Raw genomic sequence first — 60,948 nt, 5'->3', positions numbered from 1 at the left:
CCTGGTCTTATAATTTTGTCGTTCGATATGTTATAAAGAAATAAGTAAGGCAAACAGTTCTGCGAGATATATGGTTGTTCCATCGGGTAACCTACATTTTTGTGAGTAGCGGCTGGTAGAGTATCACGCATCCGGTGTGGTTTTCAGCCATGGGGCCATCGGTATATATAAAGCGAAAGTGTGGATACTTTGCGATCATACGATCGAATTTTTGTTGTACATAAGCTGTTCTGCCGGTGCGGTTAGAATCAGTAAAAAGAAACATAACTTTGCGAGGTGCCAGTTGCCAAGGGGCTGCTACTAAGTCAGGTGGCACAGAGGTTCGCGGAAGGACGTAATTTAAACTATGGCAAAACAAAACAGTGATACGTGATACAATTGTAAGGCCCGAGCGACGCTCTGCTGGTCCTAAGTGTGTATGGTGGATAGATGCGGCAATAGATGTGTGGAGGCAAATGTTGGGTGACTTGGATTTTGTCTCATCTTTGTGACATATCTTGTAGTGTGCTCAATATGTCAATAATAGGAAGAACCAACAAATATATAATAACAATGACGTATGCCGGTCAGCACCGCACCTCGATCAAGGGATGTACCTAGAATTCAAACGTGTGACCCATTCGGTGCGGACCTGCTCAACGCGCTTGGACATGGACAACCTCGGGTCGAGAACGATGCCCAGCAATCTGAACGATGAAACAAAAGGAATATTGCGCTAGCACGAGAGAATATGCCGGTGTATCTCGTCGTCTTTTACTGAAAATCATAACGGCTGATTTTTGAGCGAAAAAATAGGGACTATAACGTATTGACCATTGTTGTAACTTGTGAAGGGCGTTTTGGGGGCGTGGCAATGAGTGATCATATTCTTCATCTGAGCACCAAATCGCTGTTATCCGCAAAAAGTGACGAGGATATGCTTGACAGGAGATCATCAAAGAAATCATAAATCATCTGCCGTCATTTTTCAATCAGGAGTAAGACCAGAGGTCACGATTTGCACTGGTTTGAATCCCTGAAACATTGGCTGGAGCCGCTTTGTCAGTCAGGGACTCACAGTGCATAACCGGGGGACATGTCTCGGCTGGTGGCCCCTAGTTGGTCACATATTTTATTTGAAGACAGGCTGGAGGTCCTCTGGAGACCAAAGATCAATGGCTGGATTGGACTCGGCGCCCGGAAATGAGTAAGGGGTCCAATTAGTGTTGGAAAGAGTGGGTCAAAATGAGTTCAAAAACGAACGGTGTCATCCCATGTTTGGTTGAGAACAGTCAAACAAGCTTTGAGATACGGCCAGTGAAAAAAATTATCACAAAGTTTGAGCCTGCAAGCCCGCATTCCCGGAAGCAAGGACGGCGATACCCTGGGTTGTAGTTTGCGTAAAGCCGAGCAGGCGTTGGCCGCTGCAAGTGACGCGAGGCGGCGGGTGCGGCACGCGCGAGAGTGACCGTCGTTGAATGACACTTCCGACTACCTCAGAAAACTATTTCGTTTTTTTCAGAGGTTAGGCTGGACGTGTCCTTTTTTTACGACTTTGCCGTTGTCTTTTCTACAGCTAGAGATCTACAGTAGGATGAAAATAGGAATTTTGCCTTTATTCTCCCAGTCCTACCACCAGATTCCAGCACCACTTCGGGGTACTGTGTGATGCCCAATCTGCTCAATTCATCAATTTAAAAATCGCACAAGTGAAACGGACGCTCGGCTACGTTCTCGGCTACCAGTCTGCTTTTTTGCACTCTGGTCCCAGGCCACGTGCCACCGCGGCGCAAAGCATAACGTACGACACGCACAAACACGCACGACCCGCTGTAGCAACGGAAACTCTCGTACTGGTGGACAACATTGAGTGCTCATCTCCCCTCCCCAGACATTTTGGAAAATTTTGCCCTTAACTTAAAGCGATCGTGCAAGGAAACAAACGACTCAGAGTGGCTGGTAGCTCCTGAGCCTTCTTCCCTCCCTCAGTGTTTGACAACCTCCCTCACTCCTGCGACAAGCGCTGCCCGTTTATTTTTAAGATAACGGTTGTCCTTGACGGGCGGTCTGAACGCCCGCCGTAAATACTTGCGCCTCGCACTCCTGTCTGCTCCTGGGACGTCGCCCAAAGGCAGTACCGCTTCCGCCCTTCTACGTCTCGGCGGGCAGCTGTTTCGAGGTCGCGGCCACAAGTGACGTAGGTGGGTTGTCTCGGGTGCGTCCCCGTTAGTAACCAATCAGATAGTCGCTCGATCGGTTAGCTTGGACTCCCATTGGCAGAGCGGCATGGTTCGACGAAACGGCGACGAATTACGTTTGTTTTACAACTACGATGCTGAGAGTGGGGTCGCGGTGGAACCCAGGGTCGCGGACCATCAACCGGGAAGGCGCTGCAGTCATAACAGAGGGCGCGGGTGGGCGGGAGGTGGAGCCTGGAGGTGTGAAACGGCAGCTGGGATAGGTGACGTGCAGGTGGCGTAGGTGAGGGTCTGACGTTTTACGAAAATGGATGGAATGTATGTGAGATTTTCTTAAGGATAAGTAAGTTTTTTTTTCGTCAGGCGTGCCATTGTTGCGGTTTGTTTCGCCCGTCTTGTGTGCTGCGAACTTTGAAAAGGAGCAAGGTGGAAGTCGGTTGCAAATGGGCTCAAACTTTTGGGTTAAGTATTGTCCAGAAAGTATGTTAATAATCAGATAAGTTGCCATCAGGGAGTGACCTAGCTATTTCTCTTAGTGAATTGTTTACTGTAGTCTGCCAATAAATACCTAAGTGCTGACATCAATTGAGGTGGGTAGGTAGGTATGTAGGTGCCCTCCATTAACAAAGCAACCAGGTCTATATGACAATGCCTCTCACAATGTGCATGCATACACTGCATTCAGTTCCATTTGAACTGCATTGCCTGCTTGTTGTATACAGGTTGCATGCTCAAACCCATCACTTGCTGATAAAATGTTCTCGAATTAAGAAATTATTGACATTACAGACCTTTTAGTCTCCTGCGTAGCAGTCCTGCAGTTTCCCTGGGTGTCAAAATGATATGCTTTTTTACTAATGGGTCAGGGGTGTGGTCAAGTGGTCTAGATCCCTCCTCTCCCCTGAGCTTAGAGGTTTATATTATAAGGTAGGCAGTGCTGCATGGATTGGGTCCAAAGTAGATGTCTGTACATTTTTACAAGTTTTACAAGTTACATTTACAAGTTTTACATTACTTTACAGACAATCTTTGGTTGCAGGTTTATAATTGCCAGTGAATAGCAGTGCTCATGGCCTGTAGGCCATGTCTGTCAATGACAAAGAGCACTCAGACTCACTCCACCAGCTGCAGGTGGATGTTGGGTGGATCCAAAGGCAGATGCTCAATCCAGCTGGGCTATGAGGACTGCATGTGCACCTATAAATAACAGGCAGGGCATAGATGTATAATGGATTAATGGGGTACCACTCCATCCAATACAAACATGCTTGGCCATGGATAGTGCAGGAAGTATATTTTGGGGATATGTATGCATGTTAAGTGGGCAATCTAACCCAAATTATTAGGATATTGTGCATGGTTTTTATTAAACTTAACAACCACAAGGTGAATAATGGGAGGGTCATTGCTGATACATTTAGAATGTCCTACACACTATACAGTGCATTATTTTTCCAAGAGTTTTCATGATGTACATGATGGAGTGGTGTTTGCACAATCCTGTTCAAAAATATTTTCAAAATTCAGTTGATGCATTAGCTGTGGGCTTGCTTGGCAGGAAAATTATGTGGTAGACATGCAAGGTAGTGAAAAAAACACCAGCAACTAACTGAAAAGGAGCAGGGCAACTAGTATATAAAATGTCAATTTAGCTCATATGTTTCAGTTTGCCTACTTGATTTTTTCTTTGATATCAGTAAATGTAGTCCCATGATTTTTCGATAAAGCAGTCTGCTTTTTTGGCAGCATTTTGTTTCATCTGTGAGTGATGGTGATAAACAACCTGCTGCCATTCAGTCTGAAATTTGGCTGCATTCTCGAGAAAACGTGCAGATAGGTTCAGCCTAGTGCCAAAGCAATCATATGATAACCATTTCAATGCCTGAAATTGTGTGAAGACTACAGGTAAGGTCACCCTGTCTGCTCAGAAATATAGAATGGAAAGAAAGGGCCTTCTGGAGCACATGGAAACATTTCCTCATAGGAGAAAACATAAGCTCATGTTCTGAATCACATTCACAGCAAAAGTGGTTTCATGCCCATCTAAGTAAAATATTATTGTAGATCACTTCATTTGATTATACTCTCTGTAGTGGTCATTAGCACACAAAAAGGACTTGTGCACTTCTACATGGTCCATATGTGCTGATTCTGAGCCCAAAGGCGGCAGTGCATCCAGAGGGAAAGGGAGACTCATGGCATCATGTCTCCCTTGTCTTGGGGGTGGCCAGACACAGCTGGGACCAAGGGCCTGGTTAGTTTTCAGCAGCTTAAAACTCTGACATTGCTTCATCAGCATAGCAGCTGGCTGTCAAGGCAATAAAACATGATCCATACCATTGAAGGTCTCTCTGTGAAAATGGAGACCTTACAAGTTGCAGGCAAGAAATCTGGCCCCTTCAGTTAAAAAGGTCCCTTATGCTGTGATTTTGCCACCTGGGCAAGTGGTCATGTTAGTGCTCAACAGTACTGTTTGTTGTCAACATTCAGCAGAAGAACTGTCCTAAAACAGGCCCAAAAACCTTTGGAGATGACACCATGGTTTGATGACCTGACATGACTGTGGTTGGTAGTTTTGCAAAACATGCTTACTGAATGCATCATCAACAAAGACAAGTTTCATGGCATTGCCATTTGCCATCTCGTCAGGGGTAGTTAACTATTCAGTTGGGGAGGGAAGGGAAAGGCTTCAGTCCCCCAACATTGATTCCGGGGGTCCAGCCCTTTAACATCGAGAAAAAAGTGGGCCAAATCCGGAGAGAAGTCTCTCTTTTAGCGCATTTTGGGGTGGATATTGCCATTCTCCACGCCACCCACACTCATTGGACAAAACTACCCTCCTGCGGCTAGCCTAAATCAGGCGCTTGTGGTGAGCCGTCACCGTCTCGCGGGAGGGATATCCAGAGCGCTGCTTGTTGCGAAAGAAGGAAGGGGGACCTGGGGCCTGAATCTAAAGAAATTTGCAACCAGGGAACCGAGAGGTATGATGCTATTAGAAGCCTGGCACCTCGTTAGACTCTGCGTGGTACAGTAAACGGTAACGGCAGCGCGGTAGGCTTAACCCATGGGATGGTATATTTATTACGGACGTTCTCCACAACAAACATACACGAACATGTCGGGGCAAAGGGCCATGGTATTATCTCTGGAAGTTTGCGGATTCATTTCACGACAGTCCTTCGACGTATGTTGGCAGCGAATGACGCTGGGCTGCAGCGTGGCCAGGATTTCGCCCAGGAGGTAGGCAAATCGTGACATAGGGTATCGTTTCAGTTGAGGGACCCAACGTCCCCGCTGTAAGGGCCCTGCTTTTGGACTCTGGGACCTCGAAAGGATTTGGATTTCACTAGAGTGTTTCAAGGACCCGTTTTTATGTTATAATAATAGCCTTCGGGCGGCTTAAACTGCTGCAAAATACAGAAACCTTCGGCCCCAGTTAGGCCCCCACCACCACGCGGGTGAGGACCCACCTGGCAGACATGGTCTCAAAGCCCCCCCCCCCCTGCCTCAGAAACCTTCGGCCCCAGTTAGGCCCCCACCACCACGTGGGCGAGGACCCACTTGGCGGACATGATCTCAAAGCCTCCCCCCCCGCCCGAGGCGGTGCTGTTGGCGTGGAATCTGCGTACAGAGACAGTTTATACATGTACAGGCCATTTTTGGTACGCCAACGAATATTGCAGACAGTGCATATCAAGCATTTGACCTATATCAGTTATCTTTTTATGTTAGGTGGATACCAGATCTCTTGCAGCGAACCTGATTCAGAACACGTCTTAGTGTTTTCCCCTTTAACTCAAAGTATTCCCAGACCCGTTGCCCCATATATATTTTTTTTGGCTCCATAGCTCAGGAGATATGACAACCTGGCATGTAGGGTCATGGAGCGATTTGACACGTTTATATCGATCATCGCTAGATTTCTTAGGCGTGATGCTGTTCTAATTTACGCCGTTTTTTGTGCATTAGGCAACTTTGGGGCCAAACAGCGGTGGATTGCTTACCATGATCGCGCTGGGCATAACGAAACGCTGCGGAGTGGAAGCAGACTGCTTTGTAGCCAAAATACTGGGACTCAGGCCATAGATCGGAGGGAAAACTTTCAAATACACGAATTCGAACAGCACCGTCCTATCCGGGTTTCATGCTTCAGTGACCATTTTAGTTTCTTACGCCGCCCTGTATATCTACTAGACAAGTTTCGTTGCCTCCTAGGCGGGCCGACAGAGAAGGCCTTACCCGATTATTGTAGCTTTTAGGAGGATGTGATTTGCACAAGTCACCTCGATAACCGTTTTTCTTACTTCGGACTCCCCGGTCGCGGTCGCTGCGATGTCATTCATGCGTTTTAACGCATGCAACGATAGCAGGTGGCTGGACATTAATATGAAAGGAACGGCCTAACACCTGGGTTGTACGCCTTCTTGGGATTGAACCTTACCAGTGTCTGCTTATCCGGGTGGGGAAGGGGGGGGGGGGGGGCGGCGGGCATACTGCTCCCCACCACCGTTGCGGTGGAGAAGAACCATCCATTTGCCCCTCCCCCGCCCTTCATAACTTGAGGGGCCCACAGTAGGCCAATGGATCTGTGAGGATAATAATTATCCTAATGAACCGGCACTGCTTAAATAAGTGTAGAGGACCCATCCCCTCTCTACAAAAGGGTCCATCTTTAGATTCCTATTTGCTCATATTTTTGAACGATTTTCAGTACCCTAGTGATAAGGGGCCTCTGGTGCAGCTCATGTTGAGATGGCTTAAGCAAACGTTCGGATGTAATGAATGGCTTACATTACATTACGTTCATTGCAACGGTTAAGGCTGTGTGTCTCTTCTTAGACTTCTGAGGACATCACTGATGTTTTTTCCTCTATAAATCAACTCAGTATACATAGTTCTGCCCGAGGGCCAACCCCTCGCCAGAATCGGCCCAGCACATTTCAAAATCTCAGCGTGGTGACCTAATGACTTCCCCACAATTTAGGTACGATTTTCCATGTGAAAATTGGTGCTTAGATTTCGTTATGATTTAGTGCTCTTCATTATTTGTGTCGGCCCGACCTTCTCATTCTCTTTTGCACCATCCTGCATCCTCACGACGCCCCGCTTGTTCGCGGTAGACTCCATGCGCTAGCCACAAGTGGGCGGAGAGGCCCCTGGAAGTGGCCTCGACCGGGCGCCCAGCGCATACCCCGCAGAGGGGTCCTTGCGCGGTCTAAAGCCTGACGGCTGCCTCCCCCCCCCCCCCTCAGGTGCATGCAGTCCTGCCCCACCGTTACCCAGTCTCCTTCATCCCAAAGCATTGAAATGATCATGGCTAGTGGAAAGAGCTCTGATTCAAATAACCAAATAACCGCATCTTGGTATCATTTTATTATTCCAGAAGCGCAAGTGTTTTACAAATGCGGAAGGTTACCCGGAAATATAACTATTTATCTGTCTAAATTTGAACTTTTTTGTTTGTTTGTTTTTTTGGTTTGAATTGAATTTGTTTGAAATATGTCAAAATATTCTTAGGTCTCTGTTTCGTAAATCCAGTAGATTTAGGTTCGAATGGCGATGGCTGCCGACCACACAATCGTCTGACGTGCAGTTATATATCAGGGCGCAAGACGACATAATACGCATATCAATATAATTACACCATAATGGAGATATCAGATAAGGTTAACCGTCAAGAGATAACAAGGACATCAATTTTAATTATCTTTCGGTCCAAACTACGCTGTCATCGCTTTCTAACTGCACTTCACTTCTTCCCTACAGTTCTCGCGACCGCCATCGTCATGACAACCGCAGTGGCACATCTACTGGTGCGAATAAAAGGACCTTCGTGATCGGCTCAGCCGGCATCAAGGGACTGTTGCCGAGAAGCGCATCGGTTGAAATTTGAATCAGTGCGTCACTTTGGACCATGTGATGATACTCCTATTCCCTAGGCCAAAGAGCACATCGAAAAGAGCCACTTTGTTCAACGCCATAGGGGAGAAATCAAAGCCATAGTGCAGAGTGTCGTTAAAGTCACACGATAATAGCTTCTTGCTCGCTTGTCTTTCCTGCTGGAAGAGCGTTTCAAGCTTCTGTAGCAGTAATTACACAAATGTTTTGACGAATTAGTGTGTTGCAAGCATTAAATAATACACGTTGGAAAAAGGAATATTACTTTCATAGTGGTGAGCGGGGATTTCGGTGAGATTTCTTTCTCAGGAGCGGCTACTTAAAATGGAAGTCCTGAGTTACTCGAAAGTTTTCAAGAAATTTGATATCTGTTAAAACTGGTATTTAGTCACCCAGGCATCCGTGATGCCATGATAATGTCATTCAGATCCCGCCATTCCGTTGGCTATGCGTCGATCAAGGTCAATAAAGGTGTAATTGTCGAATCGCTCATATCTTGCGTTTGTGAGCACAATTTCCAGATCTTGTTGCTTATTCATTGTTGTGCAAGGCATGATGACACCATCAGATGATGACATATTGAGGAGCATACTGCTAGATAGATAAATTGCGTTGTCTAGAGCAGGCTTTTCAATTTAATGACAGTACCAAAAGTTATAACTGAGCTTGTTCCATATTTGGTGCTCATTAGAAATTTTGAAATGTGGAACACTCCCTTTAGCTTGCGATCTCACTCGCAATTAAGTATGTGCTCCATTTTCCACTCTTGCTTGGCAGCAAAGTAACTTGGACCGCTTCTGTATGATGATGAATGTGTCTTGTTTCAGACAGTCCTCATTCACAAGGATGTCTTCCGGGTCCCAGCTGAGGAACACCTCTCTTCATCTGCGTTTAACTCAAGTCTTTAGGGATCTAGTTCAAAAAGCTATAGGAGAAGCACAGGCTTCCAATCATATACAAAGAGTCACGGATGATGTGAAGGGTTTGTCATCTTCATCATTATCCTCAGCCGTTAGTAGTCAGGAAAATAAAGACAATCTTTCTGTGGAGTCACCAACGCCTCCAGTGGAATCCCAAGAAGCTCCGAACTCGACCAAATCATGGCAAACATACATGAAACTGATGAAACCAAGTGATAAACCCGAACCGTCAGCTGTTCCAAAGTGGAAGCTTGAAGTGGCTTCTGCCAGGGTAAGCATGTGGTAGTTTGTTCCTGTGCTTGCCCGTGTGAAACGAACTAATTGATACTTCATACATTATTGTTAAACTTTTATCCAATTAACAAGCGTCGCTCAGTTCTTTGTCGTCAGCGAACTAGGATAGATAAAACATCTTGTCCCGCACCTGTGGCTCATAAGACGTGGTTACCAACGCGGCGGACGCGGCCTGGCGCAGTCCTTACGCGAGCGCCTCCGGCAGGGCGGCATTGACGCGCGCACCCGCCACCTTGTGGACATGGTGCGCTCAGCCCAGACGGACATGTCGCGCTCGCGGCGCGTGGAGGACCTGATCCGCCACCTGCGGCAGTACCCCGAGTCCTCCAATCTGGCCTTCATGGTGAGCATCGCCGTACTGTGGCCACTTCGCTTTCGGTTTGCGAGCATTTCGCAGTTTGGAGCAACACACGAGCGAGTAAGTCGTGAGCCTACATTCACACTTCCTGAGCTTTGCGAACTGGATCTCCTCAGCCATGGGTTGTTGGGATTTATCGCGTAATAGCATAGCCAAAGTTGCCAGGTCTGGGTATGGAAGTCCGAGTCTCGTCGGGTTTGCTGGCATCTTGCCAGTTCAGGAAGGTGTTGCCAGACTGGTGCCTTGTTGGTTAGCAATTCTTAATGGTGTACATGCAGATCAGAATAATGTGCTACTCGTAATTGACCTGCAATTGGCGGCTATGCAGGCCTTCGGCCACCGTGTGCGGACTTGTGAACCTTGGACACCGTGAACACACCGCGATCGTCACCTCCGTGCTGCTCCGTCTGCTGTTTCCTGCTTCAAGGGGATCGCTGACACGTCGCATCTCAGTGGATCGGAGGCTCCAAGTCCTGGTTTTTGGTCACACTAACGGATCGTCCGACCGTGTCTTACCGCTTTAGGAGGGCGCCGTGTCATCCCTGCTGATGATGTCGGAGCGGACGAGTGACTCGGTGGTGCAGATGCAGCTGCGGGAGGCGCTGGCCATGCTTGGCCACGTGTGGCCCGTGCCGGGCCGCGGCATCCGCATCCTCAGCATAGACGGCGGTGGCATCAGGTGGGACAGCGCTGGCCGGCTTGACTGAGCCGGCTGCCCCCACCCCGCCAGGCTGCACACTGGGAGGGAGAGCGGGGTCGCCGACCCTCCAGCAGCTACGGGGCTCAGAGGAGGGGTGGCTCGACCCTCCTGGTGCACATTATCTGATGCCCGATGTTGGTTTCCAGCTTTCACTTCTCCCTCGTGAGGATGGGACCCTGGAACCTGGTTCCTGACAGTTCTCTCGTTAATTACATCCCCGGGCTCCTGGCTCATGTTGGCAGCTTGGTAAGCGTCAAACCCTGGCTCCTGGTTCTTGCATATTGATACACCATGTCAATTTGCACTGATTTTTGGCAATAATTCCGCCTAAGAACCTGACCTTCGCTGGTTCCCGGACTTTGTGCTTGATTGTGGCTATGGTTCGATCCTGGGTGCAATTCTAGGCAGGATCTTGGCTCTTGCTGGATCTCTGGCAATAGCCTAGGCTGGATTTCGGCATAGCTCGTGGCCAGGTATTAGCTCATAGTGGATCCGCGTGCATATCCAAAGCTGATCTTGTCTCCTATCGGACCTCTTGGTGTCGTGCCAAGTTTGATCCGGGTTTTTGCTGGTTCCCATAGCACAATACAGTGCTGAATCCTGGCTGTTGCTGGATCTCCAGCTAGATTCCAAGCTGGTTCCTGTCTTTCCTGGTATAAAAACCGGAAATCACGAACTGGCTCCCCGGAAGCAATCCTCGAAACTAAGCGCGTCTCTGTTCCTGGAACAGGTGCCACCACGGAAGCAACAAAATAGGGGCGGAATTATTGGTATTGCTTAAGTTTCGTGTGCCGTGTCAAAGGCGCGATCCGTCCTGGGAGGTACGGTGATGTTTGGTGTGGCATCATGACCAACTCGGACTTCAGACCGCTGCTGGATATTTGCACCACCCTGTCGGTCAGGGGCAGTCTCATGCGAGGATCACACCAAATTATGAGGTGTAATGCCATGAAGTGGACTTATACAGATCGTACCCAATCGGCTTTTTACTATTGACTTGATTTATTTTCTGTGGGAGCTGCACTTTGCTACGCCCACGTATAAGATATATATAAAATGTACCATACGCATTTCCTATGACTGTAACACCAGCAGTTAAATAATTTGATGCGAAGTCATCTGTCGAGTTAGGTGGTGTGAGTTTGTTGATTCCGTTAGGATTGACCAGAGCTACGGCTTGTTGCCTGATTTTTGGGACCCGGCGATTAGTTCCAGAGATAACAGGGATCAAATATTGTACCCCGTCCCCCGGCGGTCTCCTGTGGCCACATGGCCCAGGCGGTGCCGGGTGAACCTAACCAGCGTGTGGCCGACTGGAACGGAGCACAGATGAGGGACCGCTCGCCGACTGGCTGCCGGGCCTGTGCGTCTGACAGCGCGTCCCGCCCGGCAGGGGGATCCTGGCCATCGAGCTGCTGCGCGAACTGGAGCGGCTCAGTGGTCAGCCCATCTACCAGATGTTCGACCTGATCTGCGGCGTCAGCACCGGCGCCCTGCTGGCCGCCCTGCTCGGTAAGATGGCCAGCCCCGGTGGTGTCGCCCCGCGCCTTCGCCACGCTGCGTCACGCACGGCCAGGTCTCGCGTCGCCTGACGCGGCCGAGGCGCGAGCGGTCCCAACCGGTCTGATGACGCTGCACACGTGTATCGTCTGTGTATTTGCAATTATGGTTAAATCGGCCGCACTGGCAGGCTGTCCGGTGTACGTGATCTGGTAAACACCGGGATTGCGCGGCGCCGCGGTGTGTGTCGCGGCACAGACCACTGGGTGCCCCCTCCCCCTCTCCACTCCCACCACTTGCTCCCTGCCCCACGCCACCATCGACCCCGGTGTGTATGTGGCGCCACAGACCACTGGGTGCCCCTTCGTGCTCCCGCACCCTGCCCCGCTGACGCCGCGGTGTGCGTCGCGTCACAGACTACTGAGTGCCACCTTGTGCCCCCGCTCCCCGCCCTGCTCCGTCATTGACGCCGCGGTGTGTGCCGTGTCACAGACCACTGGGTGCCCCGCGTGCTCCCGCTCCCTGCCCCGCCCCGTCACCGACGCCGCACCACCGGCAGGTCCGCTGAAGCGTTCGCTGGACGACGTCGAGGAGCTCTACACACGACTGGGCACCGAGGTGTTTCAGCAGACGCGCCTGCGGGGCACCACTAAGCTGCTCTGGCAGCACAGCTACTACGACACGGACGCGTGGCGTAACATCCTGCAGCGCCACCTGGGCGAGACGCGCCTGATCGCCCTCTCCCGCGACCCCGACGTGCCCAAGGCAGGTGCCGCGCTGGGACGTGCCGGCGTGGAAGCTCGGTCGAGCAGCGTATGGGCGGGCGTGCCCTCCGTGTCCGAGTGTTTCGGGAATCCTTCCACGGTTTGAGGGCGTCGCACGCAGCGCTGTCGCACGTGTCGGCTGGTAACGGGGCGGTGTGTGCACCAGATGGCGGCCGTCTCGACGCTGGTGAGCAGCGAGCAGCTGCAGGCTTTCATCTTCCGCAGCTACAACCACCCGCACCACGTGCAATCGCAGTACCAGGGTACGTGCGTGGGTGACTGCACGCAGCCACGCCCCGTGCACGCGCGCCCGGTGATGGACGGACTCCTTCAGGCTTTTGCGTACGGCTCTTTCTGCGGGCACCAGCCAACCTTATGTTTGGCAAGTCCCCCGCCACGTGATGCGCCAGGGTACGGCTCTTTCTGCGGGCACCAGCCAGCCTTATATCTGGCAAGTCCCCCGCCACGTGATGCGCCAGGGTACGGCTCTTTCTGCGGGCACCAGCCAGCCTTATATTTGGCAGGTCCCCCGCCACGTGATTCTGTTTGACAGCGTGCAGTCGGTGACGTGTTTCGAGTTTGTGGTTATCTGAGCTCTGGAAGGTCGTCTGCCGGGCTCTGGAGCACGTCGGAGTCGCCGAACCCTCCATTTAGGGTTGCTCGGAGCAGACTTGCTGTTCCAGGCGGCAGCCAGTACAAGATCTGGGAGGCGATCCAGGCGTCGGCCGCTGCACCGGGCTACTTCCAGGAGTGCCGAATCGGGGACATGCTGCACCAGGTGGGGCGCCCTGGAGGGTCAGCCGAGGCTGGTGCCAGTTGTAACTGGAAACAGACATGTCATCGCAAATGGTGCCCAAACATGTCGGAATTCGCAACACAACAGGGGTGGTGAACATGTTGAATGTTAGCTATATGTACTGTCAAGGCGGGTCTCTCGGATGATACGTAGCGGGTTATCCAAGCCGACCGTTCAGAGCGTTTTTTCCGGAGAACGTTCCGGCTCGGATCTGAAAATCCTGCCTGCCAAGCCCGTGACCCCACGTCGTAGGATCGAGTGAGCCCCATCGAACTGCCCTGAGAAAGCCGCGTGTTCCGCCCCCGCCGCTGCCGCCGTTGCGCTGCCCGCGCCAGCCTCCGACGTTCGCTACCGCGCCTCAGGACGGCGGCATCCTGGTGAACAACCCGGCAGCGATCGCGATCCACGAGGCGCGCCAGCTGTGGCCGCGCGAGCCGCTGCAGTGCGTCGTCTCGCTGGGCACCGGTCGGTTCGCGCCGAACTCGCTCAGCACGCTGCCGGTCGCCGCCAGTGCCGACTACACCTCCTGGGTCACCAAGATCAGGAAGTTCGTCGACAGCGCCACCGATACAGAGGGTGAGCGGTGCACGCGCGTTGTGGGGTGCCTCGCCGTGCTGGTGGTTGCATCTCCCCCTTCGCGGAACCCGGCACGAGATGTCGATGCCGAATGACCTGAGCTGTCGGACGCGTCGTCAGCCCCGATGTCGATACTGTACTGACGCGGGCGTGACATTGCCTGTCGCTGCCGTTAGGAACGTGTTTGAACCATTCTACTTCACGACTGTGTTGGGCATGATGCCAATCTAGTCTCCGAAGTGGCCACTAACGCCCGAAGTTCAACCACACGGCCATGTCGTTATCATTCTCACGCTGATCGATTCCACCATGGCGAGTGCGCTGTCCCTCCTGACTGGGCGTGGGCTCTGGCTTGGCGTGGTGCGCACCTGATTCCCGGTGTCGGGCCGTCTGTCTCCAGGCGTAAACACCATCCTGACGGAACTCCTGCCGACGCACACCTACTTCCGCCTGAACCCCTACCTCAGCCAGAGCGTGACGCTCGACGACAGCTGCCCGCTCAAGCTTGGCGCAGTTGAAGGAGGACGCGCGTATGTACGTGCGCAAGAACGGCTTCAAGCTGGGTAGGGCGGTGACCGAGCTTGGTCGCCAGCGGCGCCGCCACCAGCAGCTCGTCGACTGGGTGCAGCGCCGACGCGACACGTACGCCGTCTAGCCGGCGCCGCCTACGGCAGGGACCGCGGCCGGTGTCCAGCGGCCTCGCTGACGAGCGGGTGTGGTGAGCTCGCCGGCGGCGGCGCGGCACCGTCCGCGAAACGATACGCGGCGAACGGAAGGACCCCGACGAATTGCGGCCTGTCGGTTGTTGATGGCTGGTGGCTCGTGAAGTTTGTCAGGTTCTGAAAATGGAGTCGGCTCGGCTCTGCCGACTTGTACTCAGTACGGGTTCCCTTACAAGTACCGGCCACTGCGCTGAGCCTCACGGGCGACCGAACCTGTTGCGGTGGGCGCTGCTCCCCACATGATGATTGGGTGATTATTAATTGATTGGTGTCAAATCTTGACAGCGTCGCCGAGAAACCTTGCACGGGTTAGTCCTTTTGCCGTCGCATGATGTTTGCGAGGCTAGAGTTTTATCTCCTGCGTAGCTGCGGACGGTGCGTGGTCCTATCTCAAGGTTCGCTACGATCACATCACTCACAGAGCGTCGGGAGGGGTAGAACACGTATTTGCTTTTAGCTACCGCCAATGTCACTCTCAGGTTGCTTTAGCTTCTGTTAAGTTTGCTCTGGCTCCTCACTGCAAGTAGCAGCCAGTGACTTGCATGGGCGATCGCTGCGGTGATATGTGTGGAGCCCACGTGGTGTTCCTGTTCGGCAACTGAAATCAGCGGTGAGCGGCCCCGGGCGGTCTGTGCTGTGGTATGCATGTGTTGTGCTCTCATGATGTTCGTGTTAGGCGTCCTAGTCTCGTGTATGTGATGACTGACCAAGTACCTGAAATGCCTGAGAGGAAAAATGCAAAGCACGAAACAACACGTGTCTTAGGTGATATTTCAATCATCGGACCAGTCCGCCGCTCATGCCATCGACATTACTTCTTTCAAATTATCAACGTCGCGCTCGGCTTTTTATCGTGGGAAGACCTCGAGCATTTCGTTCCCGCTCATCAGCGCTCTCGCCGATGGAAAGTGCAGTGCTAACTGGCGCTCCCCATGGAAGCTGCTAGCCCGGTGCTGACCGGCACTCTCGATGGAAACTGTTCGCCCGGTGCTGACCGGCGCTCTCGATAGAAGCTGTTCGCCCGGTGCTGACCGGCACTCTCGATGGAGGCTGTTAGCTCTGTGCTGACCGGCGCTCCCGATGGAGGCTGTTAGCTCTGTGCTGACCGGCACTCCCGATGGAGGCTGTTAGCCCTGTGCTGACCGGCGCTCCCGATGGAGGTTGTTAGCTCTGTGCTGACCGGCGCTCCCGATGAAGGCTGTTCGCCCGGTGCTGACCGGCGCTCCTGATGGAGGCTGTTAGCTCTGTGCTGACCGGCGCTCCCGATGGAGGCTGTTAGCTCTGTGCTGACCGGCGCTCCCGATGGAGGCTGTTAGCTCTGTGCTGACCGGCGCTCCCGATGGAGGCTGTTAGCTCTGTGCTGACCGGCGCTCCCGATGGAGGCTGTTAGCTCTGTGCTGACCGGCGCTCCCGATGGAGGCTGTTAGCTCTGTGCTGACCGGCGCTCCCGATGGAGGCTGTTAGCTCAGTCCAGCACGTAGCGAAGTTCTGGCCGTGATCCGCGTTGGGACCTCGTGCGGGCGTCCGAGTGGACGTGGTGGGCACCATGCGGACGATTGTCGACTGGCGTGCGTCTCTCCCTCTTCAGGACCGGAGCAGACTCAAACAGACCAGATGTCGCATGGTGGGGCGTCCGTGGGGACAGTTCTGCAACGTAGGGGATTTGAAATTACCTACGTGAAGAATACGCATTTTTCTTGAATTCGGGACGGCTATGCCATAAAGACACGGCTCTGACAGTCTGCATCCAGTCTCCGCCCAGAGACTAATTTCAACCGTGCACGTATGTAGTGTGTCGAAGCCCCTCAGCTTCGGCATGTCTTAAGTATCATGGAGACCGAAATGGTTTTCAGCAGTTTGGAGTGAGCAGAAAAAATATACCAATGAACGGGACACCAAAATCGTCCCTGTCATCTCACATCGCAATACACCGCACCATAACCACATCAAATGTCATTGTCCAAACAGAGCGTTGAATTTTGCCTCTGCGTAAGCCTGTGGGTTTACTAGGAGTGTCCAGTACGTAGTGCCAAGCCATCTTTTAACCTCTTGTTCATGGGCTCCGGTTCTCTATTCGTGGTGTCCTTTACAGAGTTCATGTTTTTTTTCATTTGAAACATTCTTTTCGTGAAGTTCCAAAAAATGTTAATCGCCATAAACCATCATTTTTACAAAGTGCTGGACATCCGTTCTGTTCATTTGCGGCATAAAAACTTGTTCATGGAACACTGACTGCAATAAATCGCGGAAGTTTTTTGTGCCTGATCCACATAACACGCGCCAAAAAATGGCAATTTCACGGAATTCGGGCAACTGTTCGGATTGACTCGCGACACGCTGCAGATGAAAAACGCTACGCCGACCGGCACCAGCGCCACAACGTCGTCACTAGGGCCGCAGTGAATGCCTCGGACGTTCGAACTGAACAGGTAAACCTTGGCGCACTTATGGCGTCCAGCATACCTCAACTGAAATCATGCCGTCCACAGCTTCAACCAGGCTTCGTGCTTGAAAGCCAGTTAGATGAATCGCGTATATGTAATGTACATCGGTTGACCGGGGCGCACTTCTTGGTACAATGTAGGATAACTAGCTTCGCGCATCCCATGCAGGGCGCATTTTCGTAATGACATCCAGAGACCCTCCTAAACAAGGCAGCGCATTCAAGTAGCTACATCACTATTCATGCGATCTCGTGCACCTGCTCGGACCACACGCCACCCGTAACGTGACCAACCCTACGCACAGCGCACCGCGCGCGCGCGCGCGCGCGCACACGCACGCACGCACGCACGCACGCACGCACGCACGCACGCACGCACGCGCTGCGCCATACGGCGGCGCGACAAAGGACCGCGCCGCGGGTCTGCTCGCCCCGTGAGACACATGTCACTGCCCCGGCGGCTGACCCGGCCACCAGCCCCGTCGGCGCCGTCGGCTACTCACCCAGGGCTGCTCCATGTCAGCCATGTTGCGCACGAGGCGCGTCATGCCGGCCGGGGAGAGCGCCGTGCCGATCATCACGGAGGTGCGGCACGCGCGCGACGCCAGCACAGCGCGCACCCGGGACGGCCTGCGGGCGGGGACACCGGGCCGGTCATGGGCGCCTGCTGCCCAGACCAGGACCACTACATTGAAGACTATGCACGTTCCTGTGGCGCTTTCAGCGGCCCGTGACCGACCTGAATGGCGCGAGCAATACCAGTGACTGACGGGCACACAAGTCACGTGACATCCCCGTGCCTGACGGGCACACTAGTCATGTGCCATCTCCGTGACTGACGAGCACACTGGTCATGTGCCATCCCCGTGCCCGACGAGCACACTGGCCATGGGTCATCCCTGTGCCTGACGAGCACACAAGTCACGTGACATGCCCACGACTGACGAGCACCCTAGTCATGTGCCATCTCCGTGCCTGACGAGCACACTGGCCATGTGCCATCCCCGTGCCTGACGAGCACATTGGTCATGTGCCATCTCCGTGCCTGACGAGCACACTGGCCATGTGCCATCCCCGTGCCTGACGAGCACACTGGCCATGTGCCATCCCCGTGTCTGACGAGCACACTAGCCATGAGCCATCCACGTGCCTGACGAGCACACTGGTCATGTGCCATCCCCGTGCCTGACGAGCACACTGGCCATGGGCCATCCCCGTGCCTGACGAGCACACTGGTCATGTGCCATCCCCGTGCCTGACGAGCACACTGATCATGTGCCATCCCCGTGCCTGACGAGCACACTGGCCATGTGCCATCCCCGTGCCTGACGAGCACACTAGCCATGTGCCATCCCTGTTCCTGACGAGCACACTAGCCATGTGCCATCCCCGTGCCTGACGAGCACACTGGCCATGTGTCATCCCCGTGCCTGACGAGCACACTGGTCATGTGCCATCCCCGTACATGATGAGCACACAAGTCACGTGACATCCCCACGACTGACGAGCACATTGGTCATGTGCCATCCCCGTGACCGACACCAGGTCTGTGGGTGATACCCGCGGCTGACGTGAGGATGAGGTCCCGGCGAATGATCGCCTGTGGCTCACTTGAAAGGCCCCATGTGGCTAGCCTGAGCGCCGTTGGTGATGTCCTGAAGCTGACTAGCGCGCGCTGCTAGCCATCTAAATGCACCTGATTTGAGCACCGTTAGTGATCTGCACGGGTGACGCCGAGTTGGGCGGCCGGTGACGACCAGGGACGGACCTGATCGCGGTCAGCGGGCCCGGTGACTCCTGCACCAGCCAGATGAGCTCCTCCAGGTCGGCGCGGCCACAGACCACGCCCTGGACGGCCGGCGCCGCCAGCAGCCGCAGCCGGCGGCCGGGCGGCGCCGACTCGTCCACCGACACCTGGAAGCCGGCCTCGGCGAACGGCTCCGGTCGCGACAGCAGCGTCTCCTCGGAGACGGCCGGCAGCTCCAGCTCCTGCGGACTGCCGCGGCAGCACCGTCAGGCCACACACCTGGCTCTCGTGGACAACAGATCACACAGTGCAGGGAAGAGGTTCTGGCCCGTCTCGCAGCAGGTAACTTGATGCCTTAATTTGGGAATCAAAAGATCCCCGAAAAAGAAATCTCTAAGCCCCTGCACGTGTTAGCCCCGAGACAGGGAGATATTATATGCACGCTAAACTAGGATGACTTGAGATAATTCTAGCTTTAGGCTCGAAAATGGTGTTCCGAACATGAGCAAAGCCTTACACTCTCTCCACTCCCTCTGTTCGTCTTGACCTGCCCAACGCAGGACCGAAACAACCATGAGTTCCCAACCCACTCAAAACGGCTAAATTCGTTTTAGTCGCTCTCGTCTCCTCAATGACCTGCAAGAAACCCGCTAATGGCTGAGGTGATATTTATGACAGAAAGAAGACCAAGGTTCAACTGGGGCGTATGTGCATGGTAACATTGTATAACTGTTGGACTCCGACTTTTTTAATGATGCCATCCGAACCTTTTTCGAATGGATGGGTTTCTGGGATCAGAGCTCACGCTAAGCAGTGCTTTTTGTGCGAGTTCTGGCTCCTACCACCCGATCGCGCAATGCCAGGTCAACGACAGGATTTGGTGACGAGAGTTTAACGTGCCGCAATGCTCGGCACGGTCCGTCCTGCCCTCTGACGTCACCTGACCCTTAGCGTGGCCGCTGCTACCGGTCACCGACCATACGTAAGACAGACAAAGAGGGAGCGTTTAAAGCGACTCGAGCCCACCCCGGCCCGAGTGGGTGGATCAGACGGCAGGGGCTCTGACCAACTGAGCCACCGGGACGGACGGACGGACGACTCACACCACGAGCGGCTGCTTGGCCAGCGGCTGGCGACTCAGTCGCTCAAAGTTGAACTTCTCGTCGCTGGCGTGCTGGTCGATGAGGAACAGGTCCTCACCCAGCCGGGTCACCAGGAAGCCCAGGTTGAACTGGCCCAGCACCTCCATCTGGGATAATGACGGGCACTCACGACACGCACATATCCTACCCAGGTGACACGTGTATGACCAGAGACAGATATAACCCATCAGCACTAGACATATATGATCCATCATGCACTAGAACTGAAGCGGACATCGAGGAACATACCGCACCGAGTGGCTGAGATGTAAGTCACTTATCTAAGCTGGGACATCCAGCGCACATGGGACAATATCACAGCGCAGAACAAACTGTAAGTGGCATAATAGACATGAAGACAAAATACACACAAAACAAGCTTAATGGGAGCGTTTGATTCACCACGATACGCTTGTTCAGTAATGCACTCGGAAACGAAGAAGAATCGAAACCTCTCTTTTTTGAGAGCTAAGTCAATTGACAATGTAAAAACTTAAGATCACGATACATGCATGAACCTCAGATTACCAAGCCCAGTAACCAGGGCTTTTGTCTGGTGCAATACGCTCACGTTTAAAAACCACCACGGTTTTGACCACAGGCGCGCCAGATACATGGCATGTATATCCAAGACCTTCAGCTCTGCTCCCTTCCAAAAGACGAAACACGCTCACACAAATGCACCACGCATGCAGATACATTACTATAAAAGATATAACGATTGCCTCATCAAATTCAGCGTGAACTATCGCGGACAACAGCAATCTACCTACCTCTAAGAAGTCCTCCTTTTTTATCTGCAGCTTCAGCTCCTGTTCCGCCGCTGAATTTTCGGACGGTTGGATGGTGGCCCGAAACCGCCACTCCCGCCCGGCATCACCCGCCTCCGAACACGGTGTTTCCAACGTGGCTACCTGGCGCCTGAGCTCGTCCATGCTAAACGCCAAGCGGGTCCGTTTCCTGGCGTTAGCCATGGTGTCACCTTCCGACGAGTCGGTGATGACGGCCCCGGGTGAGCACGACACCCTCCCCCCGGCCGGAGGCAGCTGCCGTGGTGGCGAGCACATGTCACCGGAGCTCTGCGGGCCCGCGCGCACCGCCGCCCCCTCCAGTCCGCCGGGACTTCCGAGAACGTCGCTTCGGCGCGCCGCCGACGCCTCGCCCCCGCTCTCGCCAGCGCCGCCCCCTCGCCACCTGCGCCTGGCCGCGTGTCCCGTCCAGGCACGTCCGCGTGTCCCGGCCGACGCCCTCGGCGCCGCCCGAAGGCACAGTCCAAGACTCTGGCGCCCCGCCGGCGCCTGCTCTGTCCTCCTTCGCGGCCACTGCCGTTGGCGACGTCACCCCGTCCGCCACCAAGCAGCTGCCTTCGGACGGCGGCCCGTCACCGCCTGCCGGGCTCGGGGCGGCCTGGCTGGCGGCGGGTGCGGCCGGCAGCAGAGCACTGTTCGTCAGGCAGCAGGCGGTGCTGTCGCCGGCGGCCTGGGCCTCCCACAGCGGCAGACAGCTCGCCAGGCCAGGTGCTGGTGCTGACACCGGTGCTGCCGTCATCATGGTGCCGCCACTGGCAGAGCACGAGTCCGACGGAGGTGGATGTCTCGTCAGACGGGGGCTGGCGCTCTCTGCGTCCGTGGCGGGACGGAAGTCGGCGTCGCCGTCCGACGCTGGTGACGCCGTAATGCGCGTGAAGAAACGGTCGAGGCACTGTCCTGCCGGGACAACATCAAAGGTGAGCAACATCTTGACAGCATCAGCATACCAAGACACGGAATGGGAGGTGCAGTTCCCCGGAGTGCAATGATTTAAGTGACAGCTTTTTTGGACTATCTGGACATACCGTGCAAACGGTATGTTGTACGCTTGCTTGCAAACGGTTAGTTGTATTTGATAGGAAAAGGCCACACAGCGATTTTAAATGCAGCAGCTGACTAAGACTTAAGAGAGTGTTCATGATTGCTTAAATTTATAGCAGTCTATTGTACATCAACAATTTCATCACGGAACCCACCCCATCTTATTAACTGCGAGCAGCCACGGTGCTGGCTAAACACACGCACTATGTACATGACAGATGCTTCAGTTTTTTGGGGCATCTTGCGGAATTCTTCATCCCACGCTTGCTCGTAAGATCCTCAGGTGGCATTTGTGCACACGCAAGGACTATCCCGACCCCTCAGGCCCTGTAAATCAGAGGACTGCTTAAGCGTTAATTCTGAGGGAGGGTGAGCACTGCCCAGTTGCTGCCTGCTGGCATGGAGCCCGTCCAGGAAAAGGCCACTGAAGACAGACGTGAACCATGAAGCTCCCAAATACATGGACACGCGCATTACCCATCTGCGTCACAGCGTGGTCGCCATAAGCAGCTTACGCTTGACGGGACTGGCCGGCTTATCACACTTCTTAATGCTTCGCTTGATGGCCGATATCCAGGCCCCAGCTAACGTTGGCGACGTCAACGGCTGAGGTGACGTCACGGATGGAGAGGCCGGCGATTGGCTTTGAAGGTGAGAGGCGACGGTGTAGGATGACGGCAGACCTTCGAAGCACTTGGTCAGCGTCTCCTGGAATGGTTAATGGTCCGGGCAGATCGGACGAAAAAGCTCCGTTGGTAAAGAGCACGTGCGAGTCGAGCACGCGCGCGCGAGTCGTCTGGATAGTGTGTAGTCGAATCTTGCGCACCCCAACAACTCCGCGTCAACCACAGACAAGCGTTGAAAATAATCACAAATTATGTGTAGAGTTCTCTCACAGTTTTGCGACCATCAGCCTTCATTATCAAAGACATAGTCATCTGCCAACCAACCGCTTTAATGCAATCCGTCCACGAAACATACGACACGGCTCCGTGGGCGAACGGTCTGTACCTTGATGGAGGCCAGCAGGTACTTCTCGTTCTGGACGAACATCATACGCTTGTCGGGCGTGACGTTCACGTCCACCCTCTCACGGGCCAGCGTCACGTCCAGGACGAAGAACGGACTCTGGTGCCGGTTGTGCGTACGGTACACCTCGTTGACCAAGCGGGCTATCTGCCGAACGATAGCACCCAGTGAAACGAACGAAACGCGCCTGACTGCAGACTTGCTGGGCCTCCTCATGTTACACGCCCGGCAGTTCACACTCCCGTGAGACATCTGCACTAGGTTTTTGCTGGTAGTTCCAGTACAATTTCCCCCGACTGCTGAAGGCAGTCAGCTGACCACAGCATACGATCGGGGAACGGCTGGTGATCGAAAACAGTAGCTTAAGCACAGCGGGAGAACTCGAGGGTGCTTTCGTTCAGTACAGGGCAGCATATAATTAACTCGAGGTACCGCGCCGTGGATCACATATCTTGGCCGATTACCACATCGCTTGCGACCAAATTATCGACTACCGTTGGTTGCCAAATGTAATGTTCCGAGATTTTATCCCTTGGAGAAACAACGCTACAGTCGACGATAAAACATAATGTGGTCCCAGGGATTATTAGCACTGACTGACTGCTGACTGACATTGGTGAGTGGCATAAAATGTGACGCATTTGAAATATATGACATGCGCCATCTTCGCTTTACTAGGCTAATAAGCATCTCAAACATACGCGCCCCAGTAGCTTCAATACGAACAAGGGCACCCAAACCATTGCGCGCCCAGGGCTCTGTTGGTGTTCCGAATGACGGTTTTCTTTGCTGCTAGCGGCTAGCGAAGGGCTGAAAGAATCGTCAACAACGATTTGTGGGCAAACTTGGGGAACTGAGGGAGAGATGGCGAACATGTCCGACAAAAAAATCCCCTTGGAGAATTGTGGAAACAAAAGTAAAAGAAAAAGTTATTCATTGATGCGAATGGAAACTAAAATCATCGAGCGACATAACGAAGTTATATCATTCAAACATGACACGTGCTGCAAAACGTCAGTAACCTCATCAAACCTGTAACGAAGATACTGGCTACATTCCATATCGTACCAGCAGAAAATACTAATCATGTCCTGTTGGACATGATTAGTATGACATGATGGACATGATTAGTAAACTGTAACATGATTATTCGTCAAGTCAATGCGAGCATCCGCTTACTGACCGGCAAATTGTGTTCGGCTGAGGAGCCCCCCCCCCCCCCCCACACCCAGAAAACACCGCGTGTTGCTCGTGAGGAGCGTCTTTACGTCTCGCTGTTCGAACAGCGAAGAGAAGCGGACTGACCGCGCGGGGTCCGGCATGTAATATGCGTGACGTCACGAAGGACCGTCACCGCTCGCCTCCAGCGGTCTTCACGACCCACAGCAAGTGACGTCACGTCAACTCGATGCTGCCTGAGCCTATCCAAATATCCGCAACATTGCTGCACAATGAAGGTATACGCACCCATTAACGTCAGGGCAGGGGCTGGGTAAAACCAAGCTGAGCATGCGCGGATAGGTGACTTATTAACTATTAATCAATAGTTCACCAGCAAGTGAAAGTGCGTGGCTGAGCCCTGGCTGCACGCGAGCCGGGAGGCACGCGGTCTGGGGTCCTGACCAGCCATGGAGCAGGGTCAACACACCTTGGTGTGGTCACAGGGCCGGCCGTTGATAAAGACGAACTGGCGGTCGGATGCGCTCCTTCCCTTGCCGTGCTCACAGGAGGAGATCAGACCCTGCAGCAGCGGACTACATCAGTCGCACCGACGACAATGCGGCCGACACAATGCCAGCGTCATAACCACAGTCACGACGTTGGTAATGTACTACAGACGGCGCTATTATTATAATTAGTAAACTGTAAATCGCTTGAAAACATTTCTACCGTCCAAAGGCAAAAGAGCTTAAGTGCTAACTAAGAGCTCTTAGGCCTTTCCCCTTTGGACGGCAGACTGGACAGACTGTGTAAGGAGCAGACGACGGAGATACAAGGTTCGTGATAGAACTGTGGGAGAATCAGGCTTGAGCGACATCCCCCAGAGCGGGGCGACACACCACCAGGTCAAGCACCATCGATGTCTCGAGCCCCAGACACACCATCATGCCTCTACACCGGCAGCCACCAGCTGCCGCCATACCTTGACCGTGACATCGGCGGCCCTGTCGGCGGCGGCCAGGCCGAACTCCTGTCGCGTGGCGTCCGTCGGCACGGTCGACACGAGCGGCACCAGACTGGCCAGCTGCTTCTGGCCGAACAGCGCCGTCACGCGGTCAGCGAGCGCGGCGCTGACGGATGACGTCAGCAGCACGCTCCTCCTGCCGTCGGCCGTCTGGTGCGAGCACACGAGCCTGCAACGACCGGCCGGCAGGCTGAGGCGCGCCGTCCGAGCGGGCCGACGCCGCACCGCCCGGCACGCGGCTGGGCGTTACTGTCGAGCGGCTGAAGTCGGCGGAGCCAAAGACGTCCGGAGGCAGCCAGCAGCATGCAGACGCTCCGGCATTACACCAGGTGCTCGTGGTCGCGGATGGACCTCTGCATCTCATTTGGGTGAGAAGATGTCCGATCTCGTATGCCCCCCCCCCCCCCCCCCTCCCTCAACGCCACCTACCGGTTTACCACCGCGCCACGGCACACGACTCCAATCCCTCCACGCGCCACCTCCTTCCACCGACCTGACGCCGGCGGTGACCAGGCCGTAGCCCCAGAGGGTGTGCAGCAGGTCCGTGAGCTCGCGGCGCGCGCGGCCGCAGAACTGGCGCCGCCGCACCGGCAGCGGCGCGAACAGGTCGCGCACCGTCACCGTCGTCCCCACCTGGCCGAAGTCAGACGCCGTCAGCGCGGCCGGCTCGGGGTCTGGCCTAAGTCGTTGTAAAAGTGCATCAAATATGACGGATGGAATCATTAATTTTCGGACCTGCATCCTCGTCTGATGTGTCAGGACGTACCTCACGCATCGACCTTTTAAATAGAAAGCAACGCCTGACGTCGGCCAGAAGAAAAACTAGTCGAAACGCTCTGCACATGTTCACACACCAGACGGGGGTCGCAATCCGAAAACTATTCCATCAGTCATACCAATATCTCGCAATAATCCTGCCATAAAGTAACATGAGAATACTCAGCCAAGCAAAATATCCAGGGATCTATGGTCTAGTACTCACTACTCACGCCGGCTGCAACAGCCCTGGCCTGTACCCTAGACTGAATTGGACCAAATTGACGTTAGAGTAAAACAGACAAGGTGAATGTCACCAAACGCATGAAGCAAATCACATGGAAAACCCTGTATGTATAATCTGAAGCTCACTGCATGTTGACTTGCGGCATAGTGGCGATCAAGGCATAACACAAACAGGAGATCATAATGAACGTCGTTTTTAGGAAGCATCGACTGAAATGGTTCACGTCAACTTGCAGCACATGGACCTCTCAGCCGAATCTGCACAGCGCGCTGATCGCAACATGGTCTGCCGTCTCGGGCGACGGTCCCACCCGTCTGGGCACCGGCGTCATCATCAGCCGTCTCGGCCGGCGGTCCCATCCGTCTGGGCACCGGCGTCATCAGCCGTCTCGGCCGGCGGTCCCATCCGTCTGGGCACCGGCGTCATCAGCCGTCTCGGCCGCGGTCATCCGTGGGCCGCGTCATCAGCCGTCTCCAAGGCGGTCCATCCGTCTGGGCACCGGCGTCATCAGCCGTCTCGGCCGGCGGTCCCATCCGTCTGGGCACCGGCGTCATCAGCCGTCTCGGCCGGCGGTCCCATCCGTCTGGGCACCAGCGTCATCAGCCGTCTCGGCCGGCGGTCCCACCCGTCTGGGCACCGGGGTCATCAGCAGTCTCGGCCGGCGGTCCCATCCGTCTGGGCACCGGCGTCATCAGCCGTCTTGGCCGGCGGTCCCATCCGTCTGGGCACCGGCGTCATCAGCCGTCTCGGCCGGCGGTCCCACTCGTCAGGGCACCGGGGTCATCAGCCGTCTCGGCCGGCGGTCCCACCCGTCTGGGCACCGGCGTCATCATCAGCCGTCTCGGCCGGCGGTCCCACCCGTCTGGGCACCGGCGTCATCAGCCGTCTCGGCCGGCAGTTCCACCAGTCTGGGCACCAGCGTCATCAGCCGTCTCGGCCGGCGGTCCCACCCGTCTGGGCACCGGCGTCATCAGCCGTCTCGGCCGGCAGTCCCATCTGTCTGGGCACCGGCGTCATCATCAGCCGTCTTGGCCCGCGGTCCTACCTGTCTGGGCACCGGCGTCATCATCCCCCATCTCGACTAGCGGTCCCACCTGTCTGGGCACCGGCGTCCGCTCCGCGATCCGGCCATCGGCAGAGAAGCGCAGTCGGTGGCCGACGGCGGCCGCGCGGTGGCGCGTCACCACGGCGACGTCGGCCAGAGCGCACAGCGACCCCAGCGCCTCCCCGCGGAAGCCAAACGTACTAACGCCGGGCAGATCGGCAAACTCGCGCAGCTTCGAGGTGTGGTGCTTCAGCCCTGCGGAAGGTGGGCCAGCCATCAGCAGGCTGAGAGGGTAGTTGTTACGGTATGACACGCAGCGGCAGAGGTGACTGGGCAGTGGCTTGCTTCGGACGGTGTCAGACGAGCTTGGCGACCATCACATCATTACGACGCATATGGTGTGGCCAGGCCGAAAGATGGGCTTAGCGGCGCTGACTTCCAAGCGCAGCGAAAATCGCCGGCCTTGACTTGTCAACCGACATGAGACATTCTGGCGATTATTGCCTCCGCAGTAGCCAGCGTAAACGGACCATATACTGAGCAATGGGGGACTGACTACAGGACAAGCAGTGGAGACAGCATGATAGGTGTCATCATTCAGCACCTGAAAACATCATTTTCGCGTGTTTGATGTGGTCAGCACAGAACATTAGAAATTGGATTTACATATGTATGTATCTCCTCTGGACATATGTGAAACCTTGGCAGCGACCGATGACATGTGCCCCACCCATCGCGGACGATTGAAGGACCCGGGCAGACAACACCCAGAGATTGGCCATGCCCTCCTATACTGCTCCTCTTTTCATACGCTCATAGGGTGTGACACTTCAACAATATTTCGGATAGTGTAATCCTCTGGACATCTGACAGAGGCCAAAGGCTTCATACCCACGGCTTCGAAGTCGTCCTCATGGATGCCGGCACCATTGTCGACAACTTCAATGGAGGCGGTGCCATGGTCGCGCAGGTGGACCTCCACTGACGTGGCACCGGCGTCCAGCGCGTTCTCTACCAGCTCCTTCACGGCTGACCGGAGACTGACGATCACCTGCAGTCACCACAGTATGTCACCACTGTCACCACTGTCCAACGGGAGCGGCGGGACAGCTGTACACTGGGCCGAGCACAACAGACGCCACTCTGCTGTGCTGCCGCCATAGACTAACCAGCAGAGCAATTTACCTTGCATATGATTCAATGAATGTGATGCTTCTATGCGCTAATTTTATGGTTAATTAAAAGATACAAAACAGATAGTTAACTTCCCAGTTACATCATGGAGATTTATGAAAACATCCTGTTAAGCTACCATAACAAGCACGTGATATTATCCTTGGAGAAAAATGTCACTAGGTAGCACCCTATGCACATAAGCTATCATCTTGCTACCAACACTTGAATACAGGACTAGTGCACCAACAAATATTGTAACTTACTTGTCCAGAGCATATGTTATGTACAGTGCCTTTATCAATTCTCTTGATTGAGGAACCTGCACTGCTAGGCAAATCCATTTTTGAGAGTGTAGGCCCTGAAAAAAAAATTGGAAAATTATTATAAAAATGAATAGCTCACAGCATTCAAACAAGCCTACACCTCTGTGTTGTTAAGTCACAGAAAAACTATTTATTACCAAAACATGCCAGTATATACTTCCAAGGACAAAGTCACACTAACTGGGTACATGCTATGATGTTCTATGACCTTTACTTTTGATGACCTAACATTTCCAATTTGCATATCCAATGATGCTATTGGCACACCCATAAATGTCTTTTGACCTTGATCCTGGTGACATTCCAGCTCTGGCCTCATTGAATAAACACAATCAAAATTATTTGCAAAGATGATAATTGTTCTTCATGGTCACAGCTGTTGATGGCTCAAAAGACAGCTTTTGGGAACTAAAGGTCAAACAACAAAATGATTTTGTATTTGATATAGAGAGCCTTACCATTAGCATATAAAGCTTCAACAGTACAGCTTCAAGATATAATTTAATATGTGTTTTACACCACAGTGCTAAATAACAGTGAAATGAAATTAAATGTTGGGGATATTTGAACTATGAGCTGCAAACAGGGATCAAGAATAATTTCTACTGAAACATGACAAAATTGATTGCATCTTTTACCATGCAAATATAGACAGTAAACTAAAGAAAATCAGAATATGATAATTACAACAATTAAATGGAGTTTACTTAAAATTCACCATATATATTTTGGATATAAAATGATGTCTATATCATGACGCACCATGTGTAATACATATAGACTATAGCTTAGCAAATTTACCACAAGCATATTATCACATTACGTCATCAGAAATAATACTCAGTGTAATTTAGCTATGCAGGTACAACTTGACCTTTACAGGTATTAGGGGCATAGGCATCACACTCCTTAAAGCTGTCTGAATCAATCAAATCTAACATGAAATCTAAGCACAACTGAATATTTTTGGAGAGAGGCCTTAAACTCCCTTAAACAGCCTCAAGCAACTACATCCAGCATGCAAGTTGCACAACATTGGTATCAGAATGAACGGCAGACCTAACGCCTTCGATTATCTGCATGAGTTGGGTGGGTAGCATTTAACATATATGATAAAGAACACTATGTTGTCATTAGCTAGCACATTAAGGTACACAACTGTGAAATGGGTATTTATAAGTGTTTTGTAAATTTAACAAAACCAAATCTGTACAGTCTACATGATATATTTAGTTAATTCGTCGATTCCGAAAGTGCGAGGCCTACGCCGGCCATACCCGTTCCCGTACCATTTGCTGCGAAGGGTCAACATGAATGATATCAATGGCAACAAACACCGCACTGCGTTAAATACGAGCAGAGCCACAAGATGACTCGACCTTGCAGATGGTTGTTGAACATGTCTTTTTAAAAGGAAAGCATCTAAAAATTGAAGACAGAAGACCGCCAAATTCAAACGGTAGACAACTGCGGACATACAAATGGCATGCTGAAAGTAGACACTGATCAATTCAGCTCGCGTAGGGGACATTGAGATGATAGATGGAGAAAGCGAACATAGTTTTACCACAAACAAATGCAGAAAATACGCCAGCCCGGACAATGACAGCGATATAGGCCACCCAAAACACATACCCGCACGATGCGCTGCCAGGAGATAATGACCATGAGGCCAGTGGACGTTGTGCATCGGCTACCGTCGTATTTCCACTCGCTCTAAGTAGGGCAGTGACGTCACCAATGTCTAGGCTGCTGCGCTGCAAGCTGCAGCCAGACCATCGGCGTTCGCGCAGATGATAAGTAATATATCAATGGGAGATGCACATGGCAACCAAACCGGTATCGTAAAATTATATGGTGAATATGATGATGTAACTTGCAAGTCTACGCCGCCTGAGCCTAACTTATGCCACTAACCACTGAAATACAATAACATGAAAAGTAAAATACGTACCCACGAGAATCATACCAAGTAGGAGGGCCAGCACATCGCTGCTGTCCAAAGGCAAATCCCCAGATGTTCGTTTTTAGCCATTTTGCGTTTTTCGTGTCACTTGATTCGTCTTTCCAAGCCAACTTCGGTCATTTAAACCGTAAGATGAAATTTTCACAAGCTTTTAGCTAAAGAAAGGGCGAACAGTTCGTACAAATTTCAAGTAAGGGTTTAAAAAATCGAATTCAGCCTATTAAAACGAATCAAGTAAGATCAAAAACACAAAATAGCCAAAAATGAGCGTGTGGGGTTTTACCTTTGGACGGCAGATCGAACTGTCCTCGTATTGATAATAATGGGACTGTTAGCGACAGGTGCACATGATCAGCGAGTCAATCGCGAAACAATTAATGTTGAGTGTAATGGCATGTTTTGCAACCCTATGCCTAAGCTTACGCGGCCATTGGCGAACCATTTCAATCAAATTGTCGCGGAAATTGAACACATTTATGCGCAAACCGATGCAGAGATGGGCGGCCGGAACATCGGACTGGCTTCGTACCGACAATAAGCAAACCATCGGGGGTAGGTGCACAGCATAACCATAGTATCCGAGTGCTTAGAATTTAAATGAGTGTTATACGTTAATTACAAACTTATATACGAGGCAGTTGAAGTCTAATCAGCGTGAAAGTCAATGCGTCCGTGCGTGAGCTAATGTGTATAAGTCAGCCTGAAGATTCGGCTGCCATTTTTTCCCGTAAGGTAACAAGTATGTATGATTTACAAGACTATTACTGGTTGGTGCATATATTCGCGAACGGATGGAAATTATCAAATGACAAACAAAATCATGTGCTTTGCGAGCCCATGTCACGGAAAACCCATCAAAATATATCGTCGTGGGAGCAAGGGCGGATCCAGAAAGGCAGGGATAAAGGGGTCATGGCTCCAAAAGTTGTCAAACCATCACCCCTAAAAACACGGCCGGACGCATACATGTTGTTATGTGCACCTTGCGTAGTGTATTCAATAACTAATTGCTTCTAACAAATTGCGAAAGTGTATACGAAGTTCGTGTCGGTGAATGCACGATTTGCATTGTTACCAATAGTGTTCTCACAATACCATCGTGTGCACATGGTAGAGCGAACATCTGTAGTTTTGCCTCTGGACAGCAGCGTCATGCTTCCAACAAATTGCGAATTCTCTTCTTTTTTTCCCTCAAAAGTCGCAAAAAATAGCATCTTGCTACTGCCGTGGCTTGTCAAGTTGGTTATTTCGGGCACTCGTAAGCATACTTTTCAGACGTATCAACCGTCAGTTGGCTCTCGATCAATGTGCTAAATATTGTCCCACCTGTTGCAGCATGTAGCCCATCACGACACGGGAAGGCCGGCCTCGGTTAGCCATGCGGTGTCAAGGGGAGATGCTCAGACGGAGTTCGTGTCCGTGAATGCACGATTTGCATTGTTACAGATAGTGCTCTCACAATGCCATCGTCTGCACATGGTACCACACGGCGCACACGACAGACAAAAACATGTAAATTGAATGCCGTACCATTGCAAATAGCCGCTCCTGCCGGCCCGACATCACTTATTGAGACACTGTCCCGGGTTCGACCGGATAAAATGAATGCCATAATCGGGCCATTGTGTTCTCCTCACAGCAGAAAGCTTTATAGAAACACCGTCGAATGCACACCGCTGCAGTTTTAGCGCGCGGTTTTAGGGATTTTGCCTGTGCCGCGCCATTCGGGCCATCAAAATGCGTGCAGGCCGGACGGGGTAACCAAGGCACCGCTAAGGGGTAAATTGAATAAAAAGGTCGTCATGTCTGCCGTTCAGCAATTTACATTGCTATCTCAACATGTGCAAACAAAAACATCAACTCCACATGGTCAGACGCATCGCGAACGACTTGGAAGTACTTTAAATTGCGCGGCAAAAAAATTCGCCGTGTCAGAATTGTTATTGTAGCCCACGAACTGACACTTCTAATACTGACAGGTGGCGGTGTGCTGCTGGAGCGCGATTGTGGATCCGAACATTGTCATATTCGGACCCGTGTTTTGACCCTCTCTAGAGATGCTGTTGCATATTTGTCTGTGACGCCATGTTATTTGCTTGCATTCACATCCTCGACTATAACGCTATTCTTACTTTTTCGATTATTAGCATTGGTTCTGTCGTAACTCACATCACTGCCCAAATTTCCTGCATTATGTAGCACAAAACGTAATTCGTGTTCGAAACATGCACTGAATGCATTTTTTTGGTTGAGGTCCAACTGAAGTCCGCGGATGCCAGAAGTTGTGAAGACAGCACGTCAGGACACGGTGAACTTGATGATCGTATTTACTGTGGCCTTGAGCACTGCGTGGCCAATGAAGTGGCAGCAGTCGCGTGACGTTTCTGTGGTGTTATGCGTGCCCGTGTGATCTTTAAGTGCCTGCATAGAATTGCCTGCAAAAGTTCGCGGGCATCAAGCTTGGACACCAGGTGCTCACAAGTCTTCAAAAGGGCCTGATCTTTGCTGATCTTCAAAATTGCCATCTTAGTTTACATTTCCACACAAATGCGAAAGCACTCCCTTTGACCATGCGTCGTCCAATGGTGCTTGGAATAAAAAGGTGATGTGAGCTGAAGAGTGACCTGCCCCTGCCGGTCGATAGTGCTCCCGCAATGGCATCGTGCGTTAAACGATCAAAGACATTTTGAAGTGAACGCCGTAAGTTTGCAAATCACCGTAAGTTTGCAAAAGTAAGTTTGCAAGTCCGTAGTCCGTAGTGTAGTGGTTAACGCGCCTGTATTCATCACTGCGTGTCTGAGAAACCAGAGGTACGGGGTTCTTCTGCCCGCGGTGCCCGCCCTTCGTACCAAGATGAGAGGCGGGCGACGCCACACAGCCTCAGCAGCTGAGTGCTCCGTAATGCCCCAGTAACGGCGACGACGACGCCGGCACACCAGTATTGAGCGAGATGTTGACAGAACGACCGAATAAAACGAGTGCTGCAATCGGACAGGTTTGATGGTCTGGCAGCTGACAGCTCTATGAAAGCGGAATCAAATGCGCACAGTTTAATTGCAATTATAGGGAGTTCTCCTGGACCAACGTATCATGGCCATCACGCATCGCACCGGCCTGCTCCTGTTGGCAATGCGCCCTCAGGGTGTGAGTTGGAATGGGAAAAAGGCTCCGTCGGACGACTACCGATTTAAATTGCCTGACAGATGAGCTCCCATGACATGGTATGCACATGGTGACACCCGCCGCATGCGACTTAAAACATTTTAAATTGGACGCCGTAGCCTTGCAAATTGCCGAATGCTGTTCTCCCAAAATGAGTGTGTGAGGCACAGTCAGAGGATCGACCGAACAAAATGGATTCCTCAATCGGCAAGGTGTGTTTTACTGGAAACTGATAGCCTATACCAGCACTATCGAATGCATACAGTTGTATTACTCACGCGCGATTACAAACATTGTTCCTCTGCCGCCGTATTTTGACCTATCAGGCAGCTACGTGCAGGTCTTCTGGCTTTTCCAATGAGCAATGAAAGCAGGTCGTATCAGCCGATGAGCTATTTATATTGCCAGACGACCGTGCTATCACAATGGCATGGAGCGTACATGGTCCCAGCAGCCGCGCATGACTTAAACTATTTTAAAATGGACGTCGTAATATTGGAACTCATCGCTATGACCACTGTCAGCTGCCAGCACAGCTCACTCAAACACTCTTCCGATTTACTCGTCCGATTTTTGGTTCGATGTTTTTCGGGTCGTCCCTCCAAAATGTATCATTTAATGCCGGCGGGGTGGCTGGAAAGTGATTTCCTAAGATACGGCGTATAATTTAAATAATTATCCGTTGTGCGCGGAGATTCTAAACCTGCGCTAGCGGTGTTATTATGGGAGAGCTTTTGGCCCGCAATGCGAATCCCGCATTGGCCGACATTACATTGTTGTTCAGCTTCAAATAAGTCCAATGCGCAAAGCTAACGGTGGCCGGGAAGCACGTAGAGCGCTGGCAATAACAAGGTCGCCCAGAAAAAAAAAGATTGATGGAATTTACGGATCGCAAGTGTGTACATTCAACCGCAGTGTTGTTTTTTTTTATACACAGGCAGGGGCGCAGCCAGAGCCTTGCCAAAATGGGGAGGGGTGGCACATAGTTGAAAAAATCTCCCTGATGGTAACTTGCCTCTCCAAAATACTAGATATACCTTATGTGTTAACAAGAACACGATTTTCTTCGTTTTATTGTTATTTGTACTTTGTAACCAGAATAAAAACAAAAGCCAGAGGCCACCCAATAAATTGCGGAAATCAGGCGTTGAACAACTACATGGAATAAGTAACCGGCGCTCTTCATTCAATACTGGTTCAATGAACTTTTTCTAGCTCTATAAAAACCAGAGCTTTGTCAGAATTCTTCCTCTGGGTTCCGCGAACATATTCAGAACCCTGCGAAGGTAGATTGAAGATCGAAATGGGCCGACGATGTGTGTTAGAATGGCCACGCCAGGTTTGTCTGGAAATGTTCAGCATTCAGTTACGATCATTCAGTGATATAGAATACGTAACGTATTTTTGAACATGCGCGCTCGCAAATCTTAGAAATAAAAACTTCGACTCCAGGCGTTGCAGCATCTGTAGGTCGCGCAGCGTTGGCCCAACGGCTAACAATGAGCCGTGGCTAATGGGTGAATGAAAATGATGGCGCTTCTTAAAGATTACCTTTGAGCGGCTTAGGAAATCAAACCTTACATTTAGAAGGTAGTCAAGGCGTATATATCACCTGTGCAACTTAAGATTGATGATAAGAACGGATTGGCCCATACAGCACCGCAAAGTGGTACTGGAGCTGGACGAGTAGAGGTAAAATATAAATTTGTCGTGTTTCTATGGCTGTTAGCCATCCGGAGGGAAGATTAACGCGGCGCCCGCCACCTGGTGCCACTTGCAGTGGCCAACGGCCGCTCGTTTTTACGGAAGCTACAACTCAGACCATCACCGCCCTTGCCCCCGAGACTGCGGGCGCTTGCTCCAGCATTATAATTTATGTAACCTGTTTCACCAATCATTTATGCAAAGGAATGAGTGTTCTCAGGCAAACATGAGATGGCCTCGTTTCTTGTTTAAAACTCATTTCTACCCATTATGTTAAACAATAATGAGACCATTCATTTCGTTCGGGGCAAAGGCCCCCTCTTGATTAGAACACCAGGTTGGCACATCTTTATTCCCGGTCAAGGGCTGAAAGGCCATTTCGTGCCACCGCGAGATGTCCACCGACTGTCATTCTGGCGACGCGGGGCGGAATCCCTGGTCAATCCGGAGGCCGTTAGAGAAATATCTACCACATTGCTCCCCTCCCCCACATGAGGGGCCTTCTGACCCGTGCAGTTTGACCCGGTCAACAGAAGAACCCTTACTGACGCAATAATATACCTGATCGCCGCAGGTGGCCCAATAATTGTCACAAAGATCCGGTTCCAGCTTCTTTCGTGTTCTTCAGAGATATTGAGAACTGTACGCGGATTGCAGATCGAAATGGGGTCCCACATTTGTATCGACATGGCCAACCCATGCTTGTCCTAAAATGTGCTATTTCCATTCAAAGTTGAGTTCTGAGAAATATTATGTAAAATGGTTTTGAACATGGTTTGGTGGTTTGGTTTGGTGGAACATGGTAAAATGGTTTTGAATCTTTACCAACAGCCTCGATGCCCGGCGTCGCAGTCTCTATCTGCCGCGCGCCCTAGGCTCGCGGCTGATACTAAGCGACACCGTTGGATGAACGAAAGGAATGACGCACCTTGAGGAAGATGGCGGGTGAACTAACTAACCAGTAAGCATGTTTAATGTGGTACACAAGTATTTAAAGCACAACTAAGGTCTAAAAGTGTGTAGGCCAGTTGATGTTTGCTGGCTCCCACCTTCAAAGCTGTAGGGGGGGTGGGGGGCATGCCTCCCCGGGCCCCCTGTTCCTACACCCATGTGTGCGGTCATCACTCTACGTGCTGGCCGGCCACCGTCGACTCGGCGCTGTCATGGGGTGAGTTGAATAGAAAAGGTCGTCGGTCAGTACTAGATTTATACAGCCGGGCAAAAGCGCTCCCGCACGAATATCGCAAGCGAGAGGTTGGGCCGCCATCGCAATGAATAAAATTATACCAAAATGGACGCCGTATCTGCAGAAATCAGAGATCCTACCGGCACAGCAAAATTGATACGCTGCCGCGGAGTTGACTGAATAAATTCGAAACGATAATCCGACTTGTGCTGTACTGGCATACAGCCATGAAAAATCGCTACAACCTCATTCTAAACCTGTACTTCCTTACTCTTGCTTAGTGTCCAAGCCTAATAGCGATTCAAGCTCTGCAAGATACGGAAACGCGAGGTTACTGAAATTTCAAAGTGAAGGCTGAGGCAAATGTGAGCCGAAAGGCAGCATGTATGTTCCTTATCCTTCAGAAAGATATGTTCTCAAGCTCCACTAGTGCGAGGGCTGTGCAATGAAATGGCCCCTTACACCTGATGGTACAAAGCTGCTTAATACGGAAAAAACATCATTACCATATGGTCTTCACACATATATTGCCATCCGGTCCACTACCACCACGGCCCAAGCACTGCCTACGCATCATCCGTGGGCTTTGATCTGTCCAGCATTTCATCCGTCATTTGTCGTAATTTCTCCGCAGCCTTTGCCTGCTTCTGCTTCTTCTTTGCATCCTTAGCCCTCTTTTTCTCTTCCAGCTCTTTCTGCTCCAATATCTCTTTAAAACGAGGATCTTTCGAATCTACCTTGAATCCAAGGTATTCTTTAACTTCCTCTATCAGTCGATCATGCTTCTCTTTCGCTGCTTGCAGTTCTTGTTCTTTCTTTCGTTTCCTGTCGGCAATCTCCTTTTTCCATTTTTCCAAATTGACCATCTTCGCGTCGATGGCTTCCATTCTTTCTCGCACTGCTTCCTCTTTGGCACTTTGCTCCATCTTGTGCTTGCGCACCATCTCTTGAAGGGAGTCGGGATAAGCCAACGACTCATATTCCATCTTGTCTTCCCATTCGTCCTTAACCGGCCATGCAATGGCAGGATTAATACCAGACTGAGAGCCATATTGAGCCCAAATCCTCCGCTGCATTCGCAAACCAGCCAGGTGGGCAGTCTCTTCATTTATGACAGGCGGCTTGCCATGGTATTTACGGTAGTGCCACTCCTTCAAGCCAGAAACGTTTCTTTTCACAGCCGGTCGATCAGTGGTGGTATCTGGCAGTTCCTCATGCTCTGCAGACGCTGAAGAATGCCGAGAGATAATGTTCACTGTTTCTCGTCCTAGTCTTCCTAGGCTACTGTTTCTTCTTAAAGAAAAGTGAAGCATAGCCAAGCTGTAACGACTTACAAATAATGACCCACTCTAGTCCCTTCCGCTCTTCAGCAATGGTTGTCAACTACACCAAGAGACTTAACGAATCATCAGCAGTAATACCCTTCTCAGCGCCCCTCCTTTCACTACTGCAGACCTGAAAAAGAAAACAGCATTACAAACAGCCAATACGAGGTAGCGACTCGCAGCGAGCACCAGACATGGTTAGTTCGAGGTACAACCAGGAGGCTTTGAATATTTCTAAAGGTGCAACATTTCTCCAAGGCGGGCAAACATGACTATTAAGGAATACGTGCCTAAGATGTCATCATACTGTTCGGCATGAAACGTCCTTAGAAATAACTACCTTACAGGTTGGGACCGAGTTGTGCAACAAATCATATCATAGTGCAGATAACTTGGCTAGTGGTCATTACAAAAAAACGTGCTTAATGACGTATAGTAATATAACATAAACAACTGATGCAATGTCTATTTAGCACATAATTTGTGGGAATATTTTTCAACACACTTAATCTTTTTTTAGATGGTGGGAATGACCTACATCAAACAAGCTAAAACCACACCATTAATTGCATTCCCTATTTGAGTTTCATAGCATGTTTCAGTGTAGAAAGGGAAGTTTACCTTTACCTGTGAACAGTGGAAATAAAAATGTCCAAGCTCATCCATGCTCAACAGGATCGTGGCAACAGCTACAGTCCTGTCCCATGAATGTTAGCCACTTCGTGATAGCTGAGAGAACATGCTCAGAAACCTAAATAAACACAAAAACCACGCACCACACACACCGTGCAGGAGCTGTCAATACCATACCTTCTGTCTTCAAAGCCTCATTGAAACGAAGGTCACACAAATGTTTGAATTTCGTGTACTTCCTGCCATTCCTTGCAAAATAATTGGGAGATAGGCGTGATAGATGCAACAACATTTCGGCTACATACCTTTGTCAAAACGATTAAAACGATTGTGAGCAGTAAATTCAAAATTCCTTGCCTCTCCCATCCTGCAACATCGAATGAGATCAGAAGGCAATTCTGAATTTACTATTCCAAATCGTTTTAATCGTCTAGACAAACGCATGCAGCCGAAATATTGGAACATATACACCTCCTGGGTATTTGACAGGGAACGAAGCTAATCGTACTGTCTTACCTATAAGCATAGGGCTCCTAACAAATGCACTCAACAGCCTACGTATTCCTTGCCATCCCCTATCAGCTGGCCATCCGCTGTCTAATACAATACTTACAGTAACTGTGTTCTTCGAGTGTGAAAGCATACAAAAAGCAGCTGATTTTTCTACCTATCACTGTCAAATGACTGTCAAATGACTGTCTACCTATCACTGTCACTTGCCATACCTTACCACGCTTCTAAACCCTGAACTATCAGAAATTTGTCAAAATATTACGCTTATAACGTTACGTGCGCTATCCGGGGCCTAACCACTTCAGGGTAAAATGGGCTCGTCCAGCCAAAAGATGATCTTAAGGTTGTAGACGGTGTTACGTAAAGCCATCTGACTTTGTTTTAACCAAGGGAGGTTCAGAGCAGTTATCGACCACAGCCTAACGCTGTACAGCTTTCACTTTCAGGATAACTACTGCGGAGGACCCAGTAATGGTCCGGCCTTTCTTAACACACAAGATGGTGGTATCTACATAACAAAGTCCTTGACCTGCGCCCCGCCGGGGTCTGAGACAACCGCGCCCGGTCCGGGGGAGTTGATTTCCTCGCTAGGATCTCCAACTTCCAAAAACCTTGCGAGATAAACAAAGATAATGCTGCACAAGTCTCATAAAATCATTACGAACGCACACAATCAAATTTGAGGTCACCAGAGGTCACAAAAGGTCAAACACAACTATTCTGACAGAGCCAGTTAAAGCCTGTGCAAACATGTCAAGACAGATATTGAGGACACAGAAATAAGCATGACGACTGTGGGGAGTCCATTCCAACCATTTGTGTCCCCACAGGGGTCAGGTCAGATAAGGTCATCATTCAATATTGGTCTACCAGTAGCCTTCAGAGATGATGCTTTCACAAGAAGTATGTACAAGTAGTATGAACAAGCACACTGGGACATGAAATTATACATCATCAGCTTGACAAACATGACAAGGGGGTAGTTACATGCAAGGGGGTAGTTACATGTAGTTACATGTTACATACTCATTCATCTATCTTCTCTGCTTCTAACAACACAGTCACTGACCTAGGATTACCTCATGTGACCTTACATGTCCTCACATAACCTACTGGGACCTCATAACATATTATAGCAATATCACAATATTTTTAGCAGAGTAATCAAATTGTGTGTGCAAAATTACCATATAAAACAGTCTATTTTGAGCTTTGTGCATGCTTTCCAGAAGGCAACCATAGAGGTAGGTCATGGCCTGAGCCAAGGTCATGTGCTCTGTGGTCATGTGATGATCATGCAAGTGAATTGTACCCTTTTCATCACATAAAAACACCAAAACAGTCTTCCAAGTGATCAAATGATCTTCATGATGGCTATGGCAGTTCAAAACTCCATGTAAATGTGGAACACTCCCATTTAGCAATGTCTAAACTACAATGCGAAAAGTCAGGTTGAATTATTTAAGCTTACGGCATGATGGCTTCACTGACGGTGCTCAAAACAATGGGCAGTGTTGCAATTTAAATTAGTCAGCATATAACTACATCAGTGGATTCCATTTAAACACAGCTCTGTATTAGCTCAAAGTGACAAATGATCAGTAACATGATCTTACTTCTATCATCAGGTCAGGCAGTCTGTAAAACATGGCAAGTTTCACTGAAATTCTCTTTGGACACAGTCAGAGCAAGACAAGTACTTGAGGCTTATTTTGGAAACTTTTTGACAGGAATTCCTCAATATAATACACTCACATTATTTGCAGGCACTTCATGGCACCATGAGGTGCATATTGCACTAGGGTCAAGATCAATTCAATGTACCGCGCCTGTATTCAAAATGGGAAAGGCTACCTTTATGCTGCCACCATACACAGTTCGGCCACTGCTGTGGCTGTTTACTCAACCCTGTGTGTCCATCTACAAAATCAGATTAAGCACTCAAACAAACAGTGCACACATATAAAACATTTTGCTGGCACCTTCTGGCTCTATAACAGGCAAACCAGCCACAAAAACTCTATGCCAGATATACCAGTGAGCATGGGGGCTATGTTCAAAAAGCAAAATTTTCATCATTTAAGTTAAAAAACATTCAATGCATTTCAAAATGCTGGAAACCTGAACATATAGCATGCAATACAAGATAAAAGATACTGAATTTGGCATGATCCTAACCCTAACATCAGATTGTGACCCTAAAGCATCGAAAAGCAGAGCAGCATGAGTAATAATAAGTTAGATTTCATGGAAATGGGATTGTCAGGAAACGGGAAGATCATGCAGATCCAATCACAGGTGAAATCATCAGCCCCTGCCACGAACAGAAAAATTTACTACACCATTTGGGGCGGGATCGGAGCTGCTCCAAGCATCTCAACTGGGCTGTCACGTTTTGCAGACTGGCCAATCCTGAGTTGTCAACTCCCTCCTATCTTAAAGACACGGTCACACCCATGTCCTCACCTAACTCGGTCGCAGTCACCAACCACAACCTAACCGACTGAATCTGAATCGGAACCAACTGAACCAACTGAACCCTGCTCGAATATTTCCACCGCCTTGAGATGAGCACAGACGGCTAATCAGCGCGCAGCCCGAAACAAGCCGCGGCGCTCGCGGGTCTTTTTTTAGTGGCATCAACTTACGGCATTCGCCAAGAGAGGAAAGCAGAGCTCCCTAATTAATCCCGCACACAAACCCACGGGTGTCGATTTGTAATTCTTTCGTGAGGGCCCTGCTCCCCCCTCCCAATGTTGAGTCGCCCCCCCCCCCCCAATGTTGGCTTGGCCCCATCAACGTTTCTGATTGGATTACTACAACAATGTGGGCAAAGGATGATCATAACTTAAAGGATATTTTCTTTGATCTTTCTACGTAGTCGGGTTTCGCACCACTGCCACAACAAAAAAGTCATAGTTGCCCTCACTACCAGATACAAATCGTAATAGCTGAGGAAATAAACGATGCAATAGACTTCACATACCTAGCGCCGTAAGACACGCAATGGTTTGTGAGGTTAAAGTAAAAAGTAATGGAATATGGGAATGATATAAATCCTTCATTGATCATGATGAATCCTTCAGGACCTGCCCCGGTCCTTCAAAACCAAAATGCGTGCCGCCGCCCATGACCGCCATAGAAAAGCGCTATCGGCGCCATAAGGCAGTCTGAAGTGGCGCCTTCATGTGCCGATCAGAACAGACGTATGCGCCCAGTGCCTGCTCCCTGGATCCAATCCTACGTGATTTCTATACTCTTTAAAATAAAGGTTTTTAATAATTGTTCAAAGATTAAAAGCTAAGTTTAATCAAATGAACTGGGCTTAATCAAGTGAGAAAATCGGGGGGAGGGAGTGGGGGGGGGGGGGGGGGGGAGGCTGACGTTGTGGGGCCTTGGGTGCGGCTTGCCCCCGATAATTTACAAGAATTGACACCCCTGCAAAAACTGGCTGATTCGAAATAATTGTATTGCATTGTCCGCATCGAAATCTCCAGAGTTCATAAAGTCTAGTGGTCAACAAGTCCAGAATCACAGCATCCAGTGTTCATAAGATCCAGAAAATGTCCAAAACCCCAAGACAGAGGAGAATCATAAAGTCTGGTGTTCATAAAGTCGTGTTCATAATGTCCAGCGTCCGTGAGATCCACGGTTTGGGATGCTGTTCCACTTCCTCGCAACGCTTGACATGATGGTTCGGATATTGCCCGATAGACTGGCTACTGGAGCCGATTTCGCCCGCTTCGGCCGACGAGTGACGTCATGCGGTACAGTGCTGTCCAGTTAAACCACTGTGCATGGATATGGACAACGTTTGGTCTGAGCGCACAAATTTTGCCGCGTCAGCACGTCCTCGGCAGCAGGCGCCTTAAATAATTCAAAACTTTGATCCCTGGCTCGTGGCATCGAAAATATCTGGTTATTCGGCAGTACCTGCACGGTAATCGTGGAAAGCACTTATCGGGTTGCCTGCTGTTTGGTATTGTGGGCTATGGATAAAATTATCCGCGGTATTTGTTTCTGTTATTTACTGTATGCGTTGGTAATGTTTCTCATTTTTTGAAGGAATTGATGAATAATGTGTAAGGCTGACTGATTCGATGTCTGCTTCAGGTAGGCGCGCATATAGATCTCCAGCTCCTCGCACGCTGACCTATGCTGTTCGTGATTTTATTTGACTGATTCCCCTCCCTCCTCCAGTTGCAAATTCTTTCACACGCTCCTGCAAACGGGACTTATTCTGAATTAAACATGCCTTTACTCTCAAAGAGAGGGGCTGGGGGCTAACTCATCAGTTGAATCCAGCTACTACTTCCCTGGTGAGACATGTTCAATGGCCCATCCTACTCTTTTCTTCGATTAAGAACGTTTTAAACAGGCGTGGTTTACCAAAATAAGTTGGTTGGCTGAGCTATGAACATACAACGAAGGGTACCTTGATAATACGCCAACGAATTAGTTTTTCTCCTAATTTGGCTCGCTTTCTCACAAATCTGCAGGCTGCGATTCAGGTTACAGCGAGGGGTGAAATCCCTGCAACTGAATAGGGAACCGCACTCCTAGTTGCAAGGTAAATAGGAAGTAAAAAGCAAACGTTGGCCGCGAATGTATTCAACTGCCTGCCAAACGTCACGCAAAACTGAGGAGACTGAGGGGTCCAAGAACCCCCTGGGAGGAGCTCTTTCCGGAACCATGAAGTCCAAAATATGACCATACTGAATGAGAAAAGCAAAAATGTTGTCAAATAAAAATTCTGACAATGCCGTAGCAACGTCTAGCAGTCCAAGAAGCCCTCGCTGGTAAACTCGTGGACCCCCTCTGGCCGCTCAGTGGGGACATGCGGTTAAGTCATGCATCAGATCTCGCGCCAGGTAGTGGTCCAGGAATCGGCCAAGACAAAAGGCCATTGTACGTTAAGTCGATCGGATCTGTTATCGAAAATTAGCTTCAATGCGTGTCCCCGTTTACTAACGACAGTTTCATGGCAGGGCAATGCGAATACACGTTCAAAAACACTCATCCTCTCAAAAACACTGCCACGCCAAATGCTGATATGCATCAAATATGTTCTCGTGATTGACGGTGACAAGCTTTTTAGATGACTCTTTCGGTGAAAATGGCAGCATATCGCTCGTTTCTTGTGAAGATTGTCTAGCCTCCGCAATATCTGGCCGAATTATGACCAGAGTGACAACGGGAGAGCTTTGGACACCCACAGATCGGAGTGCAAAAGTGTGGATTTATGTAATATTACGCTCAGGAAATAGAAGGCTGATAGTAATATTCCTTCTGCATGTGCGTAGTACGTATGTTTAAGTACCTATGCTCGCTGTGTGTCTTAACCATCGCCGTGATTCGCCGTTTTGCATAACTCGGACTGATGGGGGAGAGGGGGTTGATGCGACCCTTCCCCGGCGTTTCCAAGCTTATGAACATATAGCTTGCTGAGAACAGCAGTGTATTGTTCTGAACACGACTTCACGATTGGCACTAGTTTGTATGTTGTTGACAGGTCAAATGTCGAATTTTACAGAAATCGCACTTTGTAGCTGTTATTTTATGTTCACTAGAACAAGCCTTGCACTGACACGGACCTTAAATTGGCGTGTGTCTCGTTAAATTCTAAGTACACTCTGTAGTAGCAATTCTCTTGCCGCCCGCCGCTAGAGCCAGCCATAGATCACCGTCGAGTGCTCGTCATAAACTGTCGCTGCTCCGAAACCAGAAAATCTAGTAACACGTTTTGGCATCAAAACACGTGCCATAATCACCGTTTATCACGAGGAGGGTTAATCGTTTTGAAAAGAATGTTTCGCAAAATGTTTTGCTCATTTTGCTAATAACTGAAGCCATAGCGGACAAAACAGGAAAAAATGCTTGCTTCCTTCCATGATTTCTTGCTCCTAGCTTGACCTCACGCTGACCCCGTCCCGAAAGACCATGTCTGTCGAAACAAGTTGTGCTCTGTCCATGAGCTGGTGCCGAAAGGTTCCGATCCTCGCGAAACTTTTCCCCGTCCGAACAACGAGAACATATTCATTGACGCGCCAGACTGTTCGCACGCGCTTGGCCACGGGCAGGTTGGTGCGAATGACAATGGCGCGAACGATAAGATGATCGACCAAGGCAACCGATCGTTGTTATCGCGTAAGACGAACTGCAGTGAACGCATAAGACCGAACGAAATATGACAAAGATACTGGTATATAATTTGAATATGATCATGATAGTTTTCAATATGTTCAGCTCCTTTCATCGTTTCGCTAAGCCTTTGATAATGGATGTAGGAGCACACAGTGCGCTTACGGCAAGCCCAGTGTGTGGGGCATGCTACAAATGCTATTGAAACGGGAGATGCAAAAGTATAGGCATTAGGCGACAAACAGTCGATTGCCTATAGCAACACCGAGACAAATGTCAGAGCATGTCATGTTATTGTTGGTATTTGGCCGATACGTGGCCGGTATGCTGTAGGGTGGAGGCAGGTTCTGCCATTTAATTTAACTTTTCCGCCATTTCAGGCGGAGGCAGGTTTCCTCTAATGCCTGGCTCGGTTAAGATGACAGCCTGCCGCGCATTTGTGTTTCTTCTCGCATTTTTTTCTGGTCTCTGTAATATCATACCTAGTTGTGAACGGAGTTATATAAAGTGAGATATGTGTCACCAGAATAAGAGTGCAAATGTGTGAATTCATATCATGTGATGGTTAGAAATATGTGGTTGATGGTGATATTCCCTCTGCATGTGTTATGTCGTACGCATGTGTAAGTACCTACTCTCGCTGTCTTCCACATTTTGTTACTGCTGCATTGGATATCGGTATTGATGTTTCGTAAAAAGACTATCCTTGTTTTGTCGACAATTGCAAACATGTGAGGCAAAAATGTTTGCTTACTTCCATATTTACTTGCTCCTTGTTTCAACTCACACTGGGCCAGCCTCCGAAAACCAACACCCACGCGACAAGTCGCGATCTGTCTGGGGTCCGGTGCTAGACGACTACGGCGCTTGAGAAACTCAAAGCGGGAGACGTCCCCGTCCGGCCAATTATGAATTCCATTAGAACATTTTCATTCACGCGCCGAACTTCACGCGCTTGACAACAGACTGGCTGGCGCGAATGGGGGTGGGGATTGGTGGGGCTATGCCTCCTGTCTCTTTTGGTGAGGGGAAAACAAAATATCGTGGTGAAGGGTTAGCAAAATCTTCATTTCGTATCCACATAACCTTTATTTTCAAAAGACCCCAAAATTTCACGGGCACCACGAATGACCAAAAGTATTTATTTTCGATAGGCGGTGAGGTACACCATAACCGGCCCAAAACACTTTATTTTCTGAGGACGCCAAATTTCAGAGATACAGCAGTGTTGTGCCTCCTACCCTGACGAAATCTTGGGTTGGCCCCTTGGGATAGGGGCACCGAGAGGTCTGTTTGGGGCACCATAACTTTCATTTCGTGGCACCAAAACCTTTATTTTAAGAGGCCCTTTATCTAAATGGGCAATTCATATTTCCCAAAGACTTGGTTTTAAACAGCGTTTAAAATCCATGGACATCACCATACCTATGCCTTTCACCCTTGCAAAATTCTACGTCTTCCTGTTCCACGAGAGAGCACCAAAAAAAAAACTTCATTACCGGGTATCTTAGCTTTTATTTTCCAGAGGCACACACTTTCTGAGGCACCACAAAGCAGGGGTGGGTCCAGAGGGGGAGGGGCCATGGGGTCATTCCTCTCCCCCTTGGGCCCAAGGAGGCTTGGACGCCCTTTGAGAGGCACCAAATCTCATCGCAAAGGGGCAACAAAACCTTCATTTCGGAACCACATAACCTATATTTTTATGAGACACCAAATTGCATGGGCGCCAAGACGTTCATGCTGTGGTCTCGACGAAACCCTGCGTCGGCCCATGCGGTGAGGGAGCACCAAATCCTTCATTTCCGGGCAACATAACTTTTATTTTCAAGAAGCACCCAATTCCAGAGAGTATCAGAAACGGCTCTAGCCCTTTATTATGAAAGAGCCGTTAATTCCAAGGACATAACTATGTTGAGCTTTCGGCCCTGATAAAATCCTGGATCGAACCCGTGGACAAGGAGGCGCAAAAACCGTCCTTAAGGGGCGACATCATCTTGATTGCCAAGGGCTACTAGTGGCAGCCAGGGACACCAGAACCGGGCGAGGGATCCTCTGCAACATTTCAACCAGGGACCGATAAAGCAAACTAGTGTCTCGATGCCAATTATTCGACTTCCTGTGACAGTAAAGAGTCTGTTTGCATCAGCGAAGGCTCATGCGCCGATCCATTGCTAGATGTCTCAGTTAGAGGGCCAGCCCGCATCGAGGAGGGGACCGGTCGTGATGCACCCTTCTGAGGGTCTCCGTACGATCCTGTGGGCTATCACTAGACTAAAAGGCTCTGGAGGCCCCAGGATGGGACGTCATGCCCTTCAGCTGCTGACCAGAACGTTTTACCAATGCAATTGATTTGGCTGATCAGTTGATTCTCTGAACGGGTTCACCAGTTGCAGCATTACGAGCGAGGGAGATTACGTCATTGCGCCTTCCCATTGCGCCTTCCCGTAATCCGTCCCGACTACCAATCTAAGAATTGCACTGGTGAAACATCTGGCAAGGGGACACCTCTTACACGCATACCCATTGACTTCATAAGGCGTTGGAAAGTACCGATTTCGATACGTGGTCATTTCCACCCATCTGCTCACCACTGCTAGGTGTTGCTGCAAGGTTCCGAATGCTACAATGGTGTAACTACAACATTTTTGTTGAGACGTCTCACAAAGCACTTCACGGAGGGGGCACCAAGAAATCACGTGCAGCCCGACACAATACTCTTCTCGCGCGCCGAGCGCTTACACAAAACACTGCAATTTTGAAACCTACACACAAAACGATGAAACTCAACATTCTGGATGCATTACTCATTCATGACCACAAACGACCTCTAAACAAAGAAATGAATCAAACTACTGAATTATCCCTTTGGAGCAGCATCACAAGTAAATTACTTAGACAAGGAACAAGACACTGATGAATGGCGCGGGTATTGGGTGATTGGCATGCAGTGTTGTGATTTGCTGTGTTGGTTTTGTTAGTCACAGTGTGTGGTGCTAATGATATCTTCTGCACGGCTAGAGCATTGTTTGTTGTTGCCAAGTCAAAACGGCAGTGAGTGCTGTCCAATGAAAAATTTATTATTGGTATGCAGGCTCGTGTTTTGTGCTCTAATTTAAAGTGTTCAGGATGCCGAAGTTAAATGAAGAGCCAGATATATAGAAGAGTCAGTCACCAGTCATATACCGTGCAAGTTCCGCGAGCTTCGTGTATGTGTCGTCATAAAAACGTATATATATATATATATATATATATATATATATATATACATCATTATTAAACGCTATGTGCGATTCGGTCAAAAGCACCGGCCAGGACTAACAAGACACTATGTCGGAGTGATCGGAAACAGTAAACTTCACGGTCACCAAATCTCCACACATGTACACTTCGAAAATGCTAGATAACTGGAGAAGTCCTTTTACTTTGTGAGGTTCTTAGACTTCAGGGCTGTATCCACCAAAAATCCTCGTATTCCGGCCATTAAGTTTTAATATTCTTATGTATGCAGGTCGTACACGGGAACCTAGCTTACTGCGTACAGCCCTAGAAAACTAGGCGTGCTTTGTATGCAGATACATGGAGCTTGGTAATCTTCCTAGGATTATGGTGGATTCTGTCATTTGAAGGCTAAGTATTTCGAAGACAACATGGCAGCATATGCTTAAAATGGCTGCTAAATGCCACCATTATCAAGCACGAGCTTGGTTACCAGCCTATACACGGTTAACCGGGTATTTAACGAGATAAGCTGATGGCTGAGGGCTAATACAGAGTTTTTGCTCTGTCTGTTGCAAGGTAATGCAGAATATCCTGCCTTTAAAAAATATTTTAGAACGTTACGTACATGTATAATAATTGTCACAAATTCAATAAACAATTAAAATAAGATGCACGACGTCGGCGGCGTGTAAAATTATGTTCGACAGTGACAATAACGAATTCATCGGCGTAATCGCCATAGCCGCAAATTCAGTCATCAGTTGGTAAGAAGCAAAGCCCCAATAAAAATGATTAAGATTTAGGTCTCATTCAAGGGCGTAGGCCCTCGTCTAGTATGGAAAAACCCAAGACCAAGAAGGACGGCACCTGAGCAATGGAAACTGCCGTGGCAGGCGGAACAAAGAGGCTTAGATGAACAGTGAATGGTCCTCATAGCAAGCGAGAAGAACCTAACACCAATATGGTGGGACCATTGAACGATCTAGAGCACCCCGGCAGGTTAACATGTAGGGTCCTGCCGGAGTACAGGATCCCCTGAACAAAGGTCATTAGCCGAAGATCAGTGTACATGAATTAATGCCCCGTGTGATCAAGAGTGCTCGGGCAGGTTAACAGAGAGAGCTCTGACAAGTGAAGGGTCCTCAACAAATAAGCCTAAGAAGGGGAAGAGCCATTGGTCAATGAAGAGGGCCCCTGAGCATCGAGTGTCTCGGAGCGTTACTTTATATGGGGCCGCAGCAACAGCACGGGGTCCTCCAAGCAAGTGGAAAGAACCCGATACCAATATAAAGGGGCCCTGAGCAACCGAGTGTATCTTGGCATTTGGGCCCCACGCAGCAGCAGCGGGGCGGGAGAGCCCGCTTACCCCGCGGACACAGCGGTCCCTGCCGAGCCCGCGCCTCCCGCCATGTCTCCGGCCGCGAACCCGTCACATCCGGGCCCAGTCCCCGGTAAGCCCCGGGGCGCGGCTGCACCCAGGCCGGACACGGCCGCCAGGCGTCCAGGTAATTTATAGTAACCAGGCTTGGCTGTACGCATCATGCGATCAGCAGTGGAATGGCAGGCTGGCTGTGCCATCTATTGAGAAAAGAGGGAAATAGCGGCAGGACTCAAAGATGCTTCTGTAGTGTTATCTAGCTGCAGGAATCCAAACTAGCCTGATTGCCATGGATACTGGATGCTTTGAACACTGGGCTTAGCGACTCTGGACATTGCAACTCTGGACGTTGCGTCCCTGGACCTTATGCACGCCCCCAATGGGCGTGGAATTGGACGTTGTCTGGAAGTTATGAACATCGGATGATGCGATCCTGGACGATATGAACACTGGACGCTGCGATCCTGAGCTTTTTGATGGCTCCAGAAATAAATCCAGTGGCCAATTTAGAGAGGGGAAGCATGGGAAAATCATACACATGCAATTTTGCTTTGATTGACTTGGCAATACGGAAATAAGGTAAACAAGGACCGTCATTCATTATAACAATTTATTGCGTATATGTGGGAAGAAATCCCATGAGTAAAAGCTTGGTTGCGCTGGTTGCCGGTTCGTTACCTTCTCCCGGTATTATTTGTTTGTACCACGGGACTAAGTGGTGAATCAGTTCCCATCAGATCTTCGTAACCAATGGCGGTTTAATCACGAAGTCCAGGACAAGGTCGGTAAAGACAAGATCATTGTCACCTAGCAGCGTTTGACGGGTGTGGGGAAGGCGGTGTGTTAACAAGTAACTCGTAACAAAGCGACGTTCCCGAGCAAGAGCAGCGCATCCAACCAATACATGTTCAACCGCGAGTCGGACATAACAAGTCTCGCAGACTGGTGATGCATAGCGACTAAATAGGCGACTGTTGGTGAGGCGAGTGTGGCCACATCTCGAATGCACCATAACTACTTCTCTTTGCCTGTTCTTCCTGATGACACGTCGCCCATGGTTGGAGTGTGGGTTTGATTCGATGCATGTAGCTAGCATGCGAAACACCCCACTGATGCTGCAAATACCAAGCAAAGCGGACTTCAGTTAAATGGAGAACATCACCCGGTGCCAGAGACACTTCCAGAGGCGTTGGTAGACGGCCACCTTCGTTCGCAAGTGTGTCAGTGAGGACGTTTCCCGCGATACCACAATGTCCCGGTATCCACAGAAAAGTTACATGTTGGTCAGTAGGTAGCGAAAGCTTTATACATGGGTATCATACACTCCCGAGAGGTTAAAATCATCGAGTTGCTGGGAGGCCTGAAGTAATGCCCTGGAGTCTGTGCATATCGTAACCTGAGGAATACGTCTGACCTCTGATATTTAACAGCACTCTGTGAGGGTGTAGCTCAGAAACTGGAGGGCTGTGGGCAGTTCTCTAAACTGCACTGAATGATGCTCAACCTAAATCTTTCGCTCAAACCCTTATACAAATGTGGAACACTTCCTGGAAGTGTAATATAGAATAGATGTGGAACACTCATGGGAAGACAAGCCAGAAACCACAGGAAATTACTTGTTTTGATATTTTTAAGTTAACATGGTATAAGTTTTCCTTTTCCGGGGTCATTTACAGCGCCGTTGAATGCCTGGGTGTCTTGGCGGAAGCGTCCGCGGGACAGAATGAATATAGAGAGTTTATTTACAGAACATAGTAGGCGAATGCAGAATCGAACATGATATGACGAATGAATATGTATCCAAACAAGGATTACGGCTAGGCAGAGACCAAGAGAAGGGCAAATAAAACTAGATGAAATTACCACCACGTTTAACAAGAACTACCACGACTAGCAAAACATTCCACGACCATGGGAGGAGAGAGCGGTAGCCAAGTGTTCAGTAGGGGGTTCGGCGCGGGAGTCGCCCGGCCCGGCAGCGCGACAGAGCGGGGGTCCTACCCACATGGCGCTGGTGAGGGGGTCTCTCCCCGTTCAACCACTGTCGCGGGTTATAGAGTGCGGGACAGGGTCACCGTGTGACGCCAGGGTCAAACGGACCCAACCTTTCTATAGGAAAATACCTATGTGATCATATACGTGGTGGTCTAGAACTATTACACTAATGTCGCCCTTGCGAAAACACTCGCACACAATCGTGCATAGGTCAGACTCACTCGCGTCGCGCAATCTTTCCTAAGAGCATTGGCAGGGGTTAGTACACTAGTTGCTACGATGTCTGAACCCCTGAGTGATGTAACCCTTAGTTATCTAAAACCCTGATCTTGAGACCCTGAGTGGAATGGTATTATGCCAAACTGGAATATACTGTACGGGTTGCAACATTAATGACGCTAATGATGACGTATTAAATCCACGACCTGCAACACTCGTTTGTCGCACTATATCTTTGTTGCACTGAATCATGTGCTGACTCGTTATGGTTTTAGCCGTAGAATGTACTGTCGTTGACATATCTATACGTGTTCATTTAGTTCTTATATGGGCGTCATTTGTTAGTATCGCAATGCTTGCAATGATCTTGTTGCTGCGGTGCTCTGGACCTCCGAGCAGCGGTGCGCTGGTAATCCGGCTCGATTGCAGGTATGCGTCCGAGCGGCGTGACCTTCACGGAAGTGTTGCAGCAATGCTTGGCCAAGCAACTGTGGAGCCACACTGCGGAATGTAGTCCTGCGGTCCCCACGCGGTTAGGCTTGTTCATGGGCATGGGTTGCCTCAGAGTCGCTTGGTAACCCGGGAGTCGCCCACCTTTCGTGGCGGCCTTGGTCGCGGCGCAACAGCCTGAGTAGGTCGCGCCGGGGCTTTGATGTACCCAAGCTCTGCAGCGGCCTTCTTCGCTGGGCCCGCTCTGGTCGGTCCGCTGCGCAGCCACCGGGGCGAATTGTTCTCACAGAGTTAAGAAGTTAACACAACTTCCGGCGTTGCGGTCTCTGCGGGCCAAACGGCATTGACCTACGACCAGTAGTGCAGGTAGGGGGGGGGGGGCTCAAGGGGCACAAATAGGCCATATCCGGGGATTTTTGGGCGGCCCTTTTACCATTAGCGGGCCCTTTGCCAAACCTGTGCCCCCCCCCCCCCCCCCTCTTACCAAGACTAACTGCGCCCCTGCCCACGACTCAGGGAGCACGTGTCTTTTGCGTACACCTTTCTTCACCACTGTTATGCGAAAATATTTTATAAATATAGGTTGGTGCTGTTTCAATAAATTTCGGATCTAAACAGTCAATTTTAAAAACATATCAGCGCTGAATTTTTCGACCGCTTTTTAGATATAGCCTGTACCAACACGTACTCGGCGCATCTGTTCCGAAACCGGATTTTCACAAAGTAACGCTGCGATGGCTGCGTGCAAGGCCCGTTGTGATTAGCATGCGCGGAGTGCTCTGCTAACCCGCTTTGGTTGATTCACTGGTTTGTGGATGCGCTAGGTGTGGGGGCGGGTTACAGCTCCTGCGTAAAGCTTCATACGACTATTACCTTGGTACGATCGGTGTGACCCACCCGAGTTTGGCCAATCTAACAGGTGAGGATGAAGGGAAAAGGCTCCAATTTCATACTGAGCGTAGGAAGACGCCACAGGAAGCTTATGAAGGCGGGCGGCTCAGTTTGCTCGATTCTCTCCTTAGCACCAGCCTTAACATCTGTGAAGAGCAGAGAATGTGGCTGGTTGGTTGATGTGCACCTGGGCTAGCAAAATGTGCAGATGGGTGTTATCCAGGTCTGTGAAGGCCATGGGCCATCAAGCAATTCAAGCTGTGATTGATTCCCATTCAACATTTGTGTGCTAAGCCTCTTACTCACATGCTCGAAACTGAGGTCAGGTCAAATTGTGCTGAATTTTGGTAGCATTTTTGAAGAGCAATATTCTAGAGTGCTTTTCTTGAATAACCCTTGAAACATAATTCCTTGAAACACTGGCCCTCCATGGCAGCCTACAAAAATACATTCATTGTGCTGAGGTCCAGACAACATCAGTGCACAGCTGAATCTTGTGTGGACATGCTGATTTTTTTGTTTCCTGCTGAACATCACAAGTTCTTGAAATATTGTCTCCCCATGCACTGAAATTGATTGGCAGGGATTTTCAATGCACATGACTCACAAGTGTGCTGAAAAGGGTGCTGTGATTTTGCTGCTGTCTCTATGTGATTAGCATAATATATATTTTGTGCAATCTGGGCCATGGGTCTCAACTAGATGCACTCCAGTCTTCAAAAATTCTAGCCACTGTGTCTGTCCCATGCATGACTTTGGTGCATTACAACTGGTGCACATGTGTGCTTAAGTCAGGTCAGACCAAAAAAAGCAGACTTCCGAGTATTCTTGGTTGACAAAACTTTGAGAGCACTCTTGCCTTAAATGGCCTTTGAAATATTGGAATTCCATGAAACACCATCCATGCATGATCATGTATGAAAATCAGAACATTATTGCTGTAATATCACTGCTATGCCAGGCAGTACATGTTCAGCATAAAATGCATCATTTATAGCCAGAAGTGCAAACAGAATACAAAACAAGCACATGAAGGCTGCTCCTGTCACTTATGACAATCACAGCTATGGATGATAACAAGTGCATGGGAAGTATGGTGGAACATTAGTTAACAAGCTATGTTTGTGTGCAGGTCATATAGTGCATTGCATAATACACATGCACATGCCTACATTGTGCATATCTACATCTTTCCTATGTTTGTGTCATAACCACACTGTTCTGGTGTTTGATGATTCACTTGTCTGAAGATGCTCCAAAAGAAGATATGAGATATGACTCAAAGGAAGATCACCCCAGACTTCACAAGCAACACCAGTATCATAACACCAACATCAAATAGTAGTAAGCTTTATGTTCTGGAGGCTGTCATGATCAAAATATTGCCTCCAGAACTAATAGGGGTGACCCCATGGTCACCCTATATCTCATTTGGACAGAATATGACCATCCAAATGGATGGTGATCTTGCTTTTCAGCATGTGTTTGCTGTCAGTACTCTCAGGCTCCCAAAAAATGTGAACCACTCAATTTAGGTTTTATAATTTGATCATAAAACTTGATTTTGTTGTACCTGACTGTTTTCATGTAATTATATCTTTGTTACTGGTATGTTGTGCTTCACTGGAAATTAATGTTTGATGGTTATGAAACATCAGGCCAGCTAATAGCTGCCAAACATCGGCAAGTTGCTTTTAAGTCTCAATGATTAACAGAAACTATTAGTTAGAAATTTAGAGCACATGCAGAAATGGCTCATTAAATGCACCTGCACAAAGACCAAACAACACCTGCTCACTAGAGAACTTGCTGTCAACATATTCTGACGTCGTCAGCTGGTGCGCGGCGCCAGCTGACACGCCAAAATATCATGTTGCGCGAACTGACCATGTCGATGCATGTTGACTTAGATTTACGCTCACTGGCTCCGCTTGCCACACGGCATAGTTCGTTTAGCGTTCGCCGCAGAGCAAACCCGGCACAAAGCACCAGGAAGGGAAATATGTGCCCACTGCACTTGTTTTGTTTTTTTGCCTTTCACTGTCCCAAATTGCACACGTCTATTTAGATCCATTTTGCGCTCCAGGATGCAATCACATGTTTTGACGGTACATTTCGGAGTCACACAATAACAAATTGACGTCATAAACTCCATACAGGATACAATGTGAAGTCATTTGGAACAGTAAATGGAAACCCAACCAGAAAGATCGCAGAGCCCCACCTTCTTTAGTCCATTCCCCAGGGCCTTCCCAGAGAGGCCATGGTGCGGAGTGCCCGAAAGGCCATTCCTCGTGTCCCACATTTTGCTTGCCCTGGGTTGGGACGTTCACTTCTTGGCGCTGGCGCATAATTTGGCTGCGCCACCTGGGGCGCCTGGTACGGCCGTCCCCGCCACCTAGCGGCCGGCCGCGGCTCCAATGCCGGCGAAGCCTACAGCTCAGGTAACCGCCGCCTGACGGCAAGGTTTCGAAACGACCTCCCCGTGGTGTCGGGTACAACCGAGCCCGCGCCATACACGAGGGACGGTGCCCACACTGCTCCCCGTTTACTCGCACAATGCCAACTACTGAGCGGTAAGCGGAGCCCGCACTGAGGTGGGTGAAATGCGTCACAAAAACATCAAACGCTGGTGTCACCTCTGAATGAGCTCATTTGCCCTAACGGCGGCTACCGCTACTACCATTCACGCGGCGGCTGTCTGTTTCAGGAGGTTTCGGCTCTGTCCGTCAGTTGCCATGCCAACGCCGATTGTCCGCAACCCGATCGCGGCCATGATCCCGCTGGCCATGCTCATAGGCGGCTGGTACCTGGACAAGCTCGACAACGAGCGCATGACCATGTTCCGGAACAAGTCTGCGCTCTACGGCCGGGAGCTTAAGCCCGGCGAGAAGCAGCCTTGGCCGTGACCGAACAGCCCGACCTGCCAGCGTCTTTGTGTTTGTGTGTGTGTTCTGGAATGGCTACTGCGAAGGCGTTCCAACGAGTTCTTTTCATGGTATCATGACCATAATAAATGACTAGGCAAATGTTCGGAAATAATTGGAAACGGAGAGCACTTGAACGCACTGTTTAATCCCAATGCGTCACAAGTGTGCAACGAGCGCCATCGTTTATCAGTTGTAGAATTAAGAAAACGAAAAGGCATGCGCATGCGCGCAGTGCAATGCATGCATCCGCACAATGCAATGCATGCATGCAGTGTTGTACATACATGGGTAAAACGGCTTGTCCAAGTCTTGTCTCAGAGCGTCGTGCATGATTGTGGAATTACAACCATGGGCATTGGCAATGAGGAAGGGGTGAGAACAGCTTTTACTCCCGGCGACGCTCGTCGCCGTCTAGAGCCAGGGACAATCATGCTGTTAAATGATTGTGTCTCCCAAATCAACAATATTGCCCCCCCCCTGGATATCCGTTCTGAGCATTAGCCAGCCGATCCCGGCGTCAGCCTTCGGCGACACCCCCGCCTGAACCCCAGAATGATGTCTTTGGAGTTGCCTTTCGCCACATGCCCATGCCCAGGCGCGCCCATCCAGACGCCCCTCGTTGTGCCATGCGAGTGCATCCATCCCCACTCCGAAGTGGTGGACAGCGAGCTCCGACACAGTCGGTGGGACCCTGTCCGCTCTGGCGTCATGGAGGGCAGCGGGGACCGGGGAGCTGCCGGAGTTCAGGAGAATATATCCTTGGCCGAGGAAATCGCCAAGGATAACGCGACCAGCAACATGGCTTTTACGCGCAGCACAGTCAGTTACTAACAGGTAGATGGTTTTTGGCGCAATACATGCCGGCTCAATGCCATCAAACTTGGGAAGAACAGCGGAGCCTGAGGTTCCCTAAGACTGCTGCCAGAGACGGGACCAGGGGTTCCCTGTGGCAGTAGTCACAGACCGGGCCAAGAGTTGCCTGTGACGGTATTCTCAGACGGGGCCACAGGTTCCCTGTGACGACAGTCACGGACCGGGCCAAGGGTTACCTGTGAGGATAGTCAGAGACGGGGCCCTGTTCCCTGTGACGGTCGTCAGAACTCATCATGATCCTGACACTTCATCGGTCACAACCCTTTTTAACCCCGCGAGCCCTGTAGGGTGCAGGGCATGGAACGGGTCTATGTGTAAATAGGGGCAGAGGGTGCACCCCTCTCCAATTAGGGACGGAAAGGGGTCTCCCAACCCGTGGCTGCGGAAGTCAACGAGGCCAGACAGGTGGCACGTGGCTGTTGGTACCACGAGTCGCCCAGGTGCTACTGCAACTGAGTGAACTCTATGAATCAGGGGAGAGGGCCTTCATTCAAACAGAGGCCCCGAAACCACGGAGGGGCCATAAAGAGTCCTATTCCGTCAAGATTCCTATGAGGTCAAGGAATCTTGGTTAAGCGAGCATACCGTATGGCCAGATGCTTCCTGACGCAGTGGGCTATCGCGCGCGTAGCACACGAGTGCAAACGGCCGAAAGGATTCGAGGTGACGAAGTACCACAATTTGTTATGAAAGCAATGCCCCTGCATTAAATAGGCACAACGACCATCACCAGAACGGCCTAACTTCGCAAGGCGACGACGTCCATGACACCAATGAGATAACCTGGAACCCGTTGGGAACAAAGACCTACCATCTCCTCAACACTCATCGCCGGATGTACGAAATCAACAGCATCGAGGTCATTACGGTGCGCCAATATGTGGGCAGACAACGGGGCCCGAACACGATTGAGGCATCCAAGAATGTCCGGTGACTTCCCAGACGGTTCATGGCCTCCAAACAGCCGCAGCGTCGTGAATGCATGGTAACCCCGGCACCTAGTGTGGCATTCCGCCAATTATGACGTCTGAGGGTCACCCCTCCCTCCGAGAGCGCAGTGGCAAAACAATACACACAATGACGCTGTAATCCGTGACCTTACCCAGCACTGAAATATGACAGAATGTTCCACATTGATCACGGGACATCTAACGAATTAAGGTATTAAAGACTTGGAACATTGTCAAGAAAGATGTTGATGAAAATAACCCATTCTGAGAATTCCGAAAGCCTACCATGGAAATTTTGAAGCAATTCTTGCGAACAAAAAAGATTGCTCTTCCCATCCAAAGCGGTCGACGGCTAAAATGGAAGGCGACAATCGATGGACGTCGCATAACCCAAGGTCATATCGTTCATAACGCGCAAGATTCCCACCCAAAATAGGCTGTCGTCATTGGCGGTAAAGGCTCGACGACTGCTTGCCTCAATGAAACAGAAACGCACGAGGCAAAACAAACACGAGGAAAGCGCCATCGTAACTAAAGCGTAACGCCCGTAGTTTTACACACCCTCGGTTACCAACGTCTCCGAAAATCTGAGCTGGTCACGTACCCTGTTATTGAGCATCACAGAACAACTATCAGTCACATTCATAGCTGTATTGTACTTCAACTGTGTTTCCGCAAATATCTGCGTTTCTCACATTTTTTTTTATCCTGTGCATGCAACCAGATCACTCGTTTTTTGTAAAGTCATGCGGCCCCCAGTGCTTCGAAAACTCCATGACTTTCTTCCGTTGTTCATCGAGGGACTCATTTCGCGATCGCCTCCACGCTGAGGGCTCCAGTTCCAGCATGCCACCGATAACCTCCTCCGCGAATGTGGCCGGAAACAGCTCCTCGTCCTCCACCACGTGGGCGAAGCCGGGCTGCAGTCCGAAGTCCACGAAGAAGTACGGCAAGCCCTTTGGCACAGCTCTGCGCACATCACGACCACGCAGGTCCACCACCTTCTTGTTCTGGCTCCACTCGGTCTCGCTCTCCTCCAGCGCCTTCTTGAAGTAGATCGGCGCCAGGTCGCCGCTTTCGCGCGGCACCGGCACCGCCTGCAGCACCGCGTGCGGGTACGTGCGTAGCTTCACCGCGCTCTCGAAGAACACCACGTCCTGCTCCATGGTGGCGAACATGGCCACGAGCGCAGCGCGGAACCGTTGTACCTCCTCCCAGGCGTCCTCGTCCAGGCCAACCAGGCTGGTGACGTGCTGCTGCGGCACCAGCAGGCAGTGGCCGGCCGTCAGCGAGCGGCCGGCAGGCAGCGCCAGGTAGCTCTTGGCGCCCAGCGCCGCGATCAGGTGGCGCAACGTGCGCCGGCTGTCCAGGCAGCGGTCGCAGCGCTCAGCACGCCGGTGCTGCGCCAGCGCGCGCGCCGCCTGCCGCTCGTCCTCGGCCAGCGCCGGCTGGGCGCGACCGGCGCGCTCGGCCAGCACGTCGTCGAGGCCGTGGTCGTCGTCGAGCCGCTGACGGACGCCACCGGCGGTCAACCGCGCCAGTGCCGCCGCCTCGTCGGCCGGCGTGGTGCGCCGCTCACGCTCGAACATGTCGCGCAGCTGCAGCCGGTCGTCGTCGGCGAAGTACTTGGTGCGCTCGGCGCCGCGGTGCGTGTCCGGCTTCTGCCGCTTCGAGGGCCGTTCGCTGGTCGGCGCACGCGTCCCCTTGCCGACGACGATCACCACCTGCTCAGCGGCGGCGCGGCTCGGCCCGACGGTGGCGCGCAGCCGCCGCGCCGCGTCCAGCTGCCGCTGCAGCGTCGCCACCACATCGTCGTCGCCGTTCAGCTCGGCTTTCAGTATTTTGGCGGCTAGCGCGTTCATCTCCCCGTCCGTCAGTGGCTTCGCGCTTCCAGAGCTGTCCCTGTCCGTTTCGCCGGAGTTGGGGCTGTCGTCAGCAGAAGTGGGAGAACTCTGTACACGGGGCAGGTCACGCGGCGGGGAGCCGCCTCTTCTCTCGGCCTTTACCCCGATGCGAGAATCACCTGGTGAGGTCGCGGCCGTTTTGCTCCATCCACATTTGGACTCCCGACGTCGGACCTCTTTCCCTTCATCTCTGTCAACACTGTACCGCTTTTGTTCGCCCGAGTTAGGGTCGTCGTACACGTCAGGTTTTCGCCTACCGGGGCTTATGCTTCTTCGCTCCCTAGTCATGCTTGGTGTTCTATCTGTGCTCTTCGTTCGTCTTCGCTCACTGCTTCCACTGCGCCGCCTTTCGCGACTTCTGCTTCGTCTTCGCTCTCTGCTCCTGCTCCGTCTTCTTTCAGAGTTGGTACTGCGCTGCTTTTCTTGACTCCCATTTCGACTCTTTTCTCGGCTCCTGCTCCGTCTCCGCTCTCTGCTCCCGCTCCGTCTCCGCTCCCTGCTCCTGCTTGGTCTCCGCTCCCTGCTCCTGCTCCGTCTCCGCTCCCTGCTCCTGCTTCGCTTCCGCTCCCTGCTCCTGCTCCGACTCCGCTCCTGGCTTCTTCTGCGCCTCCTTTCATCCCCACCGCCGGCCCCGTCCTTGGTGCGGCCGCGTCGCCAGCCCCTGGCGCCCTGAGCTGGCCGCTCGGCGGCGGCGCCGGCCGCCGGCCCGGCCGCGCTCCTCCGCTCGGCCGCGTCCAACATTGCCTGCAGCTTCTCCATGGAGCCCCAGCGCTCGGCCACCACCTCATCAAGCGGCCGGCCCTGGTCGGCCGCCTGCTGGCGGGCGCGCTCGAGGGCGCGGCGCAGCCAGCCGGCGCCTCC

The 60,948-nt window shown here is 50.9% G+C and overlaps 4 protein-coding genes across 7 annotated transcripts in view; 1 reads left to right on the top strand and 3 right to left on the bottom strand.

Annotated features, from left to right (window-relative positions):
• Nucleotides 1–2,359: 2,359 nt before the first annotated feature.
• Nucleotides 2,360–15,466, top strand: LOC119102570 (calcium-independent phospholipase A2-gamma-like). Its single transcript, XM_037225973.1, is given in 11 exon segments — nucleotides 2,360–2,460; nucleotides 8,903–9,266; nucleotides 9,495–9,632; nucleotides 10,172–10,326; nucleotides 11,741–11,859; nucleotides 12,407–12,612; nucleotides 12,778–12,874; nucleotides 13,295–13,389; nucleotides 13,770–13,983; nucleotides 14,384–14,487; nucleotides 14,489–15,466. Coding segments are annotated over 10 exon segments (1,623 nt in total). The 5' UTR covers nucleotides 2,360–2,460; nucleotides 8,903–8,921; the 3' UTR covers nucleotides 14,639–15,466.
• A 798-nt stretch (nucleotides 15,467–16,264) lies between these two features.
• Pms2 (mismatch repair endonuclease PMS2) lies at nucleotides 16,265–30,348 on the bottom strand. The gene is made up of 15 exons (XM_037226485.1): nucleotides 30,284–30,348; nucleotides 28,589–28,683; nucleotides 28,041–28,200; nucleotides 27,199–27,404; nucleotides 25,595–25,734; nucleotides 25,060–25,270; nucleotides 24,565–24,657; nucleotides 22,899–23,063; nucleotides 22,403–22,595; nucleotides 21,135–21,743; nucleotides 20,811–21,100; nucleotides 19,999–20,144; nucleotides 18,917–19,144; nucleotides 17,652–17,778; nucleotides 16,265–16,352 (listed from the first exon to the last, which is right to left on the bottom strand). The coding sequence occupies exons 1-15, from the start codon at nucleotides 30,336–30,338 to the stop codon at nucleotides 16,290–16,292; spliced, it is 2,781 nt and encodes a 926-aa protein (XP_037082380.1). The 5' UTR covers nucleotides 30,339–30,348; the 3' UTR covers nucleotides 16,265–16,289.
• A 6,828-nt stretch (nucleotides 30,349–37,176) lies between these two features.
• LOC119103863 (growth arrest and DNA damage-inducible proteins-interacting protein 1) lies at nucleotides 37,177–41,834 on the bottom strand. Of its 4 annotated transcripts, none has more exons than XM_037227541.1 (2): nucleotides 41,786–41,834; nucleotides 37,177–38,121 (listed from the first exon to the last, which is right to left on the bottom strand). In XM_037227541.1, exon 2 carries the CDS (start codon nucleotides 37,977–37,979, stop codon nucleotides 37,233–37,235), a length of 747 nt encoding a protein of 248 aa, XP_037083436.1. In that variant the 5' UTR covers nucleotides 37,980–38,121; nucleotides 41,786–41,834; the 3' UTR covers nucleotides 37,177–37,232. The 4 variants fall into 4 exon arrangements, with proteins under 4 accessions (XP_037083436.1, XP_037083432.1, XP_037083433.1 ...); XM_037227537.1 differs by lacking the exon at nucleotides 41,786–41,834 and adding an exon at nucleotides 41,604–41,751; XM_037227538.1 differs by lacking the exon at nucleotides 41,786–41,834 and adding an exon at nucleotides 41,480–41,588.
• A 16,959-nt stretch (nucleotides 41,835–58,793) lies between these two features.
• The window catches only part of LOC119103032 (CWF19-like protein 2), a 3,965-nt gene continuing 1,810 nt past the window's right edge, over nucleotides 58,794–60,948 (bottom strand). Inside the window, exon 3 of the mRNA XM_037226484.1 lies at nucleotides 58,794–60,900. Coding sequence (XP_037082379.1) covers nucleotides 58,909–60,900 — 1,992 coding nt within the window. The 3' untranslated portion in view covers nucleotides 58,794–58,908. The remainder of the gene's footprint in view (nucleotides 60,901–60,948) is intronic.

The sequence above is a fragment of the Pollicipes pollicipes genome, unplaced genomic scaffold, assembly GCF_011947565.3.
Source record: "Pollicipes pollicipes isolate AB1234 unplaced genomic scaffold, Ppol_2.1 Scaffold_5724;HRSCAF=6776_pilon_pilon_pilon, whole genome shotgun sequence".
In the NCBI taxonomy this organism is placed as follows: domain Eukaryota; kingdom Metazoa; phylum Arthropoda; class Thecostraca; order Pollicipedomorpha; family Pollicipedidae; genus Pollicipes; species Pollicipes pollicipes.
The sequence above is the reverse complement of the archived record's forward strand: the minus strand, read 5'-3'. Positions and strand labels throughout refer to the sequence as shown.

Bases quoted from the DNA above. Each gene is read 5' to 3' on its own strand.
- Pms2 (XM_037226485.1), bottom strand. From the start codon at position 30,338: ATGCACAACGTCCACTGGCCTCATGGTCATTATCTCCTGGCAGCGCAT. The intron at 25,271-25,594 runs GTCGGTGGAAGG...CGGTCGTTGCAG, and splicing joins CTGGTCACCGCCGGCGTCAG to GCTCGTGTGCTCGCACCAGA. The intron at 16,353-17,651 runs GTGAGTAGCCGA...CCTACGTTGCAG, and splicing joins CTGACATGGAGCAGCCCTGG to AACTGTCCCCACGGACGCCC.
- LOC119103863 (XM_037227541.1), bottom strand. From the start codon at position 37,979: ATGCTTCACTTTTCTTTAAGAAGAAACAGTAGCCTAGGAAGACTAGGA.